At 40.5% G+C, this 60,948-nt stretch overlaps 2 protein-coding genes across 6 annotated transcripts in view; both read right to left on the bottom strand.

Annotated features, from left to right (window-relative positions):
• Nucleotides 1–1,871: 1,871 nt before the first annotated feature.
• LOC132827999 (protein JTB-like) lies at nucleotides 1,872–37,070 on the bottom strand. 5 transcript variants are annotated; one of them, XM_060844873.1, is made up of 6 exons: nucleotides 36,984–37,070; nucleotides 30,483–30,594; nucleotides 26,603–26,643; nucleotides 18,085–18,170; nucleotides 12,417–12,490; nucleotides 1,872–2,639 (listed from the first exon to the last, which is right to left on the bottom strand). In XM_060844873.1, the coding sequence occupies exons 2-6, from the start codon at nucleotides 30,554–30,556 to the stop codon at nucleotides 2,483–2,485; spliced, it is 432 nt and encodes a 143-aa protein (XP_060700856.1). In that variant the 5' UTR covers nucleotides 30,557–30,594; nucleotides 36,984–37,070; the 3' UTR covers nucleotides 1,872–2,482. The 5 variants fall into 5 exon arrangements, with proteins under 5 accessions (XP_060700856.1, XP_060700876.1, XP_060700839.1 ...); XM_060844893.1 differs by having other exon boundaries at nucleotides 36,972–36,995; XM_060844856.1 differs by lacking the exon at nucleotides 36,984–37,070 and adding an exon at nucleotides 36,628–36,971.
• Nucleotides 37,071–47,388: 10,318 nt separating this feature from the next.
• The window catches only part of LOC132825879 (sperm-associated microtubule inner protein 10-like), a 14,112-nt gene continuing 552 nt past the window's right edge, over nucleotides 47,389–60,948 (bottom strand). Inside the window, exons 2-3 of the mRNA XM_060841478.1 lie at nucleotides 52,932–53,040; nucleotides 47,389–47,601 (exon numbers count right to left, since the gene is read on the bottom strand). Coding sequence (XP_060697461.1) covers nucleotides 47,389–47,601; nucleotides 52,932–53,040 — 322 coding nt within the window. The remainder of the gene's footprint in view (nucleotides 47,602–52,931; nucleotides 53,041–60,948) is intronic.

The following is a 60,948-nucleotide window of genomic DNA, read 5'->3' as shown; positions in this document are numbered from 1 at the left end:
TGACTCCCTTAACATTCCAGGTGCACCATTTAAATGAATGGGTAGCCATAGCAGTCCGTGACCCCACCCGGGAGGAAGAACCCTATTTATAGCGCTCCAAGTAAAAACATAAACAGTTCCTATAAATTTAAAAATACAACTACCAAAACTACCAAATCAAATTTCTAACAACTACTTCTACAACAGACAAACATATAACACAAATTAAAAAGAAGCCTTTTCCCCTTGCCCACAGGGCACTCATACTACCCACTAACCCCTCCATGGCTCCTCCTAGCTGAAGCTATGCACCCCGCCTCAGACAACACAAAGAAACATTACACATATCTTTTAATAAGAAAGGTAAAAGTGGGCACTCAACCCATCCCATCTATACTGTAACCCTAGGGACTCCTGGTAGAAAAGAAATATATAACCCCTCCCACTCCTAATCCCATACCAAGAGAGAAACACAAACAGGAAGTGATGAGAAAAAAAACCAAAGGATAATGGAAAAGCATAGAGGAGGAGAGAAAAAAAAAAGTTCGGACCCCACTTATATTAAAAAAATGTCCCCCAACAACCAGGTAAGCCAGGCAAATTATAAAGAAAAACAAAGTAAATATTTTTGTCCATATTATTTGAGCCAGCCAGTCTATTTTAAAGCATTCAGGAAGTCCTTTGCCTTTTCCAGTGAGTCAAAATTAAACATGGACACTCTATGGCTGAAACATAATATTGCCGGATATCTTGCAGAATACTGGATATTCAAGACCCTCAGCCATATTTTTACCCCATCAAACGCCTTGCTCTTGTGAATCACGCCCACAGAAGAGTCTTGGAAAATCATAATTCGTGATCCTTTGTATATCAGCCTGTGGATCCTACCCCAGTGCTCTGGAGGCTTCCAACATCATTTGCTTATCTTTCTCATGCTGGAGTTGCACTAGGACCAGGTGGGGACGTTGTTTCAATCTGAGCCTGTACACTGCAACCTGGTGGGCCTGTTTGACCGGCACGCAGCCTGCCTTGACCTCCAGCTTCAAAAACTGCGGGAGCCATTGCTGCAAGAAGCTGACGAGCTGGCCTTCTTCCTCCCGTTCCGGAAGCTCCACCAAATGAATGTTCTTCCAACGGCCTCTATTTTAGAGGTCGTCAACCTGCTCCTCCAAGGCCAGTACCTGCCATTCTAGGACATGGACCCGACCTGCTGAAGATTCTACTGCAGTTTCAGAGGCTGCAGTCCATTGTCTCACCTCCACGGCGTGCTGCCTGAGACACTGAATCCCCTGGCCATGCTTCTGCAGCATGACCCGAGATCGGTTCCAGCATGGCCCAGGTCTCCTCCATTGCTGTATCGATCTTCTCGGAGTTTCACGAACTCAGCGACCAGGCTCTGCTCCACAGGTAAGTCCCCTGGGGTGTTCGTTGCGGCTGCGGGCATGTCCGTTGCTACAGGGAAGTGCCCTGCTGGTTGTGATCCTCGTGGTCCTTTCCCTTTAGTCATTTTTCTAATGATTTTTAAACTAACATGGAACAATTCTGGGGGTCAAAAATTAACAATTTCTACTACAATAGGTAATAAAGGGAGGGTGAGTGCACCACTTTGTCTGAGCTCTGGTGCAGAGCTCGGCAAGGCAGACCTACAGGGCCACTGTCATCTTGAATTCCCCCCCGACACTCTACACAACATCTAACACTAATGGTCACCTGCAAAGACTTATTATCTGACACTCCACTCATACCTCTTGTATGATCCTTTAATCTCTGCCTATAAACTGTGTGCTGTGCTCTCTCTCTGCATCTGACGAAGGAGCTGTGCTCAGAAAGCTTGAGTGATTTCAAATAAACCTGTTGGACCATTATCTATGCAGCAATTTCTCAAAAACTACTGAAAGTTTGAATAACTTTATTCCACACAAACAATGCCTAAGAGGCAACATACAAGTATTCAACATTGCATTGTATAACATGAAACTTACATGCTTGCTTTTTTTTGGGGTGGGGAGGTGGGGGGAGCACGGTTGGGTTGAGCACAGTGTGGAAGGAATACAAAGTTATTCAGCACAAAGTACAAAAAAAGTCACTAGTACAAGAACTGTACCAGTGCCTATGAGCAATTTCATTAGTTTTATACAAAAATGTTACTTCAAGTAAATCTTGTAAAAATGTGACAAAACAATACAGATCATTTCAAACCATTTTATTAATTTTCTACACAAATAAAATTTATTACATTAATTTCACCATATAAATATTGTACATCGTCTCACTAGTAGTGGTTGTGTTATCTAATTACATCTCAATATTTATACCATCTGGAAAGCAACATTTGAAATAAAACAAAAATGTGAATCATTGCTTTTCTGCAACGTACATGGGTCAAATCTTATGGAATAAACACAGCACTGAGGATCAACACAACAGGAAAGGTTAATTCAGAAAGCAAGGTATTCTCTCTCTTCCCAAAAAAATTTCAAACATCAATAAAGTTATGAATTAATTAAATCACCCCAAGTTGTCGTTGCACTTTTTGTTCTGCACGTCTATCTAGGGTTCGTTGTCTAAACAAAACAATGATGGCAAAGATCACCCCCAGCAAAACCATAATTCCTTCAAATTTCCAGAACTTCAATTCTTCCATTTCAACTGAACGACAGCTAGAAAGAGGTAGAAGTGAAAATAGAAATTAAAGCTTAATGTATACTTTAGGCAACTTTCTTTATCCAACATTGAGATCTACTTGTCAAATTAAACAGATCATTGACTTTTATAAAGAATTCCAAGTACAAATTTTAGAGGATAAAAGATAGACCATGGTGTAACATAGTTTTATATTTCAAACAACTGAGCCTCAGCAGTGGAAAGAACCTAAACATGAGGTAACAATACCTTTACTGTACTTTAAAACACAGTCTCCCAAATTCCCTGGTTAAATCACAAGGGCTGGGACGGGGACAGAGGAGTCAGGAAAGTGACTGGTAAAGAGGATTTCAAGAGAGTTAGAACACATATCAGAACTTTAGATGAACTTATTTATGAACAGTAGGAAGGGAAAGCTGACCAGGAGAGTTTTGAATCGTCACAGAAGTATAGATGAGGTTTTCAGGATTTTGGCTGATACAGATGTGACAGGAATGATATTAAAACAAAGGTATTCATTCTTTGAAATAAACATCCGAAGCGGGATCAAAATAGGACAACAGTTAGAAACAGATTGGTTCAGAGAGAGGCAGTAGCCAGGCAGATGTGAAATCTGTGGCTGGGAATGGAGTTTGTAGCAGGTGCTGAACATAACAGTTTTGTCTTCAATCAGAGAAAGCTTCAGTTCATCCAGATATGGAGTGTTGGAGAAAGAAAGAATGTGTGGCAGTGATGAAGTAGAACTAAATGTCATGATACAAACTGAGCAACTCCCAAACATCTTGAGCATCACCATGACACCATCAGGATTAGTTAGTGGCACTGTAGGAGATTATGAAATGGCAGCAAGTTCACAAGATCTACTCCAATACCCAATATTTGCTTTCATTTTTGGTTCACACACTTTTGCCATGATCCAAATTTATAAAGTCAGATGCAATACATTCTCCTTATAAAATTAAGTCTAGTCAGGAAACATGCTATATTCTGAACAATTGGCATAAAATTTGCTCCTCCTGGACAAGGAAATGATTAAAAGATTGCATCCAAAATTATCAATTGAGAGTAATATAAAGTGCTAATCAACAGTATATAAAAGTACAGTGGAAAATCTTTGGTGTTTTCACAAACATTTATTTTCAGATTATCCCCCAAATAATAAATCATAAATATTTTACATGTACTAAAATGGAATGGAGAATTTCAATAATGAAAGTGAATTCATAGAATAGTTACACCACAGGATATCAATTGGCTTATGATGTTCGAGGGCACTATATAAAAGTAAATCATCCAGTGCCACTCCTCTGCCTTTCCCCAAAGCCCAGAAAGTATCATGTATTTTCTTCTCTCTCGGGAGTAACTTCAGCTATAAATATTCCAGTTAAATTATTTAGCAGATCATGGTCAAAGTTTACCAACTAAGTGAGTGGAACAGCCATTTTTAAAAAATCTAATCAAAGGAACATAGGTTGAAGTAAAAAGTGAGGTCGGCAGATGCTGGAGATCAGAGCTGAAAATGTGTTGCTGGTTAAAGCACAGTAGGTCAGGCAGCATCCAAGTAACAGGAAGTATCAGCATTTCTGATGAAGGGCTTGTGCCTGAAATGTCAAAATTCCTGTTACTTGGATGCTGCCTGACCTGCTGCGCTTTAACCAGCAACACATTTTCAGAACATAGGTTGAATTCAAGCATTAGTGATGGATTTTTCTTTAGAAATGGATTTAAGAAAAAATACTATAATTTTCTTCCCCTTGTGTCATTATACGCACACATTTGCATTCTAAGCAAGGAAGTTTAATAAGTCAATAATAGAAATTAATGCAGTTATTAAAATGAAGCAAAACCAAGTTTTAACCTAAATAATTTAATTTAAATGTAGTTTTTTTAAAAAATCTATTCACGTGTGGGACGTGAGTATCACGGTCAGCCAGCATTTATTGCCCATAAGACATCGGAGCAGGAATTAGCCAATCGAGTCTATTCTGTCACTCAATCATGGCTGACAAGGTTCTCAACCCCATTCTCCCACCTTCTCCCCATAACCCTTGATACTCAAGAACCTATCTTAAATATTCCCAATGACCTGGCCTCCATAGCCTTCTGTGACAATGAATTCCATAGATTCACCACTCTCTGGCTGAAGTTTCACCTTTACTGTTCTAAAAAAGTCCTCCCTTTACTCCAGGCTATCCCTCAGGTCCTAGTCTCTCCTATAAATGGAAACATCTTTCCAACATCTACTCTGTCCAGTCCATTCAGTATTCTGTATGTTTCATTTGCATTCCGCTCCCCTCCCCCCCATCCCCCCCATCCTTCCAAACTCCAAGCAGTAGAAATCCAAAGTCCTCAAACTCTCTTCACATGTTAAAGCTTCTCATTCCTGGGATCATTCTCGTAAATTTCCTCTGAACATGCCCCAGGGCCAAAACACCTTTCCTGAGATGTGGGGCACAAAACTACGCACAATACTCCAAATGTGGTCTGACCAGAGCCTTCTAGAGTCTCAGCAGTCCTGAGTTGCCCTTGAAAAGAGGAGGGCAAGCTGCCTTCTTCAACTGCTCCAGTCCACCTGTTGAGGGTTGAACCACAATGTCCTAAGGGAGGGAATTCCAGTTTTTGACTCAGCGACAGGGAAAAATATCACTGTTCCTTCCATGTCAGGATGGTAAGTGTCTGAGAGGGGACCTTGAGATTAGTGGTGTTAAAGCTTCTCATTCCTGGGATCATTCTCGTAAATTTCCTCTGAACATGCCCCAGGGCCAAAACACCTTTCCTGAGATGTGGGGCACAAAACTACGCACAATACTCCAAATGTGGTCTGACCAGAGCCTTCTAGAGTCTCAGCAGTCCTGAGTTGCCCTTGAAAAGAGGAGGGCAAGCTGCCTTCTTCAACTGCTCCAGTCCACCTGTTGAGGGTTGAACCACAATGTCCTAAGGGAGGGAATTCCAGTTTTTGACTCAGCGACAGGGAAAAATATCACTGTTCCTTCCATGTCAGGATGGTAAGTGTCTGAGAGGGGACCTTGAGATTAGTGGTGTTCCCATTTATCTGCTGCCTTTGTCCTTCGAGATGGAAGTGGTAGTAGGTTTAGAAGGTGCTGTCTGAGGATCTTTAGTGAACTTCTGCAGTGCATCTAGTAGATTGTGCACACAGTGCTGGAGGGAGTTGATGTTTGTGAATGTACTGTCAATCAAGTGGGCCACTTTGCCCTAGATAGTGTCAAGCTTCTTGAGTGTTTTTAAGGCTACCCTCATCCAGGCAAGAGGGGAATATTCCATCACATTCCTGGACATGTGCTGCGTAGATTGTGGACAGGCTTTGGGGAGGTAGGAGATGAGTTACTTGCTACAGTATTCCTAGCCTCTGACCTGCTCCTGTAGTCAATGCATTTGTGTGATGAATCCAATTGGAGTTTCTTGTCAATGACAACCGTCAGGAGTTTGACAATGGGGTATTCAATAATAGTAACACACTAAATGCCAAGAATGCCAAAAATGTTATTTGCCACTTGTCAGCCCAAGCCTGAATATTGTCCAAATCCTGTTACATTTGAACATGAACAGCTTCAGTATTTGAGACATTGTGAATGGTACTAAGCATTGTACAGTCATCAGTGAACACCAGTTCTGACTTTATGATGGCGGGAAGGTCATTAATGAAACAGCTGAAAATGGTTGGGTCTAGGATACTAGCCTGAGGAACTCTGCAACTGAAGAATAGGAGGATAGAGCAGATGAATGTGTGGCTGAGGAGCTGGTGCATGGGGTGGGGGGGGGGGGGGGGGGGGGTTCACATTTTTGGATCATTGCAATCTCTGAGGTAGAAGTGACATGCATAAGGACAAACTGCACCTGAATTGGAAGGGCACGAATATACTGGCAGGGAAATTTGCTACAGCTGCTCAGGTGGATTTAGGCTAGTAAGAAGTGGAGGGTGGGATCCAGGGAGATAGTGAGGAAAGAGATCAATCTGACACTGGTACAGGTGGGAAAAGGAGCGAGCCAAACAAACAGTCAGGTCAAACAGGGTCAATGCAGTGAACAGGGGAGTACTGATAAATTAAACTGCATTTACTTCAATGCAAGAGGCCTAACAAAGGCGGCAGGTGAACTCTGGGCATTGTTAGGAACATGGGACTGGGATATCATAGCAATTACACAAACATAACTCAGGGATGGACAGGACTGGCAGCTTAATATACCAGAATACATATGCTATAGGAAGGATAGAAAGGCAGGGCAAGAGAGGAGGCGGGAAGTGGCATTTTTGATGAGATAACATTACTGCTGTACTTCAGGAAGATATTCCTGGGATTATATATCCAGGGACGTTATTTAGGTGGAACTGAGAAATAAGAAAGGGATGATCATCTTATTGGGCTTGCACTATAGACACCCCCAATAGTCAGCAGGAAGGACAGAAACAGATTTTTAAAAGAGATCTCAGTTATCTGGAAGAATGATAGATGGTTATGGTAGGGGATTTTAACTTTCCAAACATAGACTGGGACTGCCATAGTATTAAGGGTCTAGATGGAGAGGAATTTAAGTGTGTACAAGAAAATGTTCTGATTCAGTAGGTGGATGTACCTACTAGAGAAGGTGTAAAGCCTGATCTACTCCTGGGAAATTAGGCAGGGCAGGTGACTGAGGTGTCAGTAGGGGAGCAGTTTGGAGCCAGCGACGACAATTCTATTGGTTTTAAAATAGTGACCAGATGTAAAAGTTGAAGTCCTAAATTGGAGGAAGGCTAATTTTGATGGTATTAGGTAAGAACTAAAGCTGATTGGGGGAAGATGTTTGCAGGTAAAGGGGTGGTTGGAAAATGGGAAGCCTTCAGAAATGGGATAACAAGAGACAGTATATTCCTGTTAAGGTGAAAGGAAAGGCCGATAGGTGTAGGGAATGCTGGATGACTAGAGAAATTGAATTTTTGGTTAAAAAAAAAAGCATATGTTCAGGTGTAGACAGGGTAGATCTAGTGAATCCTTAGGAGTATAAGTGCATAGGAGTATAGAGGAATCTCAATTATCTGAACATCAATTATCTGAATTTTGAATTATCCGAAGGGGATCTCAAGGTCCTGATCAAAACATTACAGCAAAGAACTTTTTAACCCTGCGCATCTTTTGTTTATGGTATAATGATTAAAAATGAACTCAGCTCACTGAAATGCTGCCGAGAACACTCCTGGACAGTGCAGGCACAGAGTCTTTAAATGACTGACATCCCACCCCCTCTCTCACTTCCCCCTACACTTTACCTGGAGTTCTGCACAGGGGTGAACTGTAAAGCCCCCTTCCACAGATAATCCCCCCCATGATTTTCCTGCACAGGGCAGAGGTGGAACCTGTCAAAAAGTTGTGCGTGTGCATGTGCGCACTGTATTTGGAGACTCACCCCACAAAGGCAGCAGCAATCTTCCCGTTGATGTCCAGTCTGGCTGCCTCGCATTGGTTTGGTTGGGGGGTGGGGGGGGGGGGGGGGCATTTGTGCACAGTGTGCTGCTACCAATTCTCCTGAACGGGGTGCAGACTTCACAGAAAGCAGACCTCCAGAGGAAGTCAATTAACTGAATAATCAGTTATCCAAATGAAACAGTGCCTGCCCACCCCATTCAGATAATCGAGGTTTTCTGTACTGAGGGGGGAAATCAGGAGTGCAAAAAGGGGATGAGATAGCTTTGGCAAACAGGGTTAAGGAGAAGCAAATGGGATTTTATAAATATATTAAGGACAAGAGGTAACTACAGAGAAAATAGATCAGCAAGGCGGCCTGTGTGTGACCCGCAGAAGATGGGGGAAGATACTAAACAAGTATTTTGCAGTGTTTACTGTGGAAAAGAACATAGAAGATGTAGAATATGGGGAAATAGATGGTGATTTCTTGAAAAATGCTCATATTAGAGGGGGTGGTGCTGGATGTCTTGAAATGCAGAAAAGTGGATAAACCTCAATGACTTGATCAGGTGTACCCTACAACTCTGGGAAGCTAGGGAAGTGATTGCTAGGCCCCCTGCTGAGATTATTTGTGTGATCAACAGTCACAAATGAGGTGCCAGAAGCCTGTAGGTTGACTAACGTGGTGCCACTATTGAAGAAAGGTGGTAAGGAAAAGCAAGGGAACTATAAAACTGAGCCTGATGTCAGTGGTGGGCAGGTTGTTGGAGGGAATCCTGAGGGACAGGATTGACATATTTGGAAAGGCAAGGACTGATCAGCTTTAGTCAGCATGGTTTTGTGCATGGGAAATCATGTCTCACAAACTTGATTGTGTTTTTTTAAAGAAAGTAACAGAGGATTGATGAAGGCAGAACAGTAGACTTGATCTATATGGACTTCATTAAGGCGTTTGGCAAGGTTCCCCATGGGAGGATGGTAAGCAAAATTAGACCTCATGGAGTACAGGGAGAACTAGTCATTTGGATACAGAATTGGCTCAAAGGTAGAAGACAGAGGGTGGTGGTGGAGGGTTGGTTTTCAAACTGGAGACCGGTGACTAGTGGCATGCGGTGTTGGGTCCACTGCATTTTATCATTTATATAAATGATTTGGATGTAAACATAGGAGGTATAGTTAGTAAGTTTGTTGATGACACCAAAGTTGAAGGTGTAGTGGACAGCAAAGAAGGTCCCCTCAAAAGTACAATGAGATCTTGATCAGATGGGCCAATGGACGAGGAGTGGCAGATGGAGTTTCATTTATCTAAATGGGAGGTGCTGCATTTTGGAAAAGCAAATCAGAGTAGGACTTATACATTTAAATAGTGAGGTCCTAAGGAGTGTTGCTGAACAAAGATACCTTGGAGTGCAGGTTCATAGTTCCTTGAAAGTGGAGTCGCAGGTAGATAGGATAGTGAAGGCAGCTTTTGGTATGCTTTCCTTTATTAGTCAGAGCATTAAGTATAGGAGTTGGGAGGCTATGTTGTGGCTGTAAAGAACACTGGTTAGGCCACTTTTGGAATACTGCATACAACTCTGGTCTCCTTCTCGGAAGGAGGTTGTGAAACTTGAAAGGGTTCAGAAAAGATTTGCAAGGATGTTGCCAGGTCTGCAGGATTTGAGCTTTAGGGAGAAACTGCATAGACTGGGGCTGTTTTCCCTGGAGTATCGAAGGCTGAGGGGTGACCTTATAGAGGTTTCTAAAATTATGAAGGGCATGGATAGGATAAATAGACAAAAGTCTTTTCCCTGGGGTGGGGGAGTCCAGAACTAGAGGCCACAAGTTTAAAGGTGAGTGGAAAGGTTTTGAGGGGAACCATGGGGCAACGTTTTCACGCAGAGAGTGGTACATGTATGGAATGAGCTGCCAAAGGAAGTGGAGGAGGTTGGTATAATTGCAGTATTTAAAAGGCATCTGGATGAGTCGGAGTAGGAAGGGTTGAGAGAGAGAGATATGATCCAAGTGCTGGCAAATGGTACTAAATTAAGTTAGGATATCTGGTCGATACAGACAAGTTGGACCAAAGGGTCTGTTTCCATGATGTACATCTCTAGGACTATGACTGACCTCCAACAACCACAGCTATCTTCCTACTTGTCAGGTATGGTTTCAACCATCTGAGTTTGCCCCTGATAAACACTGATTCCAGTTTTGCTAGGGTTCCTTGATGTCTCACTTGGTCAAATGCAGCCATGATGTAGGGCTGGCACTTTTACCTCACCTCTGAATTTCTGCTGTTTTGTCCATGTTTGATTAAAGGCTGCAACGGCATTAGGCCCTGGCAGAACCCAAACTGCATGTTATGGAGGTTATTGCTAAACAGGTTGATAGCGCTTTCATTACTTTTACTGATGGTAGAGTGTCAACTGATGGGGAGGTAATTGGTGGGGTTGGATTTGTCCTGCTTTTCATGTACAAGACACATCTGGGCGATTTTCCACATATTGGGTAGATGCCAGTATTCTAACTGGACTAGAACAGTTTGTGAAAAATCTATTAATTGTCTCACCAATAAATTTTAGACATTCAAAGTTACAAATGGATTGGTAGATATAGTGATGTTGCTTCCACTTGAGAATTCAAAACAAAGCTTATAAATGCAAGGTAGTTGCTAATAAATCCACTAAAGAATTAATCGAACAACCTTTACCTAAAAATGAAGGGAATGCAAAATTTTCTACCACAAGTGGGGAAGCATCATTGACATGGATAGTATAGATGTATTCAAAGAGAAGAGAGTTAAGTACTTAAAATGGGAAAAAGTAATTGAATTAGCTGTAGAGGATGAGGTAAACAACAGCAATGAGGAGGATGGAGTGGAGATTTAATACTTCTACTGTTGAGATGGTTCAAAAGTTAAAAGGCCTGGTTTTGTGCAGTGCATTCTGCATAATCCTCAAGTGCAAATATATGTGGAGATACATACATTAGGAGGGAAGTAAAAAGTCATCTGTGAATACATTTAGATTATACAAGATGTAATAAAATTAAAACCCAAGATTAATCTTATAAATCTAGTTGATATTATTATTGAACAAACCAGATCCAACAACTAAATTTGATTTGATAAGGTTTTTTTTGGAAATTTGTAAAGGCAATCATTTATTCAAAAATTAGAACATGGCTGCATGTTTTTGCAAACAAAATTTATTGTACAAAGGAAATCATCAAAATAAGCTAAATATAACCATTTAAAGTTGTTTCAAAAACACATGAACAAATATAATCCCATCGACTTCCCAAAATCATAACTTCATAGTTAAATCAAAGTGCGGAGAAATCCCTTCCCTATCAAATCTGTAGATTTTGATTTAACTGTCTCTTCAGTTCCAGCCTCTCAAGCTTGGGAGATCTTCCCCTCGAGCATACTCTCAAATGAGCGCTTAGACTTGCTCAGTTTCTGAAATTATCAATGCAGATTTCTAACCAAATACTCCTGATCTTGAAGTTTAAGTAACTAAATTATTTCACAAAGGTAACTTATTTCCCTAACTGCTCTGAACAAGTCAACTTTTCTGCCAGAAACTATACTTGTATCCGACTTCCACGAGGTCTCCTTTGAAATACCTAAAAGCTTTCCAATCTGAGTTTTTCTCAGCTAAAAATCAATCTTTGATCATTAAAAGACATTAGCTTGCTTTAAGGTTTGCATGTTTTCTTTCCCCAATATAAAACCCGATAATAAAGTAAATTTCAATAATATTGAGAGGTACATACTGCTTTAAAACCATGGTTTCGAAAAGACTGATCCAGTTAATTATTAAACCCAATTCACAAAATTAGATGAACAGCCACGTGCCATGAGTTTAAATTCCCAAATTCTGAAACAAAAATTACACATATCTCATCACACTAAATTTGCAATCTCTGTATCCTAAAATCTAAACTGAGTTTCTGTCCCCATGTCTTTTCAAAAGGGCAACAATCTCCATTATCATCAGCCCTCTCCAATGTTATTGGAGATCCCGAATAAATGCAATGTATCTGAGCACCTATCAAAAAAAAGGACCATGTGTAGTTAGATTTAGAGACACCCAACTACATGATCTCAAGCTATGCGAAATGTATGCAAGAGACAACATTAAAAAGAGACCGAGTGAGTGTTCATACATGGGTGTGCATAGAATGTTAAAGATTTCAAGCAATTCAATGGAGAAGTCAAAGTTACAAGTGAAGTATAAGAAATAGAAATGCAAATTTTTGTTTCTGAATTTATCCAGCTATTAAATAGATGTGCTGATTATTTTTCTTCCTAAGGTAATTTAGTGTTTACAGATTAAACTGACTTTTCCAATGTCAACAACACTTTCTTAATAACAACAAAGTTCTATTGGATTGAATTCACCTTACCTCCTAAACCTTTGGTCTGTTACACACTTTACTTCTTCAACAAATCCAGTAGATGTACATTCTACATGCACAGTCTGCAAAAGATTCGAAAATAAGTTATTCAATAACAGTATCAAATTATGATCAGGAGTATGTGTTAAAACATAAAAGGCTACATAGACAGTTAACTACATCAAGGTTTTAAAAAAAAAACAAAACACCAGGTTATAGTCCAAAAGGTTTATTTGGAAGTACTATTTTCCTAGTACTACAATAACCTGGTGTTGAGATTTTTAAACTTTGTACACTCCAGTCCAACACCAGCACCTCCACATCATGTATATCAATACAAGCTATGTGACAGATTCTATATTACTGTTTATACTTGTGTATTGGTCAATCTCATGTACAAGTCAACCCCTTATTTCTGGCCAAAAAGTCTGGTACTTTGCATATACTTTGCATATAAGTCAACCCTAGTTTTTCAGGGGTCTCTTCCTAACCATATATGCCGCCTTAAAAGGGCATGATTTGCACATTTTGATTCAAATGCAATATCTGCATCATCACGTTACGCACAGTATATATTTGCGTAACACAATTTGAAAATTGTGAAACGGAATGTTGATAACTATATATATTCTGTATATATTTGTTATATTTACATACATATTTGACGTGTGCATGCAAATATCTACGGTACCATATGGCAGCCCTCGAACTGGTCTTCCCGCTGTTGCCTCAGTTTCATAGAAGTAGGTGTCATGTACAGTTGTATTCTGAACTTACTCCAAAAGCCCCAAATGTTTCTGACAAAATGGCATCACAAAGAAATAAGTATATAGTACAGTTTAAAAGTTATTGAAGTTGCAGAGAAGAACAATAGTGTAGCTGCAAGAGAGTTCTGCGTTTCCGAAAAACATGTTGGAGATTGGAGGAAAAAAGCTCACAGTTAAAGGTTATGCCTAAACAGAAGAATGCCAACCAAGGAAAGCTAAATAAGAGGCCACAACTAGAAGAAAAGATTGCTGACTGAGTAATTATGTGTCATCAGAATGAAAGCATAGTCACTCGACTATGTATAAGAATATGTGCCAAAAACGAAGCAAAAAACAAAAAAGATGGATTCAATGATTGTGTGCAATTCTGTTAACATCTTTCCGATAGGAAGGACGTGAAACTTGAAAGGGTTCAGAAAAGATTCACGAGGATGTTGCCAGGGTTGGAGAATTTGAGCTATAGAGAGAGGCTGAACAGGATGGGGCTGTTTTCCCTGGAGCTTCAGAGGCTGAGGGGTGACCTCAGAGATTTACAAAATTATGAGGGGCATGGATAGGATGAATAGACAAAGTCTTTTCCCTGGGGTCGGAGTCCAGAACTAGAGGGCATATGTTTAGGGTGAGAGGGGAAAGCTATAAAAGAGATCTTTAGATTAGATTAGATTACTTACAGTGTGGAAACAGGCCCTTCGGCCCAACAAGTCCACACCGACCCGCCGAATCGCAACCCACCCATACCCTTACATTTACCCCTTACCTAACACTACGGGCAATTTAGCATGGCCAATTCACCTGACCTACACATCTTTCGACTGTGGGAGGAAACCCGAGCACCCGGAGGAAACCCACGCAGACACAGGGAGAACGTGCAAACTCCACACAGTCTGTCGCCTGAGTCGGGAATTGAACCCGGGTCTCAGGCGCTGTGAGGTAGCAGTGCTAACCACTGTGCCACCGTGCCGCCCACTTAGGGGCAACTTTTTCCACACAGAGGGTGGTACGTTTATGGAATGAGCTGCCAGAGGAAGTGGTGGAGGCTGGTACAATTGTAACATTTAAAAGGCAATTGGATGTGTATATGAAAAGGAAGGGTTTTTAGGGATATGGGCCGGGTGCTGGCAGATGGGACTAGGTTAGGTGGGATATCTGGTCGGCAAGGACGTGTTGAACCGAAGGGTCTGTTTCCATGCTGTACATCTCTATGACTCTATGACTATTTCCAAGCCAGTGCTGGATGGTGCAGTAGGTTTATGAAAAGGTATGATTTAGTGCTTTGACAGAAAACCAAAATTGTCCAACGTCTACCAGCAGAACTTAACAAGTTAATAGGGTTTGTAGTTAGAAGTCGGAAGAAAAATGGGCACAGGCTCTCATGTATCAGCAATATGGACAAAACCCCAACGACCTTTGATATGTCAGGGAACAGAACTTTGGATAAGATTGGAGCCAAAACAATTTTAGTTAAGACAACTGCTCATGAAAGGAGTTGATTCACTGTGGTACATGGTTGTATGGCAGATGGAACAAAGTTAAAGCCTATGGTGATTTTTAAGTGGAAAACTCTGCCCAAAACAGAAATTCCCAAAAGGCATTGTTGTCCTCATCATCAAAAAGGGTGGAAGAAGAAGGTGGCTGCAAGACTTGGATTAAAGAGGTCTGGAATATGCGACCAGGTAAACCTAGAAAGGAATAAAGCCTACCGATTTGGGATATGTTCAGATCACAGAGTGGAAAGTGTCACCCGTGAACTTTGAGATAACAATCCTGACATTACAATGATTCCTGCAGGCCTTCCAAGCATGGTGCAGCCACTGGATGTTAGCATCAATAAACCTTTTAAGGACATAGTATGGAAGAAATGGGATACTTGGATGCAAGAAGAGGGAAGAAATTACTTGCAACTGCATGTGAGTGGATTGTGGAGTCCTGAAAGGAGATGAAAACTGAAATTGTCAAAGCCTTCAAAAATGTGGAATTTCTAATGCTTTAAATGGTATAGAGGATGACTATTTATGGTCAGATGGAAGTGATGACAAATCAATTGATGATTCCCTTGAGAGTGCAGAAGAAGATGATCCATATGACAATATCCTGGACCCAGATAACTGGAATGAAGTATTCAGTGGTGTAACTGATGAGGGCAGTTAATTTTAAGAATTCTAATGATCTTTTGCTTGTATTTTTTCTTTTAAGCAGTTGTCCCATAATATTTGAGATATATGGTGAGAAGAGTTTTTTGATGTAAAGTGTTTATTGCATATTAATAGTTTCATGTGTTTTCTTGTAAATAAAATACCAGTTTCTTTGTTTTTACTGCTCCTCTTTTTAATTTTACGAAATTGCGTGTTGTACAAATACCTCCAGTAGATGGCCTGACCACCTGCCGGTATGCCTGTTAACATTTATACATATGTGTAGACCTACGTGCATTTTATGATACTGGTAAGTGGAAGATGGTATGACAGAACCGTTCTACCCTAGAAGGCAGAATGGAGACAGTTACTTTGTAGATAAATATTCAATAATGGCCATAATTCTTTTTCCTTTTGTTGTTTATTTTAGAGAGATCTAGCTTGTTTGTCCATTTTTTGGCTCATGCCCAGCATGAATTTCATTCCCTCAAACAATACCTTGTGAAAAAGGTGATCTCCTAATTTCAGCTGAAGAGAACAGTCTTCAAAACTTGACCTATACACAGTATCTAAGATAAATAGATTGGTAAAGAGGGAGGTGCAAAATGGAACCTGGGTGCCCTTCTACACCAATTGTGAAAAGCAAGATGTAGGTGTAACAAGTGAATGATACATTAACCTTCATAATGAGAGGATTCAAGTGCAGAAGCTGCAATTGTACAGTGCCTTGCTAAGACCACACCTGGAACACTATGCAATTTTTGTCTCATTGTCTGAAGAACATGTAGTATTAGTACAAATAAAGAGGAAGGTGTCAGAAGAGATATAGTTAAATAAGTGGGCAACACTTTGGCACATTGAGTACAATGTAGGCAAATGTGAACTCATCCACTTTCGCATGAAAAATCTAAAATGCACATTAGTAAATTAAGAAATATTGCAAGCCTCTAAGAGATTTGTGTCCTGGTATTTGAAGCACAAAGTTAATTTGCAGGGACGACCTTTCCTTATAAAGAAAGGATTTTACTGCAAGGGGTACATAAAGAGAGTCAATGTTTTGCTACAAGTCACAGCACTGATGAGACCAAATTCTGAGTGCCATGTTCAATTTGGGTTCCTTATTTAGAAAGGGCATAATTGCATTAAATGCTGTTCACTTGAGATGCCAGGGATGAAGAACTTGAGGAAATTGAGCAGGTTGAAGTTTAGAAGAATAAGAGCTAATCTTACAGAAAAATCCAAGATTTTGAGCAGACTTAACATGAGAGATGCAAAAAGAAAGTTTCTATCTTGGAAAGAGACAGAACTAGGGCTCACATTAAAAAAGTATTTTCCATTTTAAGTAGACAAAGAATTTTTCTCTGCGGGTCATGAATATGGTGAACTTACACCCTCAGAGAGGAAGACAGGGTAATAAACTTTTCAAGGAACAGATAGATAGATTCTTGACTAACTAGGAAGTTAAAGTGAATCAGGGGTTACCATAAGACAATAGGATTCAAGAGCAGGAGTCTGTTCGGCCCATTGAGTCCTCTTCATGATTCAGCAAGATCATGCTGATCTAATAATCCTGAACTCCACATTCTTGCCTTTTCCCCTTACTCCAACTGCCTTACTGCTTAAAATTCTACCTCTCAGGCTTGAATAATGCCCCACCTTTGACAGCCCTCTACAGTAAACAAGTTCACAGATTCACTACCCTCAAGAAATTCCTCATCTTGATCTTCAATGTGCGTTGATATAAAAGTAGAGTTGAGGTCACTGCCACATCAGCCATGATATCATTAAATAGCAGAACAGGCTCAAGTGGTCAAATGGACTACTCCTATTCATAATTCATATAGTGTTAGATGTACAGCACAGAAACAGAGCTTTTGGGTCCAACTTGTCCATGCCGACCAGATATCCTAAACTAATCTAGTCCCATTTGTCAGCACTTGGCCCATATCCCTCTAACCCCTTCCTATTCATTTAACCATCCAGAAGTCTTTAAAATTAATGTAAATTTAGTAGCCACCACCCCTTCCCCCAGCAGATCATTCCATACACACACCACCTTCTGCATGAAAAGGTTGCCCCTTATATCCCTTTTAAATCTTTCCCCTCTCACCTTAAATCTATTCCTTCTAAATTTGGACTCCCCATCCTGGGGAAAAGACTTAGGCTATTTACTCTTTCCCTGCTCTTGATTTTATAATTTTCTAAGGTCACCCCTCAGCCTCCGATGCTCAAGGGAAAACAGCCCCAGCCTATACAGCCAACCCTGGGCAAAATCCTTGTAAATCTTTTCTGAACCCTTTCGAGTTTCACAACATCTTTCTTTCAGCTGAGAGACCATAGTGCATGTACTATTGCAATGGTCCTGTACAGCCCTCAACATAAACCAACTCCTATACTCCATTCACTGACCAATAAAGGGGAAAGAGTCAAAAACTAAAAAGACACAGGCTTAATGTGAGAGGGGAAAGATATAAAAAGGGAGGTCAATGGCAACCTTTTCCACAGAGGCAGTGCATTAAGAATGAGCCACCAGACGAAGTGGAGGACGCTAGTACAATTACAACATTTAAAAGGCATCTGGATAGGTTTATGATTAGAAAGGGTTTAAGAGGGATGTGCGCCACGTGTTGGCAATTGGGACTAGATTTAACTGGATATCTGATCAGCATGCTGAGTTGGACCCAAGTGTCTGTTTCCATGCTATACATATGTATGACTCTATAACTTAACAATTTTGCAACTTTTAAAATAAACTCTATAATTACATGCACACAGTACCTTTTCATAATCACGACATGCAGTGCATTCTTTTATAATGCTGAATTCTTCTTTTTCCCAGCAAGGCCTTGATTGCGAAATACTTGCTGTTTAATCATAAATTTTAAAAAATGTAAAATTAATAAATCAAGCCTTACAACATCATATTACTTTTACGAGCCATTTCTCCCCCCTCAAAATGAATTTTGATTTTTAAAAAAATAATCACAGTTATATTATAAAATTCTACAAAGTAAACATGCTGTTTTGGGCCAGTTCATTGGTACAAAATACCAAGTGAACCAGCACAGCTACATTTTAAGATATTGAACTATCTGTATCTGTGATTTCCAATGTCAGGTATCTAGTGCCTGGAGAATATTGGAATAAGGCACAAAGCAGACATCAAGTACTTTTTTCCAGAAGGAGCAGGAAAATATAACAACTGAATTTAGATTGTTCATCCACAAATGACTAGCATAGGACTCCAATGAACTGATAGTAAAGAACATTTTCTTTCATCAATAGATGCATGACTCAGGATGAATAAATGGCTTTTGAACAAAATAACTCCAGTCTTGCCTTTTAGGAATAGAAAATCAACAGATTTGTAGCCTACAAGCTAAATAGCACATTTTTATTATCGCACGGTATACATTAGCATTAAACACTTAAGGATCATTCACAATTGCTCCTTTATGTCCAATCATCTCAAATGACCAGTTTATAGCTCAGAATCATACTTTTTCACAGTGTCTCTTATCTTCATGCTTGGATTTTTAAAAAAATGTTTACTGATTCCCATGTAGAAAAGAGAAACAACTTCAGTTGTTCAGATGAACGTGAGATTTCTACATGAAGTGGCTGTAGGTGACTTGCCTTCTTATTGCATCTCAAAATTAAGGCAGACTGCAAACTGCCTGAGAAATCCTTGTCCTTGCTTCTGTTTGCCCTGTGCAATTAGAACTGTTGTATTTTGAAGAAAACTCATTTAATCACTGGACATGGTCAAAAAAGGATCTAAAGTTTGGAGGCAACACTATTCCACAAAGCAACCTTTATACGGAGCGCTATGGTTTTTGAAGTGCTTTTTTAACATTTTCAAATATGTAGTCTGGAAACAAAGTGCTTTTTTTTAAAAAAGCTTGCAGATAAGCATGCCCTCAATTTGGGAGAAAATCTACATTATTCCACTGTAATTTCTTGTGATCAAGATCAGAGTAAGTGAATTATATTTTTTCAAAAAAATATCAGCTAACATAATTGATCAGTCCACATTAGTATTTTAATATTAAATCCAAACCATATCATTAAAGTTCTATTTATTTCAGGTGCAATTGTTTTGACATGCTGTTGTACATCAAAAAGCACATGATCTTGAATTATTTCACCAGTCAAAACCTCAATCATAAAGATCAATACATTCAAAAAAGCAAACCTTAAAAAGTTTAAAGATGTGAGTACCAATGCTAAGGCCAGTATTTATTACCCATTTCCAACAGCCTACAAGATGATCAAGGGCATTTACTTAAGTCTGTGGTGAAAGTTCTCCCACAATGCATTTAGTAAGAAGTTCCAGGATTTTGATCAAAAATGTACAAGTTTGGCAACTTGGCTGGAAGTTCAGGTTACTTTGCTCCCTTATATTTGTTGTTCATCTTTCCAAGTGGTGAATTCCTGACTTTTAAAAGGCATAGATCAGAGTGTGATGTCAGTCTGTTATAATGTCATTGGAGCTGCACTTATTTGCCTTCAAATGTTATTTAAAAAAGGACACCATCCAGGATAAAGCAGCACATGTGAAAATACAATGTGAAATTGCTGGAGAGACTATGGTTGCAATTCAAATCATCTACAGCATGCACTGCAACAGTTTGTCAAGACGTCTCCAAAAGCTCTATTAAGAGCACCAAGTTCACAAGAACACTGCATTTGCAGGTTGTCATCCAAAACATTTGAGGAGGAAATGCTAAAGTATGCCTGTTCAAGAACAGAAATAGGGATAATCCAGGAAATTATAGACCAGTGAGTCTCATATTGTCAGTTGGGAATCTACTGGAGATGATTCCTAAGAATGGGATTAATGCACATTTGGATAAACATGGCCCAATTAGGGACAGTCAGCATGGCTTTTTGCAGGGTAGCTCATGTCTTACCATCTTGATTGATATTTTTGAGGAGGTGACAAGGGTGAAGCAGTGGATGTGGTTTTCATGGTTTTAGTAAGGCTTTCAACAAGGTTCCTCTTTGTAGGCCCACCCAGAAGTTCAAGATACATGGGATCCTCGGTGACTTGGCAGTTTCAATTCAGAATCGGCATGCTGATGGGAGACAGAGGGTAGTGGGGTTGGGGGGGGGGGGGTGGGGGAAAAGAGAGGCGGAGGTGGAGGAGGGTGTTTTAGTGGCTGGAGGTCAGTGACTAGAGGTGTTTCACAGGGATCCAAACTTGGACCTCTGCAGTTGGTTTTATTTATCAATGACTTGGATGAAAACATAGATGGGTGGGTTAGTAAGTTTGCAGTCCACACAAAGATCAGTGCTGTTGTGGATAGTGTAGAAAGTTGTCAAAGGATACAGTGGGATATAGATCAGTTGTAGATATGGGCAAAGAAATGGCAGATGGAGTTTATTCTAGATAAGTGTGAGGTGCTGCACTTTGAGATCAAATGTTAAAGAAAATATATACAGTTAATGGTACAACACTGAACAGCATGGATGTACAAATGGAACTTGGGGTCCTAGTCCATAGCTCCTAAAAATGGCCTACAAGTAGATAGGGTGGTAAAGAAGGCATATGGCATGTTTGCCTTTATTGGTATTGGCACTGAGTACAAGAATCAGGAAGTGATGTTGCAGTTTTATAAAGACTTTAGTTAGGCACACAGAGTAATGTGTTCAATTCTGGTCACCATACTACTGGATGTGGAGGCTTTGGAGAGGGTGCAGAAGAGGTTTACCAGGATGCTGACTCGATAAGAGGGTATGAGTTATACAGGAGAGGCTGGACAAATTGGTTTTTTCTGGAGCAGCAGAGACTAAGGGCAGACCTGACAGAAGTTTATAAAATTATGAGATGCACAGATAGGATTGATAGTCAGTATCTTTGTCCCCACAATGTGTGATACTAGAGGTTGTGTATTTAAGGTAGAGGGCGAAGTTCAAGGGAGATGGGAGGGGCAAGTTTTAGTTTAACTTGGCATCATGTTCTGCACAACATAGTGAGACAAAAGGGCCCATTCCTGTGCTGTACTGTTTTATGTTCTACAGGTTAAATATATTTATACCTAAAGACAAAAGATGGAACTAACGCAAGAGAATCCTAGATGTCAAAGACTCACAGGTGATCACTAGCAGAAACAAAGGAGTTTATGCCGGCTACTAGGGGGGTTAATAGAGTCCCTGGAGCAGCATAAGAATGCAGAGGGGTGAAACTTAAATTTGAAATTAGGAAAGCAAAAGATGAAAAAGCATGAAAAAAAAATGGAAATCCAAAAAAGAGGTTTTTCCAAACAGATATAGAGCAAGAGAACTAGGGAAACGCTAGAGTCCTTTAGGTACCATAGAGTTAGAGTTAATCAGTGGAGAAGTCATGGGCACGGATCTCAATTTAGACTTTGAGGAAGTCTTCACAATGAAAAAAAGACACAAGTAAAGACATCAGGGCAGAGACCATGAGATATCAGAAAAAAATGAACACAAAGTACTATTGTACTTATCAGCCTTAAAAATGGATAAAACAGCAGGCCCAAATGAGAGGTATCCCAGGCTGTTGAGGGAGGAGATATCAGGGCCACAGCAGAAATTTTCAAATTTAAGTCAGTCTAACTTCAGTGCTGGGGAAGTTAAACAAAAGAATTTGTGGGCGGCACGGTGGCACACAGTGGTTAGCACTGCTGCCTCACAGCGCCTGTAGACCCGGGTTCAATTCCCGCCTCAGGCGACTGACTGTGTGGAGTTTGCACGTTCTCCCCGTGTCTGCGTGGGTTTCCTCCGGGTGCTCCGGTTTCCTCCCACAGTCCAAAGATGTGCGGGTCAGGTGAATTGGCCAAGCTAAATTGCCCATAGTGTTAGGTAAGGGGTAAATGTAGGGGTATGGGTGGGTTGCGCTTCGGCGGGTCGGTGTGGACTTGTTGGGCCGAAGGGCCTGTTTCCACACTGTAAGTCTAATCTAATCTAATTGTAAGGGACTGATTATATGAATAATAGGACACTGGAAAACATTGGAGGCCAGTAGGACTTGAGTACATGTCCACTGATCCCAGAAGGTAACAGGGCAGGTAGGTAAAGTGTTTAAAAAGGTGTAGGGGATACTTGCCTTTGTTAGCCAAGGCATAGAATACAAGAGCAAGGAGTTCATATTGGAAGTGTATAGAAAATGCTGCTTAGATCACAACTGGAGTATTGCATGCAATTCTGGTCACATTACAGAAGAATGTGATGTGATTGCAGTAGAGGGGATACAGGGAAGGTTTACCAGGATTCTGCCCAGGCTGGAGTGTCTGAGCAAGGTGGAAAGATTGGATAGGCTGACCTTGTTTGCCTTGGAGTAGAAAAAGGCTGAAAAGGAACCTGATATAGATTGATAAGATGAGGAGCATTAATAGGATAAATAAGATGGCACTTTTTCCACTAGTACAGGGGTCAATAACCAGGGATGTAGATTTATGGCAAAAGGTAGAAAGTGAAATGGAGAGTGGAGGACATTTTTTTTTCCACTCAGATGGTGGTCAGAGTCTGGAACTCACTGCCTGAAAGTGCAGTTGAGTCAGAAATTTTCACAACATTTAAGCAATATTTAGATAGATAGCTAAATTTGATCCAAGACAAATAGGACAAAGCTGGAAAAACAGGATTAGTGGATCAGAACTTTGTTGCCTAGTGCAAATATCACAGGCCAAATGGACCTGCGCTGTAAATGTCCAGGTCTATTAGTGCTTTATTCGTTTATAATGTCCCTTTGAAGCACCTTCATATATTTTCTTCATTGGAGGCAAATTACATCAACATTTTTATTGATGAAGAAATATATAAAAATTGCTGCATCATTGCTAAATTAAAATTCTCAACTTAATTAATCGAGCTACCCTACAGGAATATCTTCTCAACACAAACTTCAGCATTTTTCAACTGTTGGCTCACCACCACCAAGAGCAACTAGGAATCGATATTCAGTGTTGTCCTTGCCAACATTCTCAAGAAAGAAAACATAATAAAACATGGATATAAGTTTGCTTGCTGAGTTGGAAGGTTTGTTGTCAGACGTTTCATCACCATATGAGGTAACATCTTCAGTGAGTCTCCAGATAAAGCACTAGTGGTATAGCTCACTTTCTATTTATGTGTTTGCATTTCCTTGGGTTGTATGATGTCATTTCCTGTAATGTCATTTATTGTCCTTTTTCTCAGGTGGTGCTAAATGGGATCCAAGTCAAGTTTGTTGATAGAGTTCTGGTTGAAATGCTATGCTTCCAGGAATTCTCGTGCGTGTAGTTTTGGCTTGTCCTCTGATGGATGTGTCGTCCCAGTCGAAGTGGTGTCCTTCCTCATCTGTAAGTAAGGATAGTAGTCTTTTTGTGGCTAGTTGATTTTAATGTTCCTTGGTGGCTAGTTTTCTGCCTGTTTATCCAATGTAGTGTTTGATACAGTTCTTGCATGGTATTTTGTAGACAACATTAACTGTTCTTGTTGTCTATACAGGGTCTATCAAGTTTATTAGCTGCTGTTTTTGTGTGTTGGTGGGTTTGTGGGCTACCATCATGCCAAGGGGTCAGAGCAGTCTGGCAGTCATTTCTGAGATGTCTTTGACGTAAGGGAGAATGGCTAGGGCTTCTGGACATGTTTGTTTGCTTGTTTGGGTTAGTTGCTGAGATATCAGCAGACTGTGTTCATTGGGTACCCGTTCTTTTTGAATACACTGCATAAGTGATTTTCCTCTGTGCTGCAGTGTGTGACGGCTCGGTGAAATGTTTTAATGCAGCTTAGTTTGGGGGTGTTGGGATGATTGCTTCTGTAGTTTAATATTTGGTCCGTATGTGTTGTTTTCCTGTCGATGCTGGTTTGAAGTTTCCCATTGGCTGTTCGCTCTGAGACATCTAGGAACGGCAGTTTGTTTTGTTTTCCTCCTCTTTCGTGAATGTTATGCCAGTAAGGGTATTATTGATTGTCTTGAAGGTCTCCTCTAATTTGTTTCGTTTAGTGATGACAAAGGTGTCATCCATGTCGTGAACCCAAAATTTGAGTAGGATGGTTGGCAGAGCTGTTTGCTCAAGTCTCTGCATTACTGCCTATGCTAAGAACCCTGATATCGGAGATCCCATAGGGTTCCTTTGGTTTGTCTGTAGGTTTTGTTGTTGAAGGTGAAGTGGGTGGTAAGGCATAGGTCCACTAGCTTGACGATATTGACCTTGGTGATCAATGGTGTTTGGTGTATGTTGTCTTTGGGTCTTCTAATAGTGTAGTCCGTGTTTCCTTTGCTAGGTTGATGTTGATGGATATGAACAGGGCAGTTACATCAAAGACGACAATTATTTCATCCTCATCTTGGGTGTCTTTGATGGTCTTCAGGAATTCTTAGTAGAAGACTCACACCACTCCACCTAAGTATTTTAGTCTTTGGTATAGATTCTTAGTCAATCAGTAAGTTGGTGTTCCAGGTAGCGAGACTATGGGTGTGAGCGTGGCTCCTGGTTTGTGAATTTTGAGTAATCCGTAGAAGCATAGTGTGTTAGATCCATCTGGTTTCTTTTTTTTTGAAGTTGGTCTTATTTATTTCTCCAGATTGCTGAGGTTTTTTTGAGTAAGGCTGTGATTCGCTTCTCTAGTGTGGGGTCAGGTCTATCATCACTTGTTGATAAGTGTTGGTATCTGCAAGTAGTGCATTCATTTTCTCAATGTAGTCTCTTTGATTTAAAATAACTGTCAAGCATCCTTTGTCTGCAGATAGAATAAAAACGTTATTTTTTTAAAAATCTTTCTAGTGTTTTCCTTTCTTATGTATTGAGTGTGTTTCCTTCCTTCCTTTTTCCTGCTTAATGTTGGTGTCACTGTCTATCTGATGGTTTGCTGGGTTTCCAGAGTTGGTTGTCTTTCAGTATTGTTTCTAACGCTGCTCAGAAATCTTCCTTGTTCGCATCCTGCAAGTTGTAATTTAATCCTCTTACTAACACGGCTTTTTCAGTGTCTGTTAAGGGTCGGTCAGATAAGTTTTTATCCATGCTTCTGTGCTGTCAGTGTTGTTATTTGGCGTAAATTTGTCTAGTTTCTTTAGTAGGTCTAGTTTTTTCATTTTCTGTATTTGTCACTGTCTAATGTCTAGAACAAACAGCTCTGCCAACCATCCAACCCAAACTTTGGGTCCGCTACATAGTTGACACCTTTGTCATTACTAAACAAAACCAATTAAAGGAAACTTTCAAGACAATCAGTAATACCCTTACTGGCATAAAACTCACTAAAGAGGAGAAAAACAACAAACTGCCGTTCCTAGATATCGCAGTAGAGTGAACAGTCAATGGAAAACTTCAAACCAGCATTGACAGGAAAATAAACACATATGGACCAAATATTAAACTACAGAAGCAGCCATCCCAACACCCACAAACGAAGCTGCATCAGAACATTATTTCAACGAGCCAACACAGAAAAATCACCTATACACTGTTTTTAAAAAAAGAATGGGTATCCAATGAACACAGTCCGCCAATTTCTCAGCAACAAACCCATACAAGATGGCAAAACTTGTCCAGAAACCCTAGCCATTCTCCACTATGTGAAAGGCATCTCAGAAATGACTGCCAGACAACTCAAACCCCTGGGCATCATGGTAGCCCACAAACCCACCAACACACTAAAACAATAGCTAATGAACTTGAAAGACCCTATACAGACAGCAAGCAAAACGAATGTCATCTAGAAAATACCTTGCAAAAACTGTAACAAACACTACATTGGACAAACAGGTAGAAAACTAGCCACCGGGATACATGAACAACTAGCCACAAAAAGATATGACCCACTCTCACTAATATCCTTACATACGGATGAGGAAGGACACCATTTCGACTGGAACAACACATCCATCAGAGGACAAGCCAAACAGAGACATGCACGAAAATTCCTAGAAGCATGGCATTCCAACTGGAAGTCTATCCACAAACACATTGACTTAGATCCCATTTACCAACCCCTGAGAAAAAGAACAGGAAATTACACCATCAACCAAAGGAAATCCAAACACAGTGCTTCATCCGGAGACTCATTGCAGATGTTACCGCATATGGTGATGAAATGTCTGAAAACAAAACCTTCTAGCTCAGCCAGCAAACCTAAACCTGAGCTACAAATCTTCTCAAAATTCACTAATAACATGTCTATCAATAGGGATGCATATTTGACACACATTTTTTGTCGTCAAAACATTATATGCTTGCATTATACTGGTTTCAATGGCAGTTAGGACTTGTCCTTTTTTTTCCCCTTGCTCTCTCCAAAAATTACAGTAAATTTTGCTACTTGTTAACTTAATAATTTCAGTACTTACTTGCATTCCTTTCTGATTGCAATGGCACAGCATCACAAGCTCTAGAAGGATACAGACAACAAGTTCACTGAATTATAATTATACAAACAAACAAGCTGTTACGCTGCACTCCTCAATTTTAGATTAAAAAAACAAAATTAACTAAGATGAACTTTATAAATGCATTATACAAAGGTGTAAATATTGTATACATTATTAAACCAATTAGGATTAGTTGGACCCATGAGTCTGTTTCTGTGCTGTACATCTCTATGACCAATTAAAACTGCATTTTCTTTCATATTTAATTTTGTGCAGTCAAGATATTCTGATAAAAGTGACACGAGTAATTCATCATGCACAACACTTGAGCAATTTAAACTGGTAATAGACCAAAAGTGATGCAATTTAGAACTAGTGACAAATATTGAAAGAGGATAACAACCAATTATGAAGAATTGATTATGCATCTTGCTTGCTGAAAGATTTCAAAGGTTTGTATGGCAACAGTTGGAAAGTTCAAAATTTGAGCCAGCAATCTCACTATGGTCTTTGAAGTTTCTATTCAGTATTTTAACTGAATTTTATTATCAGTAACCTGTGTCGGTAAATTAGGACCAAATGCATTATTCCACTTTTCTAAATCAGGCTACATACTTTGCAGTTAGTAGAACAAAATAAATTCTTATGCTCAGACAAAATTATTGTTTACTTTTTAAAAGGGCCTTTGAAATTGGTATATATAATAGTCATAAAATCAATTCCAAAATTCATCTTCTGCTAGATACTAAAAGGATCACAATCATTGGAGGCCACTTGGTGCACTATGGCCACACAGCTTTCCAAATGAACTAAATACTCCTGCTTTCTCCATTAGTCTTGCACATTAGATGATTATTTAAATAGAAACAATGCCTTCTTGATTGCCTCAACTGAAACTGCGTCCACCACACTTCAAGGCAGTGCATTCCCGAACCAAAGTTTTTCCCCCCCACATGGAATTGCAAATGTAGCAAATATGTTTAAAATCTGCAGCCTTTCATTCTCCATTCTTTTACAAGCAGGAACATTCCATCCAGACCGCTTATGACTTTGTAAACTTCTCAATCTCCTCTCCAAGAAAAACAGTTTACCAAATCCTTATTATCCCATCTAATCCAAATCTACCCTAGCAGATTTGCCACATTACAAAAGTCTGATTCTACCCTTCCCGAATCTGCCCCAACTTACCCCGAACCCTCACCAATTTACCTGGCACCCATATGCACCCTACTCCCTCAGCAGCCTGTCACACCTACATATACTCAGTACCCTCACAGCGTAATGGACTATTAAAACACATGACGTTTTGCTGAAAAAGGGGGATGGTCTCAGGACTGATCCATTCTGTTGCAGTCTTTGCACAGCCTGTGTAACCTGCTTCAGCTGTGAAGGATTCTGGGCCAGAAATCCATGTGACAAACTGCACCAAAAAGGTAAGTAGGCCAACACTTATTGAAAGATTTGAACTGTAGTCATCTTGTTTATAGCTGACACTTAGGTCATCTTTCCATGCTAACCCAATACAAATTACTAAGCAAAGTTTTGACTATTTCCCTTTTCTAGCCCAAGAGAAAGGATTCTGCCTTAGTTGAGATGAACTGGATAATACCGTTATTTAATAATAGACACAGGCAATGGCTTTCTGATTTATAGAAGTGAGGGTGAGGGTGAAAAACCACCACAACAACCACCACAACCACTTCTGTGGCATCTTGAACACAGTAAAACATCCCAAGCTATGTTAACAGTCAGCAGAATCAAGAGGCTGCATCAATTCGGAGGATGATGCATCACTTTCCATTGCCAGGCTCACTAAAGATTGGACTATAATTAGCAAAAGCCCAATTCAAATTTATCTGAAGATGTCCTACAAGGACACAGAGCAATAAAGGGCTGTGTGTCTAGTGAAAGCATATGAAATAGGAGTACACTATTCCTTGCTTCAAGCCTACTCCATCATTTATCGGTCGATCTTCTAGTTTACACTTTTTCTTCAGCAGCCCAAATCCCTCAATAGATTTCCTCACATTAAAAAACATCAATCTCAGTCAAACAGCTATGCTCCATAATGCTGTATGAGAATTCAGAGAATTCCAAAGATTTACCACCCTCTTCTACTGAAGAAATTCCTCTCAATCCTAAATGGGCAGTCACTTATTCAGAGATTCTTCTCAGCTCTAGATCCCCTGCAGCAAGTGGAAATATCTTCATCACCATTCTAAGAATTTTGTATGTTTGAATGAAGCTACCTCATTTTCCAAAACTCCAGCCTATTTAATCTTTCCTCATAAGATAATCCCTCTGTCCCATGAATTAACTTGGTCACTCTTCCTCACACTCCTATGACAAATAAATCTGTAGGCAAGGAGAATAGTTGTGCGCAATATGTAAGTGTGATCTCAAAGCTCTATATAATTACAGTGAGATATTAGAATACAGTGTGGAAACAGGCCCTTCGGCCCAACAAGTCCACACCAACCCACCGAAGCACAACCCACCCATACCCCTACATTTACCCTTTACCTAGCAATTTAGCATGGCCAATTCACCTGTGGGAGGAAACCGGAGCACCCAGAGAAAACAGGGAGAATGTGCAAGCTCCACACAGTCAGTCGCCTGAGTTGGGAATTGAACCCGGGTCTCAGGTGCTGTGAGGCAACAGTGCTAACCACTGCACCACCGTGCCGCCCTAGTTACTTCCACCCTCAAAATCCTCTTGTAATAAAGATCAACATACCATTTTTCTTGACTTGCTTGCAGTACCTGCACATTAATCCTCAGTACCGCCTGATCAAGGATATCCAAGTCCCTTTGAAGTTCAACACTTCCCAATCTTTCACCATTTGGACACTATATTTTACTATCTCTCATGTTGCTACCTGGTACTCCATCTCTCAATGTTACCCACTCACTTAACCTCTCCATATTCCTTTGAAGCATCTTTGCATCTATTTCATAACATGCATGTTCAGCTAGCTCCTATCATCTGTAAACTTGGAAATATTACAGCACACCTTTTATTAGGCAGCATCGATGGGACCAAAAGTATGCCAGGTGATCAAATATTCTGGATAGTCAAGAGGTATGCATAACCACAGCAAACCCTGACCAAGTGAAACTTTGAGACATCAACATAGCCCCCCAAAAAATCTATGTAAATACATTGATTTTAGGTGCAAGAATGTAAAACCATTCAGTAAGTAAATTATCGGGGGGGGGGGTGGTATAGGCATCACTTTACTTTATTTACAGCATAAACACTCAGACATCACAGTAGATCATCGGATTTTAGGTATACAATTTTTTGCCTGTTTATCAAGTGTTCCAATTAAAACAAAGTTTGATGTACATTTAATTCTAACAACCAAATCATTGTCATAGTGTGACTAGCTAAGACCAAACACTGGTCCTCTTTTTCCTTTTGTAAATAACGGCTTTCTCTGTCCTTCCTTTGTTGAAGGATTTAGTTACATTTGCAACCTCACAAATCTGCTGGAATCATTCCCCAGGCTATAGAATTTTATAAGCTGACCACCAACACATCCTTTACCAAAGTCACCTATGGGACATGGATAATCAGGTCCAGGTAACAATCTATTTTATGTCCCTTCAATTCCTGTAATACTACCTTTCAAAAAAAAAATTAATACATTTCAGTTCCTTATTGACATTAGTCCAGAGATGTTTCATTTATTTTTGGGAGGTTTTTCATATTGAGTATTTAGTATCACCCAAAATCAACCATAAAAATTGCTCTGAATAGGTTTTAATTTAAAATATACTGTATGCTTAGCATTTTACATCAACTGAAAAGGCTAATCAAGCTCAAAACTCGGCTCTGCATATAAGCTTATTTTACCTGAAAGATATGAACATATTCCATACTGTACACAAATAAACTAGAAGGTACACCAACTCTGCCAACTGCAACATTTTCTTTTGTCCCCTTTTCAAATTGGGCGACTAATTTGCTGCAATTAAAAAAAACATCAGGAATGTTAATAAAGTGCATTTAACAGCTAAAAACAAAATGAATCATTTGATGGTTTTTAATTATCAAAACATTCCATAAATAATGCATGGTAGAATAAACTCTGTTCAGAATAAGAGCATAGAAACAGACCTTTCAGCCCACCATGTCTATGCTGACCCAACAAGCATCAAACTACCCCAATCCCATTTACCTGGCACTTGATCCACTGTCATCATATATTGGCATTTTAAGGGTGTTTCTCAATCAAATCCCTGCTCAACATCCTTTATTCGAGGGAAAATCAAACCCAGCTTTTCCTGAGTCTCATAATTGAAACTTTTCATCCCAGGCAAAAATCCTGGTAAGTCTCCCCGTAACCTCTCCAGTACAATCATGTCCTTCCAATAATGTGGTGACCACAACTGCACACAGTATTCCAGCTGTGACCAAACTAATGTTTCATAATGCTGTAACCCGATTTCCACCAAACCCAATACTCCAGTGTCAATCATTGGGAAAATTCTAAACACGATAAAAGGATGCTTTGACAATAATTAGGCAGTCAACATGGATTTAAAAAGGTAAGTAGTACCTTACTCCTATATTCTACACCCCAGTTAATGAAGGCAAGCATTCCATATGCTTTCTTCATCACTGTCTACCTGTGCTGACACCTTCAGGGATCCATGGACTTGTACACCAAGGTCCCCTTGTTCCCGAGTACTTCCTCGGGACCTAATTTCATTATGTATATCCTTCCCTACCGGACCTACCAAAATGCTCACACTTATCATCAGGATTATAATTCCATCTGCCGCTGCTCTGCCTAATTTACCAGCTAATCAAGATCAAAAGTTTAGCTTGAGACCATCCTCCTCACCTCCAAAAACACTGCTACTTTACAAATTTTACCTTCTAAATTCACATCCAACGCATAAACAGCAAGGGTCCCACAGTCCCTGCGATACACTACTGGTCACAGGCTTCCAATCATAAAAACCCTCCAGCATCACCCTTTACCTCCTATTTCCAAGCCAATTTTGGATACAGTTTACCAACTGGGATCCCATGGGCTTTTACCTTTTAGACTACCCTTCCATTTGGACCTTGTCAAAGACCTTAGTGAAGTCCATTTAAAACACTCCAACTGCATTACCACCAATATATTTCGCTACTTTTATAACAAACTCAAATTTAGTCAGACAGGATCTCCCTCTAACAAATCCACACTGCTCACCCTGATCAATCCCTGCCTTTCCAAGTGTTGATTATCCCTATCCCTCATTTTTTTCCTCATGATTACCACTGACATCAGACTAACTGGCCTGTAATTACCTGGCCTATCACCACTGTACCACTTTTGAAAAGAGGAACCTCATTAGCTATTCGCCAGTCACCTGGCACTTCACGGGCAAATGAAATATTAAATATCTTTACTAGGTGCCTGGCAATCTACTCCCCTACTTCTATAGCAGAAGAATTTTATCAGGCCCTGGGCATTTATGTACCTTCATACCTGCTACATCATCAAATACAGCCTTACTGATATGTTCTAGACCCTCACTACCCCAGCTACATTGTCTTTCTCCTCTGTGAATACAGATGAGAAATATTCATTTAAGACCTCACTCTCACCTGTTCCACAGACAGGTTGCCCAAACAAACTGGAACACAGTTAAACTGTGTAATCCATTAAATCTTTCAAATGGAAAACGTCAAAACCCTAAAGCTACTCCAACCCCCCAAAAAAATGAGGCTACTCTTAGTAATCCATCCCAGTTATTTTAAAATAGTTTTATTTTAAAAAATAAAATGTATTATGCAACATTTTTGTCACTTTACTTTTTAAAAAGGAGTCTTCCTGAATGCCAGTGGAATGAAGAATAGGAATCCTGCACTCATCAATTTAGCTTTATTGAAACAATTCCTACACTAAGGCACAGCATGTTAATACAGGCTACCTAGGCACAATAGGAGAAAAAGTGAGGACTGCAAATGCTGGAGATCAGAGCTGAAAGTGTTGCTGGAAAAGCACAGCAGGTCAGGCAGCATCCAAGGAGCAGGAGAATCGACATTTCGGGCATGAGCCCTTCTTCAGGAAGAAGGGCTCATGCCCGAGACGTCGATTCTCCTGCTCCTTGGATGCTGCCTGACCTGCTGCGCTTTTCCAGCAACACATTTTCAGCTACCTAGGAACAATAACAACATTAGCATGGTCAGTTAATACAAGTAAATTAGCCAGTTGCATATTAGATTTAAATTTTAAAACGAGATTACTATTTGGAAGTCATTCCCAGATTGAGAACAGCAAAGTTCCAAATAGCCAAAAAAAAATCCATTCAGATTGTTCTGCTATAACACATTTCAATAACACAAGTTCACTGTAATGCAATTCATGAATTGGGGAGACTGTTTCCAAAGCACAAACATTTAAAATGGTGCTCGCGATGTAATCTCATTACAGCCAACACTAAGCATTGTAGAAAAATCACATTTTAGAAACAATGAGGAGTTGCATAAGATCGCAACCATTGGATAACAATCTTCGATAACAATCTGTATTTATACAGCGTATTTCATGGTTTAAGAACTTCCCAAACTCAAAATGAACTGAATAAGTGACAGAATTTTAAATTATGCAAGCAAATGTACAGTCACAGTAAACAGTTTGGAACCACAAACAGAAAAAAAGATGAATGATCAGTTACTCTCTGATAGCATTCTTCTTTCTCTTCTTTAAATATGGCTAATGACAGATATAGCATCCACTTTGAAGTAAAGTATAATGGCTTGTGAAAGGTAGGACCTCAAGTAATATGGTAGTTCAAGAGGTGAACGAATATAATCTCAAAGCCATTGTGAAATATGGTTATACAAATAGAACAAAACTGAGAACTTAACATTTGAGGGACATTTAACCTTCCCAAGAGATGGGAGGGAAGGAAAAGGTAGTTGGGTAGCACTGTTCAGAAATGAAACGAGGACAATTGAGAGAGATGATTTCAGCTCAGATGATGTAGATCCATTTGGGTGAAGACAAACAACAGGAAGGGAAAGACATTGGTAGGAGTGATGTATAGACCCCAAACAATTGCAAGCTATAGGAAAGGGAGTGTATCAACAAATAATAGGAGCATGCAAAAAGAATAGATCAATAATTGTGGGTGACTTTAATCTTCATGTTGATTGGGTCAATTGTGCTGGAAAAGGTAACTACACAAACAAATTCAGGGTGCACAATGCATGGTTTCTTACAGCAATATTGCTTGGAAACAAATTAAGAAGCAAGGTATCTATTGATCTAGTAATGGGTGATGAGGAGATTTAAAAAGAGACCAAGTAAAAGATCCCCTCGGAATTAGTGATCATAGAATTTAATATTAAGTTTATCATGTTAAGTGAGAGAAACTGGGGTCAAAAAACAGTTTAATTTAAATCAAATTAAATACAGTGAAATGAGAATAGAATTAGTAAAAGTGAACTGGGTAGATAAATTAACAGAAAAGACGATAAGAAAGCAGCAACATACATTTAAAGGAGGTACTTCATGACTCTCAGGTGGAAAGATTCGAAGATAAACCAACCACAGCTAACTCAGGAAGTTAAGAACAGTACAGAAGTTGAAAGATAAAGCATATCGGGGCAAAAGTCAGTGATAGCATGAAAGACTGGAATAAATTCAGAATCCAGGAAAGGAGTACTGAAAATATGAACACTGAGAAAATAAACAAGTGAGGATGACAATAAAAGAAACTTTGAACATTCCATTCATACTAAATAATTATGTTGGTAGAATTATATTCCATCATCACTAGAGAAATAGCATTAGACAAACTAATGGGTTAAAAGTAGATAACTGGCTTGCATTTGAGAATCCTAAAAGAAGCAACAGAGACAGCAGTTGTATTAATTGTAATTTTTCAGAAATCCTTGGATTCTGGAGAAGTTCTGAAGTACAGGGAATTGGAAAAATGTCAATGTGACAACCCGATTTAAAAGCAGATAACGATGAGCTGATTTGGTTCATAACTTAGATTTTTTTTAGATTAGACTTACAGTGTGGAAACAGGCCCTTCGGCCCAACAAGTCCACACCGACCCGCCGAAGCGCAACCCACCCATACCCCTACATTTACCCCTTACCTAACACTATGGGCAATTTAGCTTGGCCAATTCACCTGACCCGCACATCTTTGTGACTGTGGGAGGAAACCGGAGCACCCGGAGGAAACCCACGCAGACACGGGGAGAACGTGCAAACTCCACACAGTCAGTCGCCTGAGTCGGGAATTGAACCCGGGTCTACAGGCGCTGTGAGGCAGCAGTGCTAACCACTGTGCCACCGTGCCGCCCAAAACTATTGTTGAAAAAATGGTGGAATCAATTATTGATCATAAAATCCTTACAGCACAGAAATAGGCTATTTGTCCCATCGAGTCCACACTGACTCTCCAAAGAGCATCTCACCTAGAATCACCCTATCCCTGCATTTGCCATGGTTAATCCACCTCACTTGCATAGCCCTGTACCCTATGGGCAAAGTAGCATGGCCGATTCACCTAACCTGCACATCCTTGGACTGTGGGAAGGAAACCTGAGCACCTGGCAGAATTCCACAGAGACCCTGGGAGAAGGTTGCAAGCTCCACAGACAGTTGCCCAGGGCTGGAATCAATCCCATGTTCCAGGCACTGAGAGATAGCAATGCTAACTACTGAGCGACCATGCTACTCATACCCCGCAAGGGGGTAATAACACCACATTCGGAAGCTCATAATCAAATCAAGCAGAGTCAGCATGGCTTCATGAAGGGGGAATTACAGCTAACTTAGAAGATTGAAAGGTAATCTCATTAATATATAGAATTCTTCAGAGTTTGATATGGTAAATCATCATAGACGAATCCCTACAATGTGAAACAGGTCATTTGGCCAAACAAGTCCACAGTGACCTTTGAAGAGTGACCCAGCCAGAACCATTCCCCTACCTTATATTACCCCTGACTAATGCACCTAACCTACACATCTTTGGACTGTGGGAGGAAACCAGAGCATCCAGAGGAAACCCACGCAGATGTGGGGGGAGAATGTGCAAACTCCACACAGACAATAGCCTGAGGCTGGAATTGAACCCGGGTCCCTGGTGCGGTGAGGCAGCAGTGCTAACCACTGAGTCACCTTGTTCCCCCTCACGGGAGAGTCTAGGAATGGAGACACAATCTCAGAATAAAAAGGGTACTAATTCAAGACCGACATGAGGAAGAATTTCATCTGGAGGGTTAAATGTCTTTGGATCTTCTTGCCAGAGAGCTGAAGACAGAGTCCTTGTGTACATTTAAGGCCAAGATATGATAATTTCCTTATTAGTCAAGAATCTAAGAGTTACATGGAAAGGCAGGAAAGTGGACATTAGGACGTCAGATCAGCTATGATCCTGTTAAATGGTAGGGCAGGCACGTGGGGCCAACAGCCTACTCCTGTTCCTCATTCTTATGGTCTTACAGTCGTAAACTCTCCAGCCAACCTAAACTTGCAACCTATTTGAAGTGCTCAAACGTTGCACGTTTCAAGAAGCCAAACTTTTTTTTTGGCCTACTTTGTCAAAAGGTTAACAGCAGAGGTCTACATTCACAAAACAAATAATTTGCTCCAAACTGACCTGTAGAACAGAAGTAATTTACTAACTGCAGCCAGCTACATCCATTAGCCACAATTACAACAAAGAAATAACTTGCAAGTTGGAGTTACCAAAGAAAATAAGCCACCTTATCACAATATCATAGCCTTGAAATCTAACTCCCAGCTCATCAATGGAGATGGAATATTAGAAGCAAAAATACACAAACATAAGACAGTTATTTTCAATCTCTAGCCTGTGGTAATATCCTTGAAAGTGCTGAAAACTTCAATGCTCTTTATTAACACTTGTGTGAACTACCGACCATCAATACCTGCCAAATCAGCTCAACATAAACCGATTCGATTACTGAGGATAACGTCGTACACCCCAGTTTAAAAACTTAAAGAGCCTCACATCTGAGCAAGAGAATCAAATAAGACAGGATTCAGTTCAGTGGAAACAGTCTTTGCTTTGGGCTCAGGACCAGTCAACACGAGTCAAGACATTTTCCTGGAGGGCCATGTGACCCCCAACACAAACAACCCGGTTTCCCAACTCCAATACTTTCGTTGGAGACTTAACACTGCGCAACACTGTTTCACGCCGCTGTAATAGTTCTCCTGCAGTGACCTGGACAGCAGCGCAGACCGGGAAGGAAGGCCATCAACAGGCCCGGGCTTTCCCCAACTCCCCAGGAGATGCAGTGGGCCTAGCCCCGGGACCCAGGTTCAGGTACATTCACCCACTCCCATCACAACCTGTTTACTCACAGCAACCGCTCCGCCCTCTGACCTCAAACCCACTGTCACCCTCAATTACGTCACAACGGGCCGGTCGGGGGCAGCCAATCTGGAAAGACCCTCGGGTCCGTATTTACATAGGGAGCGATGATTGGTCGAGTGCCGTCACGTCCATGCGGTAGCTCGGACGTCATCATAGCTTCCGTGGAGGCAGCAGCTGGTTTAATGCGTCACAGATGGGGCGGGGCTGTGGAAATGTAACTATCTGGAGGCTGGAAATCTGATATATGCAGAAGCAGCTGGAAGGCACTTCGCGAGTATTGTCGACAACTCCTAATTAAACTTCAGCAACATTATTTTTCTCTCCTAATAGATATCGTTTGACTTGTCTCTTTCAAATTTGTTTTCAATAAACTGCTTTTTTGCTTTCCTGGATGAGAACTGTGTTACCAGGTTACTTTGCAGGTTCACGGGTCAAGCCCCGCTGTCAGTATGATAAAGCACAAGTGCTGTTTTACTTGTTAGTCATGTTACAGGTTACGAAGAGTGGCCTCTGGTTAAGACAATACTAATGATTTAAATTGCTATGCTATCACAGACATCTACAGTCTGAGTTCTGTGCTTATTGGTCTTACACACTGTGCATTACACACTGACTCCATTTTTACAAAGAATGATTGAAGGTGAAATCGGTACTTGGATGTTGCACGTCATATTATATCACTGTCGTCATTCCTATCTGAAATCTATATAACATCCCGCACCTTTTCTTGTTTAAGAATTGGAACCCTTTTCCGTTAACAAGTACAATAACGCATATAGATACAATATTTCTACATATTTGGACAATGCTCTAATGGAAATTTCACGCCTTGGCCGTGTAGCTCTACATTGCCATATGTGTCTTCACAAATGGATGAAGGGCTTATGCTCGAAACGTCGAATTCTCTATTCCTGAGATGCTGCCTGGCCTGCTGTGCTTTGACCAGCAACACATTTGCAGCACAAATGGATATATGTCATTTGTCATAGGTGTGTCGGTAGATTTGTCATAGATCTTGTGTAACTGATGGTTGATTCCATGCTGTTCAGACGTTTGCCTATTTATTCATAGAATTTAACCATTTGTCATTACAGCATTACATGGCGAAGGCTACACAAAACAATTGTAGTCTCTTTCCACTGAGCTAAGTGTTTGTTCGAAAGTCTTGAATTCTCACATTCTGCCCTGGTTCAAGTGGAAAAACTGCCTGGATGCTTTTTGATCATGCTTTATACCATTCCCTTCTCTCTTTCATCACACACATATGGTTGGAAGCTGAGAGTGTGGGTAAGAAAAACTGAGTCGCTCTGCCTTCCAAATATGAGAGCTGCTATTGAGAGTAAACTCATTGCAGAAGTAGCAAGCAGGTTTAGCACAGCCACTAAAAATCTTAGCAAGCCACTTTACTTTTGACTATCATGGATTTTACAGCACAAACAGTGCATTTTGCCAGGCTTTCATCAGAGAGCGAAAAGGAGAAGAGATAATATTTTTAAAGTCACATTTCCTACACATCTTGGAAGGATACATTAGTGCACTGTGGACTTTAGTCAAGCACAATTTGTTGATTAGGAGAAAGTGAGGACTGCTAATGTTGAAGATCAGAGTCAAACATTGTGGCGCTGGAAAAGCACAGCAGGTCAGGCAGCATCCTGATGAAGGGTTTATGCCTGTAACATTGATTCTCCTGCTCTTTGGTTGCTGCCTGACCTGCTGTGTTTTTCCAGCGTCACATTTTTCTACCACAATTTGTTGAACCACATCAAATATAATAAATATGGCATTTAATATGTCAAAACCATTGCACTAAAGCTATCTTTGATTTGTTGCATAAAGGGGAAGTTGGTGACGTAGTCAGTGACGAAAAATGTAATTATTTCTTTGAATATGGGAATAATATTCAAAGAGATCTTGATCTTGCACCTTGACATGTAAGGAATCTCAAGAGGAAGGAGCGATACTGTCATTGTTGATGTTGATGCAGTTGACATGTTTCCCACGATTTGAGTAGCTGGTTGATGTTCTTATTATATACATCATGCCAATATATAGATTCATGCACCAATCTCTTGTATTTTTTTCCTGAGCCCATGTGACCTAAATGTATTTGGCCATCCTATATTGACATAGAACTTGCAGAATCACCTTTAGTTTGCCTTTGAGATTACATTACTTGGGGGTCCTATTTTATCATTGAATCAACAGAATGAACATGCTAGTTTGTGGGCCTGTTAAAAATTCACTCATACCGCCTGGTGATGATAGTAATCATCTGATGCAGCTTGCTGAATAAGGTCTACTTGGCTCTGACCAAAAATGAATGTGGCCAAGGTTGCAGTCTGAAATCTTTGCTTTGCAAAGCCATGCAATTTGGTGCTAAAACTGATGGATTTGTTATCTCACGGATCATAATAATACTTAGATTTGTGCATGCTGAAAAAAAAATAAGAAAAGGTCCTGCTGTATCAACAATGTAGAACTTTTCAGATGTTGAACCCAAGGAACTGTATTGACCTGTATAATCCATTATCCCAATGCAAGGGATGTCAGACCCATTGAAAGCAATTATTGTACGTAGATTGTGCTAAATTGTGCCAGTCATTGTGCAACCAACAATTACATTTTAATATAAACTAGAAGGAATGATATGCAAAAGGAGAAGCAGAAGCAAAGGTGATATCATTTCTTTCAGGTGAAATGTATTCTATGTGTTATTCCAAGGATTTGAACAATTTGGAGTTTTGGAATGGCAGGAACAAAGCAGGATGCAGTGCCCCTTTTTAGCCAAAGACTTGGCCTTACAAGATTGTCAGTCAGGATTTCAGGAGCAATGAAAGCTTTCTAGGCTGTGCTGGAACTGGATTGGTGGCTATGAATTTTCTAGGCAGGCAAAGGCAGTGAAAGTTCAGGCTGAACATGTGTGCAATGGTGGCACATATATTCCAGGCCATCTTGCAGAGGAATGCTACCTCTGACCACAATCAGTAAAATAGACTCTTGTTGCTAGGAATCAATTAATGGAATTCTATTGTTTTAAAATTTCTAGGTTGCTTTCAATGCCTGTTGGCTTTTCCAGAATGGTTGGTAGCCCTGTTAGCAGGATCATCTAAGGAGAGTGCAATAAGATTAACATTTCAAATCGATGGCCATTCGTAGAGTCATAAGTCATAGAGATGTCGAGCATGGAAACAGACTCTTTGGTCCAATTCGCCCATGCTGACCAGATATCCTAACCTAATTTAGTGCTGAAAATGTGTTGCTGGAAAAGCGCAGCAGGTCAGGCAGCATCCAAGGAGCAGGAGAATTGACGTTTTGGGCATGAGCCCTTCTTCAGGAATGAGAAAAGTGTGCCAAGCAGGCTAAGATAAAAGGTAGGGAGGAGGGACTTGGGGGAGGGGTGTTGGAATTGCGATAGGTGGAAGGAAGTTAAGGTGAGGGTGATAGGCGGGAGTGGGGGTGGGCGCGGAGAGGTCAGGAAGAAGATTGCAGGTTAGGAAGGTGGTGCTGAGTTCGAGGGTTGGGACTGAGACAAGGTGGGGGGAGGGGAAATGAGGAAACTGGAGAAATCTGAGTTCATCCCTTGTGGTTAGAGGGTTCCTAGGCGGAAGATGAGGCTCTCTTCATCCAGCCGTCATGTTGCTATAGTCTGGCGATGGAGGAGTCCAAGGACCTGCACGTCCTTGGTGGAGTGGGAGGGGGAGTTGAAGTGTTGAGCCATGGGGTGTGGAGTTGGTTGGTCCAGGTGTCCCAGAGGTGTTCTCTGAAATGTTCCGCAAGTAGGCGGCCTGTCTCACCAATATAGGGGAGGCCACATCGGGTGCCAACCAACCCAACCACCCCGTGGCTCAACACTACAACTCCCCCTCCCACTCCACCAAGAACATGCAGGTCCTTGGACTCCTCCATCGCCAGACCATAACAATCAGACGGCTGGAGGAAGAGTGCCTCATCTTCCGCCTAGGAACCCTCCAACCACAAGGGATGAACTCAGATTTCTTCAGTTTCCTCAATTCCCCTCCCCCCACCTTGTCTCAGTCCCAACCCTCGAACTCCGCACCACCTTCCTAAACTGCAATCTTCTTCCTGACCTCTCCACTCCCACCCCCACTCCGGCCTATCACCCTCACCTTGACCTCCTTCCACCTATTGCATTTCCAACGCCTCTCCCCCAAGTCCCTCCTCCCCACCTTTTATCTTAGCCTGCTTGGCACAGTCTCCTCATTCCTGAAGAAGGGCTCTGGCCCGAAACGTCGATTCTCCTGCTCCTTGGATGCTGCCTGACTTGCTGCACTTTTCCAGCAACACATTTTCAGCTCTGATCTCCAGCATCTGCCGTCCTCACTTTCTCCTACCCCAGCTCAGGACAACACTCTCACAGACTTGCAAAGGTTCCTCCCTCCTAACCTAATTTAATCCCAGTTTCAGCATTTAGCCCAATCTAAACCCTTCCTATTCATATACTTGAAAGGGTTCAGAAAAGATATACAAGGATGTTGCCAGGGAGAGGCTGAACAGGCTGAGGCTGTTTTCCCTGGAGCGTCAGAGGCTGAGGGGTGACCTTATAGAGGTTTACAAAATTATGAGGGGCATGGATAGGATAAATAGACAACGTCTTTTCCCTGGGAGGGGCGAGTCCAGAACAGGTTTAGGGTGAGAGGGGAAAGATATAAAAGAGATATAAAAGATATAAAAGAGGCAACCTTTTCACGCAGAGGGTGGTACTTGTATGGAATGAGCTGCCAGAGGATGTGGTGGAGGCTGGTACAATTGCAACATTTAAGAGGCATTTGGATGGGTATATGAATAGAAAGGATTTGGGGGGATATGGGCCGGATGCTGGCAGGTGGGACTAGATTGGGTTGGGATATTTGGTCAGCATGGACCGGTTGGACTGAAGGGTTTGTTTCCATGCTGTACATCTCTATGACTCTATGACCCATCCTGAGGTATTTTAAATGCTCTAATTGTACTAGCCCCCGCCACTTCCCAGGCAGCTCATTCTATACATGCACCACCCTCTGCGTGAAAATAGACGCCTCTTAGATGCCTTTTAAATTTTTCTCCCTTACCCTCTAGTTCTGGACTCACCCCAGGAAAACATACTTTGTCTATTTACCCTATCCATGTCCCTCATGATTTTATCAACCTATATAAGGTCACCCCTCAGCCTGCGGTGCTCCCAGCCTATTCAGCCTCTCCCTGTAGTTTAAATCCTCCAACTCTGGCAAAATCCTTGTAAATCTTTTCTGTACCCTTTTCAAGTTTCACAACATCCTTCTTATAAAAGGAGACCAGAATTGCACACAATATTCCACAAGTGGCCTAACCAATTTCCAATACGGCTGCAACATGACCTCCCAACTCTCATACTCAATACTCTGACCAATAAAGGAAAGCATACCAAACACCTTCTTCACTATCCTATCTAACTGTGATTCTACTTTCAAGGAGCTATGAACCTGCACTCCAAGATCTCTTTGTTCAGCAACACTCCCCAAGACCTTACCGTTAAGTGTATATTTCCTGCTTGATTTGCCTTTCCAAAATGCAGCACCTCACATTTATGTAAATTAAACTTCATCTACCACTCCTCAGCCCATTGGCCCATCTGATCAAGATCCCATTATACTCTGAGGTAACCTTCTTCTCTGTCAACCACACCCCAATTTTGGTGTCATATGCAAACTTACTAGCTATACCTCTTATGCTCATCCAAATCATTTACATAAATTACGAAAAACAGTGGACCCAGCACCAATCCTTGTGGCATACCCTAGTCAAAGGCCTCCAGTCGGAAAAGTAACTCTCCACCACCACCCGCAGTCTCCTACCTTGGAGCCAGTTTTGTATGCAAATGGATAGTTCTCCCCGTATTCCATGAGATCAAACTTTGCTAACCAGTCTACCATGAGGAACATTACCAAATGCCATATATATCATGTCCACACTCTGCCCTCATCAAACCTCTTCCTTACTTCTTCAAAAACCTTGATCAAGTTCATGAGACATAATTTCCCACGCACAAAGCCATGTTGACTATCCCTACTCCATCTTGCTTTTCCAAATACATGTAAATCCTATCCCTCAGGATTGCATTCAAACATTTATCCACTACTGATGTCAGGTTCACTGGTCCATAGTTCCCTGGCTTTTCCTAACAGCATTTCTTAAATAGTGGCACCACATTAACCAACCTCCAGTCTTCCGGCATCTCACCTGTGACTATCGATGATACAAATATTTTAGCAAGGGGATCAGCAATCACTTCCCTAGCTTCCTACAGAGTTGTAGGGTACACCTGATCAGGTCCTTGGGATTTATCCACTTTTATATATTTTAAGACAGCTGGCACCTCCTCCCCTGTAATATGGACATTTTTCAAGGTGTCATTATCTACTTGTTCACATTCTATACCTTTCAGGCTCTTCACCACAGTAAACACTAATGCAAAATACTCATTCAGTTTCTCCCTCATTTCCTACGGTTGCACACATAGGCTGCTTTGAAGATCTTGTGGGGCCTATTCTCTCCCTAGTTACCCATTTGGTCTTGATGTATTTATAGCTTCCCTTTGGATTCTCCTTAATCCTATTAGCCAAAGCTATCTCATGTCCTCTTTTTGTCCTCCTGATTTCCCACTTACTTATATTCCTACTGCCTTTATAGGACTCACTCGATCTCTCCTGTCTGTACCTAACATATGCTTCCTTCTTTTTATCAACCAAAACCTCAATTTCTCTAGCCATCCAGAATTTCCTATACCTACCAGCCTTGCCTTTCACCCTAACAGGAAACTACTGTCTCATTTTGAAGGCTTCCCATTTTCCAGCCATCCTTTTACCTGTGAACATTTGCCCCCAATCAACTTTTGAAAATTCTTACCAAATACCGTCAAAATTGGTTATTCTCCAATTTAGAACGTTAACTCTTAGATCCTGTCTATCCTTTTCCATCATTATTTTAAATCTAACAGGGTTATGGTCACTGGCTCCAAAGTGCTTCCCTACAAGCAACTCAGTCACATACCCTGCCTTATTTCCCAAGATTAGGTCAAGTTTTGCAACTTCTCGATTAGGTACATCCACATATTGAATCAGAAAATGTTCTTGCAAACACTTAACAAATTCCTCTCCATCTAAACCCTTAACACAATGGCAGTCACAGCTTATGTTTGGCAAGTTAAAATCCATTGCCACCCTATTATTCTTAAAGATAACTGAGATCTTCTTCCAAATTTATTTCTCAATTTCCCACTGACTATTGGGGGTCTATAATATAATCTCAATCAGGTGCTCATCCTTTTCTTATTTCTCAATTCCACCCAAATAACCTCCCTGGATGTATTTCCAGGAATATTCTCCCTAAGTACAGCCATAATGCTATCCCTTATCAAAAACGCCAGTCCCCCTCCTGTCTTGCCTCCCTTTCTATCCTTCCTGTAGCATTTGTATCCTGGAACATTAAGCTACCAGTCCTGTCCATCCCTGAACCATGATACCCAATCCCATGTTCCTAACTATGCCCTGAGTTCACTTGCCTTCTCTGTCAGGCCTCTTGCGTTGAAATAAATGCAGTTTAATTTATCAGTCCTACTTTGTTCTCTGCCCTGTTCCTGCCTGCCCTGACTGTTTGACTCACTCCTTTTCTCAACTGTACCAGTGTCAGATTGATCTCTTTTCTCACTATTTCTCTGGGTCCCACACGCTACTTTACTATTTTAATCCTCCCGAGCAGTTCTAGCAAACCTCCCTGTCACTATATTAGTCCTTTTCGAACTCAGGTCCAATGTGCCCTTCTTGTGCAGTTCACTTCTATCCCAAAAGGGATTCCAAAAATCCAAAAATGTGAACCTTTCTCCCTGCACAGCTCCTCAGCATCAACCTCCATTAGTTTGTTACACTGGGAGTAATCTAGATATTACTACCCTTGACATCCTTTTTAACTTCCTGCCTAACTGTCTGTTTTCTCCCTTCAGAATTTCATTCTTATCCCTCCCTATGTTGTTAGTTCCAATGTGTACAACAATCTCCTGCTAATCCCTCTACCCTTTGAGAACATTCTGCAACTTCTCTGAAATATTCTTGATCCTGGCATCAGTTAGGCAACACACCATTCTGATGTTTTGCTGCCTGCCACAGAAACATCTGTCTGTGCCTCTGACTAGAGACTCCTCTATTACAATCGCATCAGAACCAGTTCTCAAGATTTATGGTTGGAAATGTGAAACGGTCATCAATGAGACACATTAACTCTGTTTCTCTCATCTTGGATGGTATCAGATATGCTGAATATTTCCAGTGGTTTGTTTTTATTGTGTGATGATAGTACTTTTTTTCCCCTGCTTGTTGGTCTGTCTGTTGGCAATATATTTCAAAACCTAACATATGAGTCATAGATAGAGTCATAGAGTCGTACAGCATGGAAACGGACCTTTCGGTCCAACTCATCCGTGCCAACCAGGTTTCCCAAACTAAGCTACTCCCATTTTGGCCCATATCATTCTAACTACTTCCTAATTGTGTACCTATCCAAGTATCTTTTAAATGTTGTAACTGTATCTGCATCTACCACTTAGTGGATGGATTTCAACAAAACTTGGTACACCAATAGGGTACTGCTTAGGGAAGAACTACTTACTTATTGGTGTGAAGATACCGATCTGGATCCTGGAATTTATTTGTATAAAATTCATCTATTAACTTTAGGAGATAAGATAAAGTGATTTTTTTTGTGGAATAATGAGGATTAACTTAACTACTCTTATAAAATTTGTCACAGCTATCAAACTATAAGCAGAGTTTTCAAAGCAGGTTGTTAAATGTAGATTGCCTTGAAGCCTCCTGAAAAAAAGGGTGCTCTTCATACAAAGCTTTTTTTGAGCTTTGTAGTCACAAAAGCAAAAACATTAACAAAGATGTGGACAGTTGTAATAATGTTGAAACAAAAACTGAAGTTGCTGGAGAAACTCAACAGTTCTGGCAGCACCTGTGAAGAAAAAGCAGAGCAAGTCCATTATGACAGTCCGATGGTATCCAAATTGTAAACATAAAACAGAAATTGCAGGGGAAACTCTTCAGAGCACTGAAGAAGATTTGCTGAACTTAAAAGATTTAGCGTGTTTTCTCTCCACAGATGCTGCCAAGCATCCTGAGTTTCTCCAGCGATTTTTTGATTTTGTTTCAGATTTCTAGTATCCACAGATGTCTTCTATTTCAGTGTAATAATGTTGATATCACAGTGTAGTGGAGCTATGCATTCTGCTGAACGCCCTCTTCAATTATTGTAAATATTAGTTGTTGTTAACCATTTCTCTCCCTCAGTGTTTTGATCCCTCCTGTGCACTATTCACAGCTCCTACAAAAATGAAGCAGTTTGTATCCATACAAAGCCAGACCTGCATAACATTCAAGCTTATGCTGATAAGCAGCAAGTAACATTCTCACCATCCGACTGCTTGACAAAGACAATATCCAATCAGGAAAAGTGCCCCTGCCTTCCCCCACCTTGACATTCAATGGCAGTAAGATGCAGAGCTTATTCTCTCCACCACTTCCGCTCTATCTTCTTGTAATTTCTGACTCAGAGACACTGACACTGCGATCCCCAAACCTGTTCAGTAGGCAAGTCACCTACTCCCCTGTCATCCCCATGAGTATAAAAAAATAGTCTTTGGCAGATGCCAAAACCAAACACAGTAAGACATTTCAGGGATCTTGTGCTGGAAAAGTTTAAAACATGTTATGTACAAGCCATCAAGATATCTGGCCCTTTAAATAACCCAACTGCAGGATCCAACATGCTGCTTTAAACATCTTTTTACAAGAATAGACAATATAGAAATTACAAGAACCTCCATCATCCTAATTTGTAATCCTGGGCATCATTCTGGCCAGTGGCTTGAATGTTGGAAGGAAAAGTGCTATTTTAATATATTTTCGGAGAGCAAGTAGTGATTATTGTGACAGCCTGACCCCAGAAGGCTATGACCTTTTCTCCACAAGTAGTATATACACATATGAGTTTTGGACTACTTTAGTTTGGGATTAGGTTTGGCATGGACTAGTTGGACCAAGGGGTCTGTTTGCATGCATTATAACTCAATGCCAATGGCAGCTCATGGATGAATTAATTTGGATCATCATTGTTAACAGTTGGTCGAAGTTACTTATGATGAATCTCCTTTACACAGTTAACATAAATGAACACATAGAGTCACAGAGTCACAGTGCAGATGAGCTTATGCTACATTTTTTATTAAGACAGTGATATAGTTTATTACTCTTGACAAGCACGGAACAATTAGTAACTGATGATGAGCAGGTCCCCAAAGATATCAACTACTTCTTTTATACTGGTCAAAGAATATAGGAAGGTGGCTCAATCAGAAAGTGTTTAGGTGCGAGATCTGCCCCAGCGTCGTATAATTGTGCTGCAGTACCTGGAGAGATGGGAAGACAGAGGAATATGAAGCATATTGCCTGGAGTCAATTGGTTCATTTGATCACTGAGACAGAGTCTGTCCTCTCCATGACACAGCCGTTCACGTCTCTCCAGGAATAAGCTCTCTTCCCCTTCATCATGTGGTATTCCACTCAGTTTTTGGTGCTAAAATGGGAAAGTCATGATCAATAAGGTGATTAATTCAAGAAGATTAACTTCCAAACGCTTTTAAATCAATGCTCATCAATTATGAATTTACAAAACAAATTGTCATTGTCATCAACTTGTATTTTAAATCATTAGTTTTGAGCTGTGGTTTCTTTGGTAGCATTCTCACTTCCCACTTGGGGTGTAGGTTACTACTCTGCTGCAGTACTCACACTGTCAGAGAAACCGTCTATTGGTTAAAATGTTTCTCTTAGAGTCCATCTGCCTTTTACAAGTGGACATAAATGATCCCTTTGCACTATTTTTAATAAAAAAGCAAGTGTCCTGTACAATATCGATGCCTCAATCATTATATCTGGAGGTTGCCATTTGCTTCTAGGAGGTTGCTGTGCACAAATTATTTGCCATATTTGCTACATTGCATCAGTGACAAATGCCAAAATTGCTTTAGTGACTGTAAAGTGTGGGATACCTTGTGGTTGTGGAAGGTACATATAACTGCAAATATTTATTTTGATGTGATTACTTTTTCCTCACTAATCCTGGGGATAATCCAATTTGTAACTCATCTCATTCTACTTAATAACAAAACATGCTAGTAACAGAAAGCCTAGCCTAGTATTTATTGAGTGTCTTATCATTTTGCTGATGACTATTTCAGTGTTCTGAAGAAGAGTCAGACTGGACACAGCATCAGAGGAATGCTTTTTCCCAACAGATGCTACCAGATCTATTGAGTTTCTCTAGCACTCCCTGTTTTTATTCAGATTTCCACTACCCACAGTATTTTGCTTTTATTTCAAAGTACCATTCATATAATGAGTTAATTTGAAGTATCGTGATTTAGGTGAACTCAGCTGCCATTTGCACATTCCATTAAAAGAAACTGAAATAAAAGGCTAGACGTCATCAATATGCCTGTGCCATTGAAATGGGAAGGGAACACGTTCAATTATATTGTCATTGACTCAGACCCTTCAGTCCAACTTGTTCATGCCGACCAGATATCCTAACCTAATCTAGTTCCATTTGCCAGCACTTGGCCCATGCCCAATTCATATACCAATCTAGATGCCTTTTAAATGTTGTAACTGTACCAGCCTCCACCACTTTTTCTGGCAGCTCATTCCATACATGCACCACCCTCTGCATGTCCCTCTCACCCTAAACCTATACCCTCTAGTTCCGTACTCACCACCCGCGCCCCCCACCAGGGAAAAGATCTTGTTGATTTACCCTATCCATGTCCCTCATGATCTTATAAATCTCTATAGGTGACCCCTCAACTTCTAATGCTTCAGGAAAAACAGCACCAACCTATTCAGTCTCTCCTTGTAGATCAAACCCTCCAATCTTGGCAAGATCCTTGTAAATCTTTATTGAACCCTTTCAAATTTCACAACATCCTTCCAATAGGAGGGAGACCAAAACTGTACTCAATATTCCAACAGTGGACTCACCAATGTCCTGTCCAGCCACAGCATGACCATTCAACTCCTAATAGGGCCCAGTCAAGAGCCATTCCCCCCTACTTTCCTATTGTCACATGCACCTACCTGCTGGTTTTGGGGCCCAACAACATTGCTGTAGTGATTAGGTTGAGGTGGCCTTCACTGACTACTTGGTTGGGGCTGTTTACCTGGGCCAATCAGGGAACCTCATAGTGAACAAGGTCCACCTGGTCCCAATCACTACATTTGTAGAGGAGGCCTCACACAAGGAGGTAGACAGGCCATAGGAGGTTAGCACCATCAGGGTTTGTATTGTTCATGGACAACCAAGAACGGCTTTCTGGGTGGGTCAACTCTCCAGCCTGAGCTGCCTCACATTACGTTATTGTTATTTTTACCATGGAAGAATGTGAACCCCTGCATTTTGAGGTATCTCCTGCATCTTTCTTTTCCGGTAATGTTCACTTCTCTCAGTGGCTCCAGCTACCATATCATGCTGAGAGCCTCCATCTTCCTTGGGCTACCCATCGTCCACAACTGGATGGCACACATAGAGGTGAACAAGTGGGAGGCTGCCTGATGCAAAGTTGGTTCAAACTGATGGCTGAGACTATTTTCAGACTCAGAACATATGAACAAGGAATAAGAGTAGGCCACTTGGCCCTTTGGTCTGCTCCACCATTCAATATGATCGCAGTTGATCTGATTTTACTCAACTCTCCATTCATGCATACACCACTGATAATCTTTCTACACCCTTGGTAAACAAATGTAACCCGTGTATGATTCCATGTTGCCGTTGCCATGATATGACCTTTGCCACGTTGGGCCCAGCTGCAAGCCAAAGAGTCCTCAAAAGGTGAACAGTTTGTCCCTTGTAGTAAAAAGTGAGGTCTGCAGATGCTGGACATCAGAGCTGAAAATGTGTTCCTGATGAAGGGCTTTTGCCTGAAACGTCGAATTTTCTGTTCCTTGGATGTTGCCTGACCTGTTGCGCTTTAACCAGCAACACATTTTCAGTCTGTCCCTTGTGTCTGACAGAGGCCACTAAGGTTCACACGATGTCAGGCAGTGGGCCCTTCTATCATCATGGCATCTGCAACGTGGAATCTTACATGGATCATATTTAATTACTGAGGGGATGTAAGGTGATCAGGTATATGTAGAGTTGAGGTTAAAATCAGATCAATTGAATAGTTGAGTGCATCCAAAGGGCTCTAGGCTAGAACAGCCAAGTGACGTACTCTTGTTCTTTGTTTGCATGTTCTGAGCCTGAATGTAGTCTTAAACATCAATTTACATGTGGCAAGTAAAATGCCAGCATAGTCATAAAGAAGCCCTTAATTGGCCACTTTACTGGGCTCTGATTGGATGGTCATCATTTGCCCCTGCTAGAAGATGTTGGAATGACACTCATCGTCGACCACTTTCCCACATTTTCAGCATTCACTCCTTCAACACCAAAGAACTAGTAACACCCAGCCCCAAATTTCTAGCCTCTTTTTATAACTCTGACTCCTAATCATAGGCTCAATCCTGTATTTTTACACTGCCCCTCCTCTTTTATTGCTATTCAAACAATGCTTTCTGTAAGATGCCTTACAAATGCAAGTAGCTTTTGATATTGAGTAACTTCAGCCAGTATTCTTTTGTGTGGGTCTCATTTTATCCTACAATCATTTCTTTGACACCTATCTTAAAATGCATAAACATGGATAATTTTGCAGCACCTGATGAGGTATACCCTACATATGTGCGGGAAGCTATGGAAGTGATTTCTGGGCCTCTTGCTTAGATATTTTTTATCATCAATAGCCATAGGTGAGGTGCCAAAACACTGGAGTTTGGCTAACATGGTGCCACTATTTCAGAAAGGTGGTAAGGAAAAGCCCAAGGAGCTATATACCCGTGAGCTTGACTTGGTGGACAAGTTATTGGAGGGAACCCTGAAGGACAGAATTTACATATATTTGGAAAAGCAAGGACTGATTTGGGATAATCAACATGGCTTTGTGAATGTGAAATTGTGTCTTACTAACTTGATTGAGTTTTTTGAAAAAATAACGAAAAATATTGATGAGGGTAGAGCAGTGAACATGATCTATTTGGACTTCAATAAGGCATTCGATAGTTTCCTCACGGTAGACTGGTTAGTAAGGTTAGATCACATGGAATAGAGGGAGAACCAGCCATTTGGATACAGAAGTAGTCGGAGCAAATTAGGAGACAAAGGGCGGTGGCGGAGCGTTGCTTTTCAGACTGAAAGCCTGGGACCAGCAGTGTGCCACAAAGATTGGTGCTGGGTCCACTAGATTTTAATTATTTATATAAATGACTTGGATGGAAGCATGGTAGGTATAGTAAGTGAATTTGCAGATGACACCAAAATTGGATGTGTAATGGACAGTGAAGAAGGCTACCTCACAGTACAATGGTTCTTGATCAGATGGGCCAATGGGCCGAGGATGGCAGATGGAGTTTAATTTAGATAAACATGACATGCAGCATTTGGAAAGGCAAATCAGGGGAGGACTAATACATTTAATGGTGAGGTCTGAGGAAATGTTGCTGAACAAAGAGACTTGGTGTGCAGATTCATAGTTCCTTGCAATTTTTGTCTCCCTGCTATAGGAAGAATGCTGTGAAACTTGAAAATGTTCAGAAAAGATTTACAAGGAAGTTGCCAGTTTTGAAGGGTTTGAGCTATAGGGAAAACCTGACTAAGCTGGGGATGTTTTCCCTGGAGTATCAGAGGCTGAGGGGTGCCCTTATAGAGGTTTATAAAATCATGAGAGATGTGGCTAGGGTGAATAGCCAAGATCCTTTCCTCACAGGGGGGAGTTCAAAACTAGTTGGCATAGGTTTAAGGTGAGAGGGGAAAGATTTAATATGGACATGCGGGGCAACTTTTTCACACAGAGGGTGTGTGTATATGGAATGGGCTGCCAGAGGTGGTGGTGGAAGCAGGTAAAATTGCAATTTTCAAAGAGCAACTGGATGGGTATGTGGATAGGAAGGGTTTAGAGGGATATGGGCCTGGTGCTGGCAAATGGGACTAGATTAATTGATCGGTATGGATGAGTTGGACATAGTGGTCTGTTTCCATGCTGTATAACTCTGTGACTCTTCATTTCCTTTTGTTCATCAATTTGGCCCCTGTTTAGTTCTCTCTTTACAGCCGTGTATTGTTTATATTCACTTGTAGGATGTGGGCATTGCTGGCTGGCCAGCATTTATTGCCCAACCCTTGAAGATACTTTGTATTGATTGGTACCAGTGAATGGCTTGCTCGACCATTGACAGTCAAGGTGTATGGATCTGGAGTCACATGTAGGCCAGATCAGGGGAGGATGGCAGATTTTCCTTCCCTGAACAAGATTAGTGAACCAGACAGATTTTTTCCAATAATTGACAATAATCATCAGTATTCCAGATATTTTTTGTTGAATTCAAATTCCACCACCTACTTGGTGGGATTCAAACCTGGTTCCCAGAACATTAGCTCAGTTTCTGGACTAATAGTTCAGCAATAATACCGCAAGGCAATTGCATCCCCCATGCCTACCCATTTATGGTACAATACACTCTAACATTGCACGAATTGGCACTAAAAGTATTAATCTTTCTCAAAATGATCAAAGAAATGCCAGTGTACATTTTTGAAATATAGCAAAGGACTTTCAGTTTACATAATCCACACAGTCAAGGATTCTTATAAATATGAAAATACTAATTCTGGTTGAGCTAGATTTGAACCTCCTGAAGCAGGGATTTTATGGTTGCACATTAAAAATATTCATACTACAGTATTATAGGAAATAACAGGAAAAATGTAGGTCTTCAGTCATAAACATTGCTGACATTAATTAACAATACCTTTAAAATGAGCCTCCTGTTTTTCATATCCTGTTTCCATGGCATCACATAGCGCCTTGGAATACAAGGATGGAGGTCAGAGAAAATTGGGATATGACCTATAGTACAACTGGAAAATATAAATTATAAATTACTATTTTCTTTTCCAATTTTGATTAATATACTTTGTCTAAAACGTAGCATTTAACAAAACTAATATTACAATTCCATATTATTGTGACAATATATGGCCAATATATTGGGTGGCACAGTGGTTAGCACTGCTGCCTCACAGCGCCAGTGACCCAGGTTCAATTCCAGCCTTCGGCGATTGACTGTGTGGAGTTTGCACGTTGTCTGCGTGGGTTTCCTCCGGGTGCTCCGGTTTCTCCCACAGTCCAAAGATGTGTGGGTCAGGTGAATTGGCCATGCTAAATTGCCCATAGTGTTAGGTAAGGGGTAAATGTAGGGGTATGGATGGGTTCCGCTTCGGTGGGTCGGTGTGGACTTGTTGGGCCGAAGGCCTGTTTCCACACTGTAAGTAATCTAATCTAAAAAAATGTTTTATTCTTATTTTCTGATCATGAACTTTGTCACCCAACAACTAATCGGATGGGTTCCGCTTCGGCGGGTCGGTGTGGACTTGTTGGGCCGAAGGGCCTGTTTCCACACTGTAAGTCTAATCTAATCTAATCTAATCAATAATTAAATCAAAAATTTATAGTGGTTCTATCAAACTCTGTTATCTTATGTATCAATTATAGGGAATTTTCTGAAGTAGACTTTCTTAATCCTATCTGTTTTTTACTGTGGAAACTGTAATTTAACTAAAGATCTATTTGGAAGGATATTATTATGTTTCAACAATGCCATACTGTTTATTAGCATTTCTCAAAAAAACTGGAGATGTTATCTGGGAAGAGGACTCAAAATGATGAAAACCCTGCCATAGATGTCCTACCTATAGACGAAATAAATATTATGGATAATCAGGAGCAATGCAAACATATAATCTCATTTTGGGGTGTAGTGGGTTCTGCTGCACTTAAATAAATAATTACTGAGGGAAGACTATTAAATACCTAATATAACAGGTGAAAGAGTATTCAACTCACACCCTCCCCCAACTTAGCTCACACATCCCCAACTACACCCCTCTCCCCCAGACACCTAACTCCCTCTAGTCCTTGACTCAGCCACTCCCCTCCTCCTGGAATTCAACAGCCTCCACTCTGGACCCAACATTCTCCCTCTCTTTATGGGACCCAACACCCTCATTTTAAGCCCAGGAACCAATCCCCCTTCACCAATACTGGACATGACTCCCTTTTCCCCATTGCTAGACATGACTTCAATCCCCACTTGCCCCACTTTTATCACCCTTTCCTTTTTATTTATATTCTAATATATGGCTTTTTCTTTAGTTTCAATTTTGCCTCATTTATTTATTTACCTACAGTGTGTCACATTGGATTAAGATAAAGACCAAAGCAAGGGGTAAGAAGTTGTTTTTTGGGGTAACAAGAATGGAACAACAAACTGGAAAGTTGATGCTATAAAACAAATTAGTCCCTGATGACAGAACATCGGTAAATTAAAATCCACACTAAGAAAATAAACAAAAAGAGCATAATGAAAGTGGATACAAGATTAAAAAGAAACTATGGCAACAGTTAAAATGGCACGGAGGCGTTACAAAAATAATGATCAAAAGTACAAAAATAGATAGTAAAATATTGTGCAGACACCTAAATAGCAAAACGAAAAACCAAAATCAAATAATTAAGTACTGCACATAATAAATTCACAGGCAATGGTAGCAAAATGATAACAATATTAAATTATTACATTGTCTTGGTATTTTCAATATGATTAATACAAATCTTTACAATGAAGAAACAAGATATTTAATCCAAATGTCTAAGTTGATTTTTATGCTCCATGTGAAATTTCTTCCATCCGACTAGCACTGTCCAGAGTCATAGAGTCTTAAAGATATACAGCACAGAAACAGACCCTTCAGTCCAACTTGTCCATACTGACCAGATATCCCAACCCAATCTAGTCCCACCTGCCAGCACCTGGCCCATATCCCTCCAAACCCTTCCTAGTCATATACCCATCTAGATTCCTTTTAAATGTTACAATTGTACTCGCCTCCACCACTTCCTCTGGCAGCTCATTCTATACACATACCATTCTCTGAGTGTAAAAGTTGCTCCTTAGGTCTCTTTTATATCTTTTCCTTCTCACCCTAAACCTATGCCCTCTAGTTCTGGACTCCCTGACCCCAGGGAAAAGACTTTGCCTATTTATCCTATCCATGCCCCTCATGATTCTATAAGGTCACCCCTCAGCCTTTGACGTTCCAGGGAAAATAGCCCCAGCCTATTCAACATCTCCCTATAGCTCAAATCCTCCAACCCTTGCAACATCCTTGTAAATCTTTTCTGAACACTTTCAAGTTTCACAACATCTTTCCAATAGGAAGGAGACCAGAATTGCACACAATATTCCAACAGTGGCCTAACCAATGTCCTGTACAACTGCAACATGACCTCCCAACTCCTCTTCACAATACACTGACCAAGAAAGGAAAGCATACCAAATGCCTTCTTCACTATCCTATCTACCTGTGACTCCATTTTTAAGGAGCTATGAACCTGCACTCCAAGGTCTCTTTGTTCAAGCACACTCCCTAGGATCTTACCATTAAGTGTATAAGTCCTGGTAAGATTTGCTTTCCCAAAATGCAGCACCTCACATTTGTCTGAATTAAACTTCATCTGCCAATTCTCAGCCCATTGGCCCATCTGATCAAGATCCCGTTGTAATCTGAGGTAACCTTCTTCGCTGTCCACTACATCTCCAATTTTGGTGTCATCTGAAAATTTACTAACTATACCTCTTATGTTCACATCCAGTCTACAAGAGTAACCTTCTGTTCTGTCACAAATGTAAGATTTTACAAGGTTGTAACGTTTCAGCACTGTGTTTGTAATTTAGGGCAAAATGCAAGAATGAAGACATTCATGAGACCTGTTCTTAATTCTGCTCTCAACACAGTTGGGTTGCTTGAGTGTTAAAGGTCAGAAGGCAGGCTAGGTAGTTTTGCTAGGAAGAGAGCACAGGGAGATCACACTTTGACTAAAACATCTGTGCTGATGATTGATAAATTGTTAGTCTCTAGTTCCCAGAAATTTCAGGTTTTATGAGTGGTTATACTTTAAACCATTTATTTAGTTTCAGAATGGAACAAAGTTTGTTTTTAAATAATTGCTCATTAATACTGTCACCTGGATATAAGGTATTTGTAATTCATGTTACCTTTGAGAGGATAAGTGCCTATAGGAAGCCATTTGCTCATTAGTCTTTTTCTTGAAAAATATTGGTTGTTTTCTTGAAAAATAGTAGGGAGTGGAGGCAGTAAGTCACAATGGTTTACTAAACAAGATGCTTGGATTGAAAATACCATGTTATTGGGCATTTAGCAGGACTGTAGAATTTGCCTAACTTAGGCTAAAGAGAAGAATCTCCAGGGTAACCATCACTATGTAAAATTCAGTTTGGGGATTAGATATTATTCATCAGGAACAAATTTGTGGATGACATTAAAATAAGAGTTAATACAGAGGAGAACTATAACATAATGCAGGAATATATTAACAAACTTGCAGAATATATGTGTAGTTTACATATTAACTTCGGTATAGAACCATCGTTTATCATGTCTACTCTGGTGAAATGAGCTAACTGCCCATTCCTAATCCCATTTGTCAGCACTGGTTCATAGCCTTACAGGTTCCAGCACTTCAGATGCAGAACTAGGCTCCTTGTAAATGAGTTGAAGGTTTCCGCCTTAACCATCAAACCAGGTAGTGAATTCAAGCCACCCATTATCCCCGGCAAATTTTTTTTTTCTCATGCCCCTTTTAATCCTTCTTCATATCACCTTAAATTTGTGCCTTGGTAATTGACCTCTGCTGTGGGGTCTTTCCTGTCCACTCTATTTAAATTCTTTAATATTTTGTACAACTTGATTAAGTCAACAGTCAGCCACCCCTGTTCCAAGCAGACTCTAGCATACCCAATCTTTCCTCATACCTGAAGTATTCAAGTCTTTTAAATCGCCATTGTTCTCTCTCTAAAACAATTATGTCCTTCCTCTAATGTGACCAGAATTGTGATCAAAATTCCACTTATGACTTAACCAGTAGCTTACACAGTTCTAACATTATATCCCTGCTCTTGTATTCACTACCTCATCTGATAAAGGAAAGCACCCCATATGCCTTCTTTATCGCCCGATCTACCTGTCCTTCTACTTTCAGGGACCAATACACATGCAATCCAAGATCTCTTCCTTCATGTATCCCTCCCAAAACCTCCTAATTTGTTGAGTGCCCCACTGCTGTTTTTGGCCTTCCTCAAAAGCATTTCTTCAGATTAAATTCCATTTGCTATTTTTCTGCCGACTCAACCAAAGTAAGTATGAAGTGGGGCAATGTGGTAAAAAAAACATGGAGACAATTTTCATTGAAAATTGAGAATCTAAAAGAGGTAAGGGAACTGGCAGATCCATTGATACAGATACACAAATGACTATGCAAACTATGAAGGCCGTAGGAAAACATGTTGAAAAACAAACTTAGGAAAAAAATTCTAATGTTTGTGTAATGAGGTATGAACACTAATTAATCTTATTGTTGGGGTCCTTTAGGAAAGTGTGATCAAAGCATAATAAATATACTAAATTTGAGAAAGATATGCTATATTCAAAATTAGGGTCTAAATTTTAAGTCTCCAATTATTTAGATGAGCATAAATTTTCATTGCAACTGGAAGGATTTTTATTTCTACTTTTATACTTTCATAGAATCAAAACTTCTCACTTTGGAAAAAAAGCTAAGTAATGTGTCAAAGCAGAATTATGTAAATACAAATTTTGTGAAGTGTTTCTTCAGTAAAGGATATGAATTACATTTTAATTGAAATTTGTAGGTCAAACTTTCAATACCATTTAAACCAGGAATTCAATAATATAAAGCATTTAGAATCATAGTCATAGAGTCCTACAGCACGGAGACAGGCCCTTGGCCCAAACTGGTCCATGCCAACCAATTGTCCATCCACACTAGCACCATTTCCCTGGAGTTGGCCCATAACCTTCTAAACCTTTTCTATCTATGCATTTGTCCAAATGCCTTTTAAATATTGTTAATGTACATGCCTCAACCACTTTCACTGGCAGCTCATTTCATTTCCGTACTACCCTCTGTGTAAAAGTGTTGGCCCTCAGGTTCCCTTTTATTCTTTCCCTTCTAGCTGTCAACTGATGCCCTCTAGTCCTCAATTCCCCAACCCTGGAGAATTCACCCTATCCATGCCTCTCGTGATCTTATACACTTCTATAAGTTCCGCCTCAGTCTCCAACACTCTAAAGAAAAAAGTCCTAGCTTATCCAACCTCTTCCTATAACTGAGACACTTGAGTCCAGGCAGCATCCTCATAAATTTCTTCTACACTCTTTCCAGTTTAATAACATCCACCCTATAGCAAGGTGACGAAAACTGAACACAATGCTCCAAGTGCAGCCCTCACCAACGAAGTGTAAAACTGCAACATAACTTCCCAACTTCTATATTCAATGCCCTGACTGGTTAAGGTTAGTGTGCCAAAAGCCTTCTTCATTTCCCCATCTACCTGTGACTCCACTTTCAGAGAACCTTCCAACAGCAAGCTTTCTTGGACTCTTCATGTGGATGCATTGGTTATAATGGCCCAACAACGTCTCTTCTTTCTCAGGCAGCTGTGGAAATTTGGCATGACAGTGAATACCCTTGCCAACTGTACTATTCAGGTTTGGAGATGGTTACAGAGAGTGGTGAACTCGGCCTAGGCAATCACAAAAGCCAATCTCCCATCTGTAGAATCCATCTACCAGTCCTGCTGTCAAGGAAAGACTGCCAGCATTCTCAAAGATCCATCTCACCCTGGCAATGTTTTTCTATAAGCTCTACTATCAGGTAGAAGGTAGATAAGCCTGAGCACATGCACCAGCTGGTTTCAAAACAGCTTCTACCCTTTTGTTGTTAGAATATTGAATGGACTCATAAACTCTTAACATTTGCCTGTACCTGTGTTTTTTTGTTTTGCCACTTTACCTATTATTTACTATCTATGCTACTTAACTATGTAATCTGCCTGCATTGCTCGCAAGTCAAAGGTTTTCAGTGTGCCTTGGTACATGTGACAATAAATTCAATTCAATGCACATGAACTCCAAAGTCCCTCTGTTCCACTACACTTCTTAAGGTCCTGTCATTCACCATGAAACTCCTACCTTGATTTGACTTTCCAAAATGCAAGACCTCACACTTATCAATATTAAGTTCCATTTGCCATTTCGTGGCCCACTTAAGATCGTGGCCCACTGCAATTTCTGATAATCTTTCTCACTGTCCACGGTACCGCCTATTTTAGTGTCATCTGCAAACTTACTAATCATGCCTTGGACATTCTCATCCAAATCATTGATATAAATAATAAACAGCAGTGGGCACAGCACTGGCACCAGAGGCACTTCACTAGTCACAGGACTCTAGTCTGACAAGCATCTTTTCACTATTATCCTCTGCTTCCTCATTTGCCAGCTCACCCTGGATTCTATGCATTCTAACCTTCCAGAGCAACCTACCACTTGGAACCTTATGAAAGGCCTTAGAAATACATTGAGACTACATCTATTGCCCTGCCCTCATCAACCTTCCTAGTCACTTTATCAAAGAACTCTAACAAATTTGTGAGACATGACACACAAAGCCATGCTGACTATTCCTATTCAAACCTTGTCTTTCCAAATTCTTATCTCTCTGAATCTTCTCAAGTAACTTGTCTACCACAGATACTAAGCTTTCTGGTCTATAATTTCCAGGTTTTTATTTGCAGACCTTCCTGAATAAGGGCACAACATTCACTACCTTCCAGTCTTCTGGGACCTCACCATGGCTTAAGATGACACAAAAATATCAGCCAGGGCCCCTGCAATTTCTTCTCTAGCCTCTTGCAGGGTTCTTGGATAAATCTGGTCAGGACTGGGAGATTTACACACCTTCATCCATTTTAATATTTCCAAAACATCCTCTACAATGATATGGACTATCTCCAAGATATCAGACTAACTTCCCCAAGTTCCCAAGTCTTCATGTCTTTCTCCACGGTAAACACAGAGGAGAAATGTTAATTGAGGATCTCGATCATCTGCTGCCGTTCCATACATACATGTCCACCTTGGTCCTTGAAGAGTCCTATCCTGTCTCTAGTTATTCTTTTTCATTTAATATACTTAAAGAACCTCTTTGGATTCACCCTAATCATCTTGGTCAAGACTATTAAAAGGATACTTAAAGGGAACTGTATTACATACATGGTATACCAGCTATAGGATGTTTTTGTCCATTACTCATTAAAAAGGCAATGGGCTATAACACCTAAACAATGGTTTATCAACAAGCATAAAAATTTGTGTGATAAAATAAAACCAGAAAAAAAAAATCTTTAAAAGTTATGCTTTCCTTTGGTGTCAACAAGTTTTACACTTTAAAAAAAAAACTAAGCGACACGAAACTGAAATTTACCGGTTGGACAGAGACCCTAATATTGATCACAAAGTGAGTTGCAAATATACAAAGATGGTTTGGCAAGACTGCCAACTCAGTTTAACGGGTGGCAAACAACTTATAGATGACCCTAGAGGTTTTTGATTCATTTGCCAATATGTGTTTTCCATCCATAGTTGCCCTTGTGAAAATGGTGTTGAGCTGGGTTCTTGAACTCTTGCAGTCCCTTTGGTTAGGCACAGCCATCATAATCAGGACAGCTGCCATTGGGGAGCTGCTCAGTACCCTCAACATTGTCAGCCAGAAAAATGCCTACTGCTGTAGTAGGCTGGAGACTTGCTGCATTGAGAGGCTAGACTGTAGAAAGATAAAAACATAAAAGTACAAGTTATGGAAGGGAAATCCCTTCAGAAAATAGT

This window comes from Hemiscyllium ocellatum, chromosome 2, assembly GCF_020745735.1.
Source record: "Hemiscyllium ocellatum isolate sHemOce1 chromosome 2, sHemOce1.pat.X.cur, whole genome shotgun sequence".
Taxonomy (NCBI): Eukaryota; Metazoa; Chordata; class Chondrichthyes; order Orectolobiformes; family Hemiscylliidae; genus Hemiscyllium; species Hemiscyllium ocellatum.
The sequence above is the reverse complement of the archived record's forward strand: the minus strand, read 5'-3'. Positions and strand labels throughout refer to the sequence as shown.

What these genes read in the sequence shown, in the direction of transcription:
- LOC132827999 (XM_060844873.1), bottom strand. Translation starts at nt 30,556, where the DNA reads ATGTTGCAGTTGGCAGAGTTGGTGTACCTTCTAGTTTATTTGTGTACA. An exon ending in AATATGTTCATATCTTTCAG is followed by an intron (nt 26,644 to 30,482) that starts GTAAAATAAGCT and finishes GTATCCTTCTAG; the next exon opens with AGCTTGTGATGCTGTGCCAT. An exon ending in CATGTCGTGATTATGAAAAG is followed by an intron (nt 12,491 to 18,084) that starts GTACTGTGTGCA and finishes AATCTTTTGCAG; the next exon opens with ACTGTGCATGTAGAATGTAC.